The sequence below is a fragment of the Tachyglossus aculeatus genome, chromosome 5, assembly GCF_015852505.1.
Source record: "Tachyglossus aculeatus isolate mTacAcu1 chromosome 5, mTacAcu1.pri, whole genome shotgun sequence".
In the NCBI taxonomy this organism is placed as follows: Eukaryota; Metazoa; Chordata; class Mammalia; order Monotremata; family Tachyglossidae; genus Tachyglossus; species Tachyglossus aculeatus.
Window position 1 is genome coordinate 36,486,921 of NC_052070.1, and position 72,089 is coordinate 36,559,009.

General features: G+C 47.2%; 1 non-coding gene across 1 annotated transcript; it reads right to left on the bottom strand.

Moving 5' to 3' along the window:
* Positions 1-29,488: 29,488 nt before the first annotated feature.
* On the bottom strand, positions 29,489-29,596 carry LOC119929292. The gene has a single exon (XR_005451424.1). It is a non-coding gene; the product is annotated as a U6 spliceosomal RNA (small nuclear RNA).
* Between the last annotated feature and the right edge of the window lie 42,493 nt (positions 29,597-72,089).

Genomic DNA, 72,089 nt, shown 5'->3' on the forward strand with positions numbered 1-72,089 from the left:
CTATAGAGAAGCAGCGTAGCTTAGTGGAAAGAGCACGGGCTTGGGAGTCAGAGGACATGGGTTCTAATCCCAGCTCTGCCACTTATCTGCTGTGTGACCTTGGGCAAGTCACTTAACTTCTCTGTGCCTCAGTTACCTCATCTGTAAAATGAGGATTAAAAGTGTGAGCCCCACATGGGACAACCTGATTGCCCTGTATCTACCCCAGCGCTTAGAACTGTGCTTGGCACATAGTAAGCACTTAACATATACCATAATATTAATAATAATAATTGTGTCTCCTCCCAGCAGAGCACAGTTCAGCAGGTAGGGATCACTAAATTCAGCTTTGCTTCCTTGGCTTAAGAGCTGTTTTTCTCAGCTCCCAGATCCCTCCTCTGGATTTCCTGGAAGGGGCCACAAACCCCCTGAGCACCAGACCTGTGCTTCTACTGCAGAGAAGCCTTCTTCACCTATTCCTCCCAGAACACCCAGAAAAAGCCAGACCCTCATATCCCTCATAGAGAACCAGCATGGCTCAGTGGAAATAGCCCGGGCTTTGGAGTCAGAGGTCATGGGTTCAAACCCTGGCTCTTCCAATTGTCACCTGTGTGACTTTGGGCAAGTCACTTCACTTTTCTGGGCCTCAGTTACCTCATCTGGAAACTGGGGATGAAGACTGTGAGCCCCACGTGGGAAAACTTGATGTCCTTGTACCTCCCTCAGCATTTAGAACAGTGCTTGACACATAGTAAGCGCTTAACAAATACCAACATTATTATTATCCATTTCCACCATCTCCATCACCGCCACCACCACTACCGTGTTCACCACCACCTCATGTCTAAGAATAATAATAATTTTGGTATTTGGTAAGTGCTTACTATGTGCAAAGCACTGTTCTAAGCACTGGGGAGGATACAGGTGATCAGGTTGTCCCATGTGGGGCTCACAGTCTTAATCTCCATTTTCCAGATGAGGGAACTGAGGCCCAGAGAAATGAAGTGACTTGCCCAGGGTCACACAGAAGACAAATGGAGGAGACAGGATTAGAACCCAAGGCCTCTGGCTCTCAAGCCCGGGCTCTTGCCACTAGGCCATGCTGCTTCTCTACCTCCATCACCACTAGCACCACTAATAATAATAATAATGATAGTAATTAAGCGCTTACTATGTGCCAAGCACTGTTCTAAGCACTGAGGTAGCTACAAGTTAATCAGGTGGGGCACAGTCCCTGTCCCACATGGGACTCACAGTCTTAATCCCGATTTTACAGATGAGGTAACTGAGGCACAAATAAATGAAGCACAATCACCACCATCACCACTATCATCTCCATTCATTCAATCATATTTATTGAGCACTTACTGTGTGCAGAGCACTGCACTAAGCACTTGGGAAGTACCACCATCATTTCCAACACCTCCAACAACTCTACTTCCACCACCACCTCCATCAGACGCCCTGAAGTGCCCACCTGCTTACCTCTTAAAATGTTTTTGTCCAGGGCTGGACTTGCCTTGTCTGCCCGTTTACTTCACCCCAGCCTAAACATAATGCCACCCCTCATCATTCAATACTAGTAGTGACCATTTACTCTGGGCAGAGCACTGTACTAAGTGCTTGGAAGAGGAATGTTGAACTAAGTAGACCTGATCCCTAAAGGGGCTTACAGGCTGTTGGATTCTGAGCCACTTTGAAAATTAAAAACAAACCAGAGTGGATTCCCTGCCACCTCCAAGTCCCTGTGGCAATTACTCCCCAATTTTACTAAACTTGTGGTTTAGTCACCATTCAGCTAGGTTCACCTTGTCACTTGGGCTGCAGCGTGGCTCAGTGGAAAGAGCACGGGCTTTGGAGTCAGGGGTCATGGGTTTGAATCCCGGCTCTGCCAATTGTCAGCTGTGTGACTTTGGGCAAGTCACTTAACTTCTCTGGGCCTCAGTTCCCTCATCTGTAAAATGGGGGTTAAGACTGTGAGCCCCCCGTGGGACAACCTGATCTCCTTGTAACCTCCCCAGCACTTAGAACAGTGCTTTGCACATAGTAAGAACTTAATAAATTCCATTATTATTATTATTATTATTATTATTATTGGGCTAGGCTTTCTGGTGCAAAGTGGCAGGGCTGAAGGCTGTTTCTGTCGACCTGCCTCTGGGTGACCAGGGTTACTTTAGGCCCTGATGCACCCATCCCCACCTCCCAGCCAGCCGGCCAGCCTGTCTGGACACTGAGGTCCTGGGGTGGGAGGGATAACAGTTACCCATTCTCCTCTCCAAGCAGAAACCACTGACCATTGGCTCTCTCCCTGGGATTCTCCCCGCTACTTATTTCCCCTCTTCCGATAATAACTATGGGATTTATTAAGCACATATTCTGCACTAAACACTCGAGTAGATACAAGATAATCAGATTATATAATCTCTTAGACCACAAAAGGGAATGTATCTGCTAATTCTGTTGTACTGTATTCTCCCAAGAGCTTAGATCAGTGATCTGCATTCGTTCAGTCAATCATATTTATTGAGTGCTTACTGTGTGCAAGAGCACTGTACTAAGTGCTTGGAAGAATACAGTATAACAATATAAGAGATGCATTCCCTGCCCACAATGAGCTTACAGTCTAGAGGGGAAGAGACAGACATTAATATAAATAAATAAATAAATTACAGATATGTACACAAGTGCTGTGGGGCTGGGAGGGGGATGAATAAAAGGAACAAGCCAAGGAGATGTGGAAAGGAGTTGGAGAAGAGGAAAGGGGGGCTCAGGGAAGACCTCTTGGAGGAGATGTGCCTTCAATAAGGCTATGAAGAAGAAGAGTAATTGTTTGTCAGATTAGAGGAGGGAGGGTGTTCCAGGCCAGAGCCAGGATGTGAAGGAGATAGAGGAGATTGAGGTACAATGAGCATTAGCGGAGCGAAGTGTGCCGGCTGGGATGTGGCAGGAGAATCTGCCCCCCTTGATTTCATCTATTTCAAAAGCTCCCTTCTACTTTCCCTTCCTTGATAACTCCTCGGTGGCCCCGTGGAGTAATGGTTAGCACTCTGGACTCTGAATCCAGCGATCCGAGTTCAAATCTCAGTGGGACCTTTTGTGGCCTAACCAATGCTAGGTGCAATTTGTCATGAAACATGTGTGCGAGTCATTTTTTTTTTTTAGACTGTGAGCCCACTGTTGGGTAGGGACTGTCTCTATATGTTGCCAACTTGTACTTCCCAAGCGCTTAGTATAGTGCTCTGCACACAGTAAGCGCTCAATAAATACGATTGATTGATTGATTGATTGATTGGATTGACCTGACCCAGGGCACTGCAAATCAGTCAATCAGGCATATTGATTGAGTGCTTACTTTGTGCAGAGCACTGTACTAAGTGCTTGGAAGAGTGCAATATGATAGAGTTGGTAGACGCATTCACTGCCCACAATGTGGTGACAGTCTAGAGGGGGAGAGAAGCAATGCGACTGTGGCCATATCAGGCTGGGATAAAATCTGTATCTGTAGTAATAATAATAAGAAGAAGAATAAGAATAATAAGAATAATAATAATGGCATTTATTAAGTGCTTACTATGTGCAAAGCAGTGTTCTAAGTGCTGGGGAGGTTACAAGGTGATCAGGTTGTCCCACATGGGACTCATTCTTAATCCGCAGTTTACATATGAGGTAACTGAGGCACAGAGAAGTGAAGTGACTTGTCCAAAGTCACACAGCTGACAGTTGGTGGAGCGGGGATTTGAACCCATGACCTCTGACTCCAAAGCCCAGGCTCTTTCCACTGAGTCATGCTGCTTCTCTACTTGGGAAAGTACAATATAAAATCAATATGTAATCCCCCTTGGTCGGCCCTGGTGTGGGCAAGCGTGAGGATGAGTGAAAGATGGGGTTTGAGGGTGGCGGTGAGGGGCCATTAGCCCAAGTGCTCCTGAAACTTGTAGTCCCAATACACCCATGTCTTGAGTTCTGACACTCTTGGGGTTTCCGGGACTGATTCCCAGTGAAGGACAATGGGTAGTCCCTGGGGGAAATGGACCCTTAGCTGCAATGAAGTCTCTATTGAGCACTCACTATATGTAGAGGACTGTACTGAGCACTTGAAGTAACATAATATAGAGTGAGTTAATATGATTCCCTACCCTCAAGGTGCTAAAAATGTCCCCCCCTGCCGCAAGTCAGGGAGGGGGCTTAACATGTTGTTGGCTGACTGACTTGCTGGCTTGTCAAACAGCCTTCATCAGACAAGCATGCTCAACTGCACTGAATTCTTTGGCTGGCATTGTTTCCCATCGCAGATGGGCACCACACTGCCCGTACTGACAGAAAGCCCCCATTCACCCCCTGCACCTGCCCTTACAGCGGCAAAGCCTTGGTGGGCAGTTCTTATGGGCAGGGATAATTAATTAATGATGGCATTTATTAAGCACTTGTTATGTGCAAAGCACTGTTCTAAGCGCCGGGGAGGTTACAAGGTGGTCAGGTTGTCCCACAGGAAGCTCACAGTCTTAATCTCCATTTTACACATGAGGTAACAGGCACAGAGAAGTTAAGTGACTTGCCCAAAGTCACACAGGTGACAAGTGGCAGAGGCGGGATTTGAATCCATGACTTCTGACTCCAAAGCCCTTGCTCTTTCCACTGAGCCACGCATGCGTCTCTCAAGTGTCTACTTGAGATAGTGTCTACTAACTGCATTCTACCAATTCATTTTTTTTAATGGCATTTATTCATCGTTTAGTCTGTGCCAGGCACTTTACTAAGCTCTGGGGTTGATACGAGATAATCAGGTTAGACATAACCCCATCACCTGTGGGAATCCCCATTTTACAGATTTACATTTTACTTGCCCAAGGTCACACAGCCGTCAAGTAGCGGAATCGGGGTTAGAACCCAAGTCCTTCTGACTCCCATGCCTATGCTCTATCCACTAGGCCACGCTGCTTCTCGATTGTACTTCCTAGTGTTTAGTACAGTACTCTGCACACAGTAAGAGCTCAATAAATTCCATCCATTGACTGACTGAATGATTGATTGACAGAGAGTGAGCTACCAGAAAGAACTTGGACTTGGCCAAGGAAGACATCCTTCTCTCTTAGGGTGGGTAAATGTAAGGAGACGGGTTTGGAAAATCCAGGGGAGGGAGAAAACAGAGTGGAAGGCAGAAACTGCTCAGCTGAGGCCCTGGCCTAATACCTGGGCCTGTGGAGTTATGGACAGTCCTCCCAGACAACCCTTTTTGGTTTCCTCTAGACCAAAAACTCCCCAAGAGCGGGGATCGTACCTACTAACTCTACTGGACTCTCCCAAGCACTTAATCCAGTGCCTGGGCCCAGGAGGAGCTCAATTAATACTATGGACTGATTTTCCTTTCAACTCTTTTTACCCATTCAAGGAACGCCCAGTTCTGAGTCCGAACAAGGGCCTCAAGTGCCCTGACTGTGGGAATCACAACTTTGAACTTCCTGAATTTTCTGCTCTTGAAATCTCAACCCCAATGGCTCTAGGGAGGCGTCTCCTCAGTGTTTGCTTTTCCACTTCCTCAGGGAACCCGCCCTGTGGGGTAGTCTGGGCTCTTGCTGTTTCCGAATTAATCTAGTTACGGGGGATGGCGAGACCCAGGAGTAGTCACCCAGGGGGTGGGGTGGTAAGAGGTGAAGATGGGCTGTCACCTCCAGACCCAAAGCTTGGAGCCCCAACTTGTACTTCCCAAGCGCTTAGTACAGTGCTCTGCACACAGTAGGCGCTCAATAAATACGATTGAATGAATGAATGAATGAATGAATGAAGGGACCATGGGGACAAGTTGGCATTTGCCTTGTGCTAGCCCTAGCGACACCTCGTGTTCAGCCTGGAAATTGCAGTTAAGGGTCCGTCCCCTCTCTGTTGGGGGAAATAATAATAATAATGGCATTTGTTAAGCGCTTACTACGTGCCAAGCACTGTTCTAAGCGCTGGGGGGATACGAGGTGATCAGGTTGTCCCATGTGAGGCTCACAGTCTTCATCCCCATTTGACAGGCAAGGGAACTGAAGCTCAGAGAAGTTAAGTGACTTGCCCAAGGTCACACAGCAGACATGTGGCGGAGCCGGAAACCCACAATCCCTGACTCCCAATCCGGGCTCTTTCCACTGAGCCAACATTTTTCTTTTAAATGGCATTTGTTAAGCATCTATTGTACTAAGCACTGGAATAGATACTAGCCGATCAGGTTGGATACAGCCCCGGTCCCCCTTCGGGCTCACAGTCTTAATCCCCATTTTACAGATGCGGTAACTGAGACACAGAAGCGACTTGGCACTGAGGCAAGTGAAGTGACTTGCCCAAGGTCACCCAGCAGACAGGTGGAGGAGCCTGGATTAGAACCCAGGTCCTTCTAACTCCCAGGCCCATGGTCTATCCACTAGACCGTGCTGTCTCTCCTGGCCCAGTGGGCCCCAACTCTAGGACTTGGCTGGGTTTGAGCAGGGGCACTTTGGCTTCCAGAAGCTTTTTTCTCCATTCATTCATTCATTCATTCATTCATTCAATCATATTTATTGAGCGCTTACTGTGTGCAGAGCACTGTACTAAGCGCTTGGGAAGTACAATTTGACAACATATAGAGACGGTCCCTACCCAACAGTGGGCTCACAGTCTAGAAGATACAACCCTAAGTTCTCCGAGATCAAGAGTTCTCTACCTGGAAGTCATTGGCTGTAGAGAAACAGCATGGCCTAATGGTTAGAACCCGGTCCTGGGCGTCAGAAGGACCTGGGTTCTAATCCCCGCCCCCACCACCTGTCTGCTCTGTGATTTTGGCAAGTCACTTCACTTCTCTGTGCCTCAGCTACCTCATCCGTAAAGTGGGACTTAGGACTGTGAGCCCCACGCAAGACAGGAATTGTGTCCATCCCATTTTACTTTCATTCATTCAATCGCATTTATTGAGTACTTACTGTGTGCAGACCACTGTACTAAGCGCTTGGGAAGTACAATTTGGCAACATGTAGAGACGGTCCCTATCCAACAGTGGGCTCACAGTCTAGGAGGCAGGCTCTACTTGTGTCCACCCCAATGCTTAGTACAGTTCCTGGCACATACTAAGTGCTTAACAAATGCCACAATTATTATTAACAAATACTATACTCATTATTATTATTTCCACCTGCTTTGACCACATACTAGTCATAAAGAACCGACGGCTTTCCTGAGGAGGTGAAGATGCAATCAAAGCGAGTCAAAATCATTGTCCCCCCGGGGAAGGATCTGGGCTACCCACTGCCAGACTGTAAATTCCCTGAGGACAGGGATTGTGATACCAGTAATAATGATCTGTATTATTATTATCATATTAAGCCCTTACTATATGTCCAGAGGTGTTCTAAGTACTGAGAAGTATACAAGTTGATCAAGTCAGACACATTCCCTGTCCCACATGGAGCTGACAGTCTAAGTAGAAGGGAGAACAGACACTGAATCCCCATTTCACAGATGAGGGAACTGAGGCTCAGAGAAGTTAAGTGACTTTCGTTAATGGTATTTGTTAAAGTGCTTACTACGTGCCAGGCACTGTACTAAGCGCTGGGGTAGATGCAAGTTAATCAGGTTGGAATAGTCCATATCCCACATGGGGCTCACGCTCTTAATCTCCATTTTACAGATGCAGAAACTGGGGCACAGAGAAGTTCAGTGTCTTGCCCAAGGTCACACAGCAGAGAAGTGGCCAAGCCAAGATTAGAATCAAGACCTTCGGATTTCTAGGACACACTGCTCCTCAACTATATAGTACTCATTCATTCAATCATTTGCTTTTGTTCTCCGTCTCCCCCTTTTAGACTGTGAGCCCACTGTTGGGTAGGGACTGTCTCTATATGTTGCCAACTTGTACTTCCCAAGCGTTTAGTACAGTGCTCTGCACACAGTAAGTGCTCAATAAATATGATTGATTGATTGATTGATTGAGCGCTCACTGTGTGCAGAGCACTGTACTAAGCGCTTGGAAAATGGGATTGTACTCTCCCCAAGTGCTTAGTGCAGTGCTCTGCCCAAAGTAAGTGCTCAGTAAATACCACTGACAGATTAATTTATTGCAAGGGTCATCATACCAAAGGTATCTCAAATACTTTGGACATTTTACCAGACAAGGGAGCAATCAATTATCTTTATTTATTGGGTGCAGAGCACTGAAAGGAACCCTTGGGACAGTACAATGTTACCAGTAAACATAACCTCTGTCCAGAAGGAGCTTATAGTCTAACAAAGAGCATACAATCCAGCAGAAGCACTTAGCAATGTTACCCCGGAAAGCACTATAACCCTTCACCTTTCTTTTCCTCCCACCCTCCCGAGCCTGTCTATATCTGCATCATTGACTCTCTTCTTTCCCCTTTCTCCCACCCCTCAGACGCCTGCATTTCCACATCAAAGTGTTCTCTCTCAGCTCCCTCTAGATTGTAAATTCACTGAAAGCGGAGAATGAGTTTACCAACTCTGTTATATTGTACTCTCCCGAGAGTTTAGTACAGTGCTCCTCTCACAGTAATAATAATAATAATAATAATAGCATGTATTAAGCGCTTACTGTGTGCAAAGCACCATTCTAAGCACTGAGGAGGTTACAAGGTGATCAGGTTGTCCCACGGGGGCCTCATAGTCTTCATCCCCATTTTACAGATGAGGGAACTGAGGACCAGAGAAGTGACTTGCCCAAAGTCACACAGCTGACAATTGGCAGAGCCGGGGTTTGAACCCCTGACCTCGGACTCCAAAGCCAGTGCTCTTTCCACTGAGCCACGCTGCTTCTCTAGGCACTCAATAAATATGATTGATTGATCGATTCTAACGAACACCCGTTGGGACAATCCAGTGGCTTTCTCTCTGGTTTTAGAACTTTCTCCTGCCTCAACCTCACCTTGGCTTATTCCCCTCTGTCTCTGAGGTCTCCAGCTACCCTTCCTCCTCCTCCTTTCTCATCTCCTCCTTCCTGAACCCAGTCCACATGCCTCTCTCCCTCCGCTATCATCAATACATGTTGGCGCAGTGTCAGGCTGTCTTCTGGTGTCCTGATGTTCGATGAGAAAGGCAACTCCTGTCATCTGAGAGATGATTATTCATTCATTCATTCGGAAAAGCAGCATGGTTTAATGGAAAGAGCCCAGGCTTTGAAGTTGGAGGATGTGGTTTCTAATCCTGGCTCTGCCACTTGACTGCTGGATGACCTTGGGCAAACCACTTAACTTCTCCATGCCTCAGTTCCCTCATCTGTAAAATAGGTTAAGACTGTGAGCCCCACGTGGGACAACCTGATTACCTTGTATCTACCCCAGTACTTAGAACAGTGCTTGGCACATTCATTCATTGATTTGTATTTATTGAGCACTTACTGTGTGTACAGCACTGTACTAAGCGCTTGGGAAGTACAAGTTGGCACATAGTAAGCACTAAAATGCAATCATTATTATTAAAATGGGGATTAAGACTGAGTCCCACATGGGACAACCTGATCACCTTGTTTCTATTCCAGCACTTAGAACAGTGCTTGGCACATAGTAAGCACTTAACAAAGACAATTATTATTATTATTCTTAAAATGGGGATTAAAACTGGGAGTCCCACGTGGGACAACCTGATCACCGTAGAACAGTGCTTGACACATAGGAAGAACTCAATACCATGATTATTATAAATTATTATTCATTCAGTTAAATTTACTGAGCACTGCTGGGTGCACAGCACTGTACTAAACCTTTGGGAGAATAGAATATAACAATAAACAGACTCATTCCCTGCCCTCAATGAGCTCACAGTCTAGAGGGGGAGACAGACATTAAAATAAATAAATAAATTACAGATATGTACATAAATGCTGTAGGGCTGCAGGGGTGGGGGGAAGAGCGAATAAAGGGAGCAAGTCCGAGTGACGCAAAAGGAAGTGGGAGAAGAGGAAAGGAGGGCTTATTCAGGGAAGGCATCTTGGAGGAGGTGTGCCTTCTTTCTCAGGTAGTCCCCAAGATCCCTATTTGCCAAGGTTTTGGGGTAAAACCTTGAAAAACAGTGTTCATTCATTAATTCAGTCTTACTTATTGAGCGCTTACTATGTGCAGAGCACTGTACTAAGCGCTTGGAAGAGTACAATACAACAACAGACACATTCTCTGCTCACAGAGAGTTACAGTCTATTCTCCCTGTGTACAAACTCTGGCCTTCCCCCTTCCTCCCTGTCACGTCTAAAGCCATCTCGGTAGAGCCAAATCAAAGCCTTCGAAGAACCCCTCCTCTCCATTTCACTTTACGTAGTTGTCGATGGTTTGTCGACACCTCACTAAACCTCACCTAAACCTCACCAAACCTATTTGCCAAGGTTTGGGGTAAAACCTTGAAAAACAGTGTTCATTCATTAATTCAGTCTTATTTATTGAGTGCTTACTATGTGCAGAGCACTGTACTAAGTGCTTGGAAGAATACAATACAACAACAGACACATTCCCTGCCCACAGAGAATTACAGTCTATTCTCTCTGTGTACAAACTCTGGCCTTCCCCCTTCCTCCCTGTCGCGTCTAAAGCCATATCGGCAGATCAAATCAAAGCCTTCGAAGAACCCCTTCTCTCCATTTCACTTTACGTAGCTGTCGATGGTTTGTCCATCTCCCTCCTTCTAAACCTCACTTGGTCACAATCTTGGGTGTTGGGCTAGCCTCCTCATGGTGAATAAAACAGCCTGGTAAATTAGCACTCGGGCCCAGGGTGCCATAGTGCTTAGAACAGTGCTTTGCACATAGTAAGCACTCAACCAATGCCATCATTATTATTATAGACCTATCAGCAGGCAAATCAAAATTTCAGTGAAACTGCAACAAATCATACAAGAAGCAGTGTGGTCTAGTGGAAAGAGTAAGGGCCTGGGAGACAGAGGACCTGGGTTCTAATCCTGGCTTCACCATTTGTCTGCTGGGTGATCTAGGGCAAGTCACTTATTTAACCTCTCTGTGACCAGTTCCTTCATCAGCAAAAAGGGGATTCAATGCCTGTCCTCCGTTCTACATAGATTGTTACCCCCATGTGGGACCTGATGATCTCCAGTGCTTACTTAGTACAGTGCTTGGCACATAGTAACAACTGAACAAATACCACAATAATGATTATTATAATACTCTACACTGGAATAGCTCTTCTTCAGGCAACTTAGCAGTGCTAAATTGGGGGCTGTGAACACTCCTTGTGGACTACAAGCTCCTTTTCATTCATTGATTCATTCAATCATATTGATTGAGTGCTTACTGAGGGCAGAGCACTGTACTAAGCGATTGGGAAAGTACAATATGACAATAAAAAGATCCATTCCCTGCCCACAAAGAGCTTGCAGTCTAGAGGAGGGACTACAAGTAAATTGGGTTGGACATGGTCCCTGTCCCACCCTGGGGCTCTCAGTCTTAATCCCCATTTTAGAAATGAGGGAACTGAGGTCCAGAGAAGTGAAGGGACTTGCCCAAGGCCATGCAGCAGACAAGTGACTGAATAATAATAATAATAATAATAATAATAGCATTTGTTAAGCACTTACTATGTGCAAAGCACTGTTCTAAGTGCTGGGGGAATACAAGGTGATCAGGTTGTCCCACATGGGGCTCACAGTCTTAATCCCCATTTTACAGATGAGGGAACTGAGGCTCAGAGAAGTTAAGTGACTTGCCCAAGGTCACACAGCTAAGTTCATTCATTCAATCATATTTATTGAGTGCTTACTGTGTGCAGAGCACTGTACTAAGCGCTTGGGAAGCACAAGCTGGCAACATATAGAGACGGTCCCTACCCAACAGTGGGCTCACAGTCTAGAAGGGAGAGACGGAGAACAAAACATATTAACCCAATAAAATAAATAGAATAAACATGTACAAATAAAATAGAGTGGTGGAGCTGGGATTAGAACTCATGACCTCTGGCTCCCAAGCCCGTGCTCTTTCCACTGAGCCACGCTGAAGCCCCAGAGGGTCCCCTTGAGGAGGGTGGAGAACCCTGGGTGCCCAGACAGGGAGATAACGGGGTCTCCCAGAGGAGCACATTCAAGATAGGGAAGGGCAGTTCTGGTAGGGAATTGAGTGGGGAGGGGGGGAATTGAGAAGCCCTAGGGAATTCAGTCATTCATTCAATCGTATTTATTCATTCATTCATTCAATCATATTTATTGAGCACTTACTGGGTGCAGAGCACTGTACTAAGCACTTGGGAAGTACAAGTTGGCAACATATGAGAAGCAGCTACTTAGAAGCAGCATGGCCTAGTGAAAAGTGCACAAACCTGGAAGTCAGAGGACCTGGGTTCTAGTCCCGGTGCTGCCAATTGCTTGCTGTGTGACCTTGGGAAAGTCACTTAACTTTTCTGTACCTCAGTTCCCTCATCTGCAAATGGGGTTTCTATGACTGTTCCCCCTCCTACTTAGACTATTAGCCTCATGTGGGAAAGGGACTGTGTCCAACTTATTTTAATAATAATAATGATTGTGGTATTTGTTAAGATTTTACTGTGTGCCAGGTACTGTGCTAAGCTCTGGGGTGGCTACAAGCAAATTGGATTGGATATATAGCCCATTTCCCACATGGGGGTCACAGTCTTAATCCCCATTTTACAGATGAGGTAATTGAGGCCCAAGGAATTGAAGTGACTTGCCCAAGGTCACACAGCAGAAAAAGTGGTGGAGCAGGGATTAGAACTCAATCCTCCCTAGCCCATACTCTATCCACTAGCTATGCTGCTTAACTTGTATGTGCCCCAGTGACAAGAACGATGCTTGACACATAGTAAGCGCCTAACAAATATAATGACAATAAGAATAATCGTAATAATAATACAGGGGAAAAGGAGAGATTGGGAAGATGGTTCGTGGAACAGAGACTACAGCAAGCATCCACAAGCCCAAGGGGAATTGAAGAGACTGAGGAATTCTTGACTTGCTTGAAACCCAGCGGGCAGTGAAGCAAGCAGAGAGATTTGCCAAGAGCTGTGGGCCTCTCTCATCCCCACTCACCAACACTGCAGGCACACCCATTACCCTCCCACACCTGGTTCAGCTAAGACCCTCTGTCAGATCCTCGGAGTCCTTTTTTAACTTTGCCCATCTCCCCTCACTGATTTCCCAACCCTCTCCCAGGCTAATGAAGAGCTGGACATGCCCCGGACTCTTGTCCACCGGAATGGCCTTAACCTCATCCCTCTACTCCTAGCTTTCTGGAGACCCTCCAACTCACCTATTTTCCATTTCCAAAGGCCTTCCCTGACTAAGCCCCCGCCCCCTTTCCTCTTCTCCTGCTCCTTTCTGCATCATCCTAATTTATTCCCTTTGTTCAACCCTGCTCCCAGCCCCACGGCACTAGTGCACGTATCTGTAATTTTATTTATTTGTATCAGTGTCTGCCTCCCCACCTCACCCCAGACTGTAAGCTTGTTCAGAACAGGGAATGGGTCTGTTTATTGTATTGTACTCTCCCAAGTGCTTAGTAATAATAATAATAATGATGGTATTTGTTAAGCAAAGAGTGCAAAGCACTGTTCTAAGTGCTGGGGAGGTTACAAGGTGATCAGGTTGTCCCACGGGGGGGCTCACAATTTTAATCCCCATTTTACAGGTGAGGTAACAGGCACAGAGAAGTTAAGTGACTTGCCCAAAGTCACTCAGCTGACAGTTGCCAGAGCTGGGATTTGAACCCATGATCTCTGACTCCAAAGCCCATGCTCTTTTCACTGTCACGCTGCTTATCTCAATAAATACTATTGAATGAATGAATGTCTCCATCCCTCTACTCCTAACTTTCCCATCACCCTCCGACTCACTTATTTTCCAGTGCCTCCACCCCTCTGCTCCTAGCTTTCTGGGTTATTTTCTAACCAGCCGGGACCTGATTTTCCCATGACACACCTCCGCAGAGGAACCCTGGAGAATTGAAATCTGTTCTTCCTCACTCTGCCACTGTGTAGGATCCACTTCTAAGCCTGGGTCTTCACCGTCCCTCCCCTCTGCATCCTGGCTGGTTGCCACATTCTTTAATTTCCTAAATTTCAGAGCTTCCTAATCTCTTCCCCCTGCTGCTAGCCCCAGTAGTTTCACCCTTCTTCCAGTGAACGCTGGTAGCTTAGTGCCACTGGCCAGCTTCCAAGCACCCGGACAGTTTCAATCAGTCTCCCATAGAAGGTCAATCTGAAATAACAGCTCGGTGGTTCGATGGGGGGCCCGGGAGCGTTTCACATGTTTAAAAGGATTTGACCGTCAAAACCTGGGAAACTGCTTCTTGCAGTGCCCCAGAGCCGCTGGGATACTGCGGGAAGGTGTGGGTGGACTGGTGTGAAATGGAAGCCAGTGGGAGAGGCTGGGTCCTGGAATGTCTGAACCGGTCACATGACAACTCAGGAAAAAACAACACAACATAGGTTAGTCGTCAAGACAGCCGCCGCCTAACGTCCTAATGCCTCCACCCTGCCCTTCCACTCTGGACAGCTTCAGGAAAGTCCCAGAGTCTGGGCCGCCGATGGGTGAGGGGAGCAGAGCAGTCAGTACCAAGCAGGAGCTGTCAATCAGCCAATCTCATGAACCGATCAGGAGCCCCATCTGAGAATGGACACCTTCATCGTCATCATCATCAATCGTATTTATTGAGTGCTTACTGTGTGCAGAGCACTGTACTAAGCGCTTGGGAAGTACGAGTTGGCAACATATAGAGACAGTCCCTACCCAACAGTGGGCTCACAGTCTAAAAGGGGGAGACAGAGAACAAAACTAAACATGCTAACAAAATAAAATAGAATAGATATGTACAAGTAAAATAGAGTAACAAATATGTACAAACATATATATGTATATACAGGTGTATACATATGTACAGCTTCACCCCTTCCACCCCTTGACAAATAATCCTTTCTCCACCACCCGGAAAAGGCAATTATCTGATGATCCAGATAAACTGAACACAAACCACCCCCCAAGTGATGGCCTCCTCCTCCAGTCATTGTAACGCGGAAGCATCCGATGCATGTGGTTTTAGGGCTTGGGAAGAGAAGGGGCTTTTATTCTGCTCATGGTAGACTGAGCCACTGGAGTCTACACTGTCCCTATTTCCTGAATCAATCAATCATATTTATTGAGCGCTTACTGTGTGCAGAGCATTGTACTAAGCGCTTGGGAAGTACAAGTTGGCAACATATAGAGACAGTCCCTACCCAACAGTGGGCTCACAGTCTAAAATCTGAATAATGGTGAATACCCTGCTTCATTTTGGCTAGAAACATCTGGACTTGCATATTTAATCCTGTGTCTCCTCACCACACTGGTGGAATCTACCTAGCCCCATGTTATGGGGGAGATGGAAATTTTCTGGCTAATTTCGACTGTAAAGTCAAAGGGAATTTTCAGGTTAAAACATCTATTTTGAAGGTTTGAATGATTCCCAACATCTGTATTGATCAAATTCACTAGCTAATATCCAACTTCCCTTCTCATTTTGAGCTGGGGAGACATAACCTAGTCAAGGGGACTCTCTCCCAAGCGCTTAGTACAGTGTCCATCACCATGTAAGCATCTAGTAATAATGACTGTGGTATTTGTTAAGCGTCATGCCATGTATTAGACAAGTGGCAGAGCTGGGATTAGAACCCATGACCTTCTGACTCCTAGGCCTGTGCTCTATCCAGTAAAATCAATAAATACTATTGACTGATTCTTCCCTTTGGATAACTTAACTCCACCCAACTGCAATGCAAGGGGTCTCAAATCCCAAAGAACCCCTTTATTTCTAGTTCAGTAGACTCCCCTCCACTTTGGGAGATAACTGAGATTCCCCCAAGCAGGGTGGACTGCTCAGACTCACCCTCTCCCTCTGCTTATTGACTTTGCGGGCACCCAAAGTAGAGTGGACAACACGTCCTTACAAATACGCCCTCGGAAAGAGGTACGGCTTGGGACTTAGCCCGACTTCAGTGCAGATTATTTTCAACATTAGGTTAATTACTTCTTTCCAGAATGTATTTAACTTGGGAGGAATCCAGAGCATATGAATTAAATCACTCCATGTATTTTACACCATTGACAAACGGATATTGCATCTGGTTTAAATAGGGCACGTGGCTTTATGGAGCCTCCGCAAAGTGGTTTTAAACTACTTCCTGCTGCCCGGACCCTAGTTTTCAAAACCCAGCTCCTAACTCAGGTCTACTCCAGGCATCCCGGCTTTCACCAACTGAATCCTTCTGGAAGAGAGTTCCACTTTTGCTCGGGTTCCATCTGCGGCAAGCTGCAAATTGGGCCATGTCACTGCTACAGGAGGCGCTTAGCAGGTACTCTGCACATCAGGGGAGTGCAGTAAATGCTCCCGGCAGGTTGACAGTTTACCCCCACCCCACCCCTGGTCCCAGCCCCATTCCTGCCCAAGAACCTTGAGGTCACCCCACCATTCTGACTTCATTCAATCGTATTTATTGAGTGCTTACTGTGTGCAGAGCGCTGAGCTTCTGGAGACAAGCCCAGACTTTGTTTCAGTGGTATTTTTTAAGGGCTTATTATGCGTCACACGCTGTTCTAAGTGCTGGGGTTGGACATAGTTCCTGTCCCTCTTGGAGCTCCCAGTCTGAGTAGGACTTCTCAGACTGTAAGCCCACTGTTGGGTAGGGACTGTCTCTATGTGTTGCTGACTTGTACTTCTCAAGCGCTTAGTACAGTGCTCTGCACACAGTAAGCGCTCAATAAATATGATTGATTGGTTGAGGGAGACCAGATATTTAATCCCCATTTTACAGTTGAGAAAACTGAGGCACAGAGTAATGCAGTGACCTGCCCAAGATCACACAGCAAGCAATTGGCAGATCTGGAATTAGAACCCAGGTCCTTTGACTCCCAGACCTGTGATCCTTCCATCATCATCATCATCAATCGTATTTATTGAGCGCTTACTGTGTGCAGAGCACTGTACTAAGCGCTTGGGAAGTACAAATTGGCAACATATAGAGACAGTCCCTACCCAACAGTGGGCTCACAGTCTAAAAGACTTCCACTAGGCCAGGCAGTTTTTCTGGTCCAATGCACAAGATCACAGAACAGGCCATTAACAGAGTCCATGTTAATAATAATAATAATGATGGCATTTATTAAGCGCTATGTGCAAAGCACTGTTCTAAGCGCTGGGAAGGTTACAAGGTGATCAGGTTGTCCCATGTGGGGCTCACAATCTTAATCCCCATTTTACAGGTGAGGGAACTGAGGCCCAGAGAAGTTAAGTGACTTGCCCAAAGTCAAACAACTGGCAAGTGGCAGAGGTGGGATTTGAACCTATGACCTCTGACTCCAAAGCTGGTGTTCTTTCCACTAGGCCTCACTCGCTGCTTGCAATGTGCCCTTCAGATGGTTTGCCCTCTTGACCAATGTCAGAGTCCTAGCCTGCTCTCTGGAACACCAGGAAGCCATTGACCCACTCAGGATCGTCTCTCTGCTCAGCCCAGCCGACCCCGTCCCTGCCCAAGTCTTCAAACGTGGCCTCCCAGGGCCCTCTCTGTTAGGATGGTGCTTCCCCAGGAAATCAAATCCCAGCTTGGAGCAGGAGTGGATCCAAAGCAGAAGGCCCTTTCCACTCTCCCAGCTTCTCCACTTATCTGCTGTGTGACCTTGGGCAAGCCACTTCATTTCTCTGGGTGCCAGTTCCCTCATCTGTAAAACGGGGATTAAGACTATGAGCCCCATGTGGGACAGTGACTATGTCCAACCTGGTTTGCTTGTATAATAATGATGGCATTCATTAAGCACTTACTATGTACAAAGCACTGTTCTAAGCACTGGGGGGATACAAGGTGATCAGGTTGTCCCACATGGGGCTCACAGTCTTAATCCCCGTTTTACAGATGAGGGAACTGGGGCACAGAGAAATTAAGTGACTTGCCCAAAGTCACACAGCTGACAATTGGCAGAGCTTGGATTTGAACCCATGACCCCTGACTCCAAAACCCGGGCTCTTTCCACTGAGCCACGCTGCTTCTCTACAAGGTGATGAAGTTATCCCGCGTGGGGTTAACAATCTTAATTCCATTTTTCAGATGAGGTAACTGAGGCTCAGAGAAGTTAATTGATTTGCCCAATAATAATAATAATAATAATAATAATGGCATTTATTAAGTGCTTACTATGTGCAAAGCACTGTTCTAAGGTCTGGGGAGGTTACAAGGTGATCAGGTTGTCCCATGGGGGGCTCACAGTCTTAATCCCCATTGTACAGATAAGGTAACTGAGGCACAGAGAAGTTAAAGGACTTGCCCAAAGTCACACAGCTGATGATTGGTGGAGTTGGGATTTGAACCCATGACCTCTGACTCCAAAGTCCGGTCTCTTTCCACTGAGCTACGCAATGTCACACAGCAGACATGTGGCAGAGCAGGTATTAAAACCCATGACTTCTGACTCCCAAGCCCGGGCTCTTTAGTGCCTGGCACATAGTTAAGCACTTAACAAATGCCATCATCAATGTTATTATTATTATTATTATTATTATTATTATCCCTCTCTCCACAGTGCAGTCACACTTGGAGTCTCCCCTTCCAAGACGAGGGTGGCCGGGATCCCATTCCCAGAGGCTTTGCCAGTTGGTAAATGTGCTGCAGTCTTCCAGGAGAAAATGGAAGATGACCTCTCTAGACTGTAAGCTCATTATAGGCAGAGAATATGTCTGTTATATCGTACTCTCCCAAGCACTTAGTACATTGATTTGCACACAGTAAGTACTCAGTAAATATGACTGAATGAATGAATGAAATGTTTGCTTTTCACATGCTAAGGTGTCTGTGGAATATCAATGACACTCACAAAGTGGCACCACGCCTTTCAGTGTGGAAAATGCTCATCCGTCCCAGGGTTCCTGAGTTCTTCCTGGTAGCCATCCTGTCTGCAGAACAGCTCCTCTTTGGGATAATGATGATGATGATGGTATTTGTTAAGAGCTTACTATGTGCCAAGCACTGTTCTAAGCAGTGGGTTAGAAAGAAGGTAATCAGGTTGTCCTACGTGGCCCTCACAGTCTTAATCCTCATTTTACAGATGAGGTAACTCAGGCACAGAAAAGTTAAATGAGTTGCCCAAAGTCACACAGCAGACAAGTGGCAGAGCCAGGATTAGAACCCATGACCTCTGACTCCCAAGCCTGAGTTCTTTTAGAGGCTTGGAATTTATATCCTACTTGGGCCAGGAACCACTCAGGGATGGACAGGGAATTCCTGATGACCTGGGGCCAGTCACTTGACCTCTTCGTATCTATCCTAGGGCTTAGAACAGTGTTTCACACATAAGTGCTTAATAAGTACCGCAGTTATTATCATTATCATTATTATTATTATTAATTATTATTTGTTCCTTCAAAGCCCCCTGCTTGAAAATGGACAGGTCAGCCTTGATTTATCACAGCTAGGTGCTGAGAAAAATAATCAACTAACAGGAACACGGTGTAGACAATCACCACCCTCTCAGTCCTCGGGAAAGAGTCTACGTAGGTTACTCAATCAACCAAGGATATTTATCTCTGGACTGCAAGCTCATTGTGGACAGAGAATGGACTACCACTTCTGTTGTACTCTCTTAAGTGCTTAGTACAGTGCTCAATAAATACCTTTGCTTGATCCACTGAGTGCTAACTGTGAACAGAGCACTGTACTCTGTGGTTGGGAGAGTACAATACAATAGAGTTGGTAGACATGAGCCTTGCCCACAAGGAGTTTACCGTCTAGTTGGGGGAAATGACACTCACAAAATGGCACCACGCATTTCAGTGTGGAAAATGCTGAACCGCTCCAGGTTGCAAAAGGAGCAGTATCTCCTAAGCCAGGGAATCTGTGGATGACCAGCCCTTCCAAGAATATTCCCAGGGAAGAAGTTGTGTCACAAAATTTGGGGAGGCTCTCTTTAGAGAAGCAGCGTGGCTTAGTGGAAAGAGCACGGGCTTGGGAGTCAGATATTGTGGGTTCTAATCCCAGTTCCGCCACTTGTCAGGTGTGTGACTTTGGGCAAGTCACTTAACTTCTCTGAGCCTCAGTGATCTCATCTGTAAAATGGGGATTAAGACTGTGACTGTGTCCCAATGTGGGACAACCTGATTACCTTGCATCTAACCCAGTGCTTAGAACAGTACTTGGCAATGACAGAGCTGGAATTAGAACCTAGATCTTCTGAAGCCCAGTCCTGTGTTCTTTCCACTAGGTCACACTGCCTTTCCCTCAGCTCCCACCCTCAATAATAATAACAATAGTGATGATGATGATATTTGTTAAGTGCTTACTATATGTCAAGCACTGTTCTAAGTACTGGGGTAGAAACAAGGTTGTCAGGTTGTCCCATGTGGGGCTCACAGTCTTAAACCCCATTTTACAGATGAGGTAACTGAGGCACAGAGAAATGAAGTGACTTGCCCGAAGTCACACAGCTGACAAGTGGTGGAGCCAGAATTTGAACGCATGACCTCTGACTCCCAAGCCTGTGCTCTTCACACTGAGCCACGTCAATACAAAGGTTACTTTCTCCTTTCCTCCCCACTCCATAGCAAATCACCAACACCCCTAACCCAAGTCACCAACATGTATAGTACCCTTGCTGCTCCCAAGTGCTGCTCACTTACACTCTTAGCTCCATGTGGGGACAGGAACTATATCCAATCTGATGGGCTCCTATCTACCCCAGCCTCTATTACAGTGCTTGGCCCATTGTAAGTGCTTAAACACCTTCATCATTGTTGCCATCTGACTGAAATTCCCTTGGTAATAATAAGTAATAATGATGGCATTTGTTAAGCATTTACTATGGGCCAAGCACTGTTCTAAGCGCTGGATCCCACCAGGTTTCCTGTTTCTTCACCTATAATGATCCAGAGATCTGGTCCTCCTTTTCCTAGCACTTGGGCAAGGATGCCAAGTCTTTTCACTGACTAGTAGCAATCTGTAAAGTCTAACTTGTGAGCAGAAGTCTCTATCAATCAATCAATCGATCTATCAATGGTATTTATTAAGCATTTACTATGTGCAGGACACTATACTAAGGGCTTGGGGAGTACGATATAATAGAATTAGCACACAGGTTCTTCTACACAGGGAGCAGGGAGCATGTCTAACAACTCAGCTGCATTGTACTCTTCCAAGTGCTTAGTACAATGTTCTGCACACAGTAAGTACTCAATAAATACTGATGGCTTGATAGGAGTGATAATAATAATAATGATGGTACTTGTTAAGCACTTACTATGTGCCAAGCACTGTTCTAAGTGCTGGGGTAGATACAAGGTAATCAGGTTGTCCCACATGGGGCTCACAATCTTAATTCCCATTTTACAGATGAGGGAACTGAGACCCAGAGAAGTAAAGTGACTTTTTTTTTGATGGCATTTATTAAGTACTTACTGTGTGCAAAGCACTGTTTGCCCAAAGTCACACAACTGACAAGTGGCGGAGCCAGGATTAGAACCCATGACCTAGCCCGGGCTCCTTCCACTAAGCCACGCTGCTAGTGATACTGACTACAACCTCTCCGTAACCCTTTAAAGCCTTGGGACTCTGTAGAGGACCATCAGAAAGCCATGCCAGAAAAAAAAAAAGACACAAAGGAAACCAAGATGGATAGTCTGTCAAAGGGCTCGTTAGTAGAGACAAGAAGAAATCAGCAAGATGACTATGCTTGGGACAAAGTGGAAGGTGCAGAAAGTGACCTCTTCAGACCCTTGGGGTGGGGGCAATTAATTAGAAAGAACCTACCGGTCCACACAGCAAACTAGCATTTCCCATTGAGAGCCAGTCCACCCCAGAGAGGTTATTAGGTGGGGCTCTATCATCATCATCAATCGTATTTATTGAGCGCTTACTGTGTGCAGAGCACTGTACTAAGCACTTGGGAAGTACAAGTTGGCAACGTATAGAGACAGTCCCTACCCAACAGTGGGCTCACAGTCTAAAAGGGGGAGAAAGAGAACAAAACCAAACATACTAACAAAATAAAATAAATAGAATAGATATGTACAAGTAAAATAAATAGAGTAACAAATATGTACAAACATATAGTGTGGTGCAGTGGAAAGAGCCTGAGTTTGGGAGTCAGAAGAGTAGGGATTTAGTTCCAGCTCTGCCTGGTGACTCTGGGCAAGTCACTTGCGCCCACTTCGTGTCTCAGTTTTGCTTTGTTTTTTATGCTATTTGGGTTGTTTATGGTATTTGTTAAGTGTTTACTATGTGTCAAGCACTATTCTAAGTGCTGGGGTAGATACAGGTTTATCTCATTGTGGGCAGGGAATATGTCTGTTGTTGTATGGCACTTTCCCAAGTGCTTAGTACCGTGCTTTGCACCCAGTAAACACTCAAAAAATACAATTGAATGAATGAATGAGGTTGGACACAGTCCCGGTTCCACATGTTCATGGTCTAAATTGGAGGGAGGAGGATTTAACAGTCTTACAGTTGAGGAAACTGAGGATCAGAGAAGTTAAATGATTTGCCCAAGGTCACACAGCAAGCAATCGTTAGAGTCAGGACTAGTATCCAGGTTCTCTGACACCCAGGTCTGTGCTCTTTCCAAGAGGCCACTCTATTTCTCATTTTCTTCACCTGTTTCCCCATCAGCGAAAGGGGAAAATAATATCTGCTTTTCCCTACCTCACAGGGTTGTTGTAAGGACAAAAATAACTCAAGTAGTGTGAAAGTGTTTCGGGAATGAAAGTGCTCTGTAAAACCTAGGTATTACGAGAAAGGAAAGTAGATTCCTTCAAAAACATGAATTCCTGCAGGACCTTTCATGTGGCGGAAAGTTTTGAAAAGCAGCATGGCTCAGTGGAAAGAGCATGGGCTTTGGAGTCAGAGGTCAGGGATTCAAATCCCGGCTCCACCAACAGTCAGCTGTGTGACTTTGGGCAAGTCACTTCACTTCTCTGTGCTTCAGTTACCTCATCTGTAAAATGGGGATTAAGACTGTGAGCCTCCCGTGGGACAACCTGATCACTTTTTAGCTTCCCCAGGGCTTAGAATAGTGCTTTGCACATAGTAAGTGCTTAATAAATGCCATCGCTATTATTATTACTATTTGAAGATCAGATCAGAATTCTGAAGATCAGAATACAACAGTTCTTCTCCCCAACAGCCGTCCAGAAACCCCAGCTATATCGGAGGCAGAGGCTCTGCGTGGCAGGGCCCAAACTCCACAGCAAATCTGCCAGATGGTAAAACCTGGCATCCAAAGAATCCCAAAGCATTAAACCCAAGCAGGAGGAGCAGGAAAACTCAATGCAATAGAGCAGAGAGGAGTCCGGAGTCTCTCCCCACTCCACACTGCTGCTGTGGAGCAAATGTGGAAGGACAGAGTAATAAGCACACAGGGAAGAAGCACATTTCGCAAAGGAAGAAGGGTGGTCCAAGGGAAACTTTGGAATTGTTGACACCCCCTCTCAAGGACTGCCCTCACACCTGCCACATCTGTCATTGGACGGCTTTCCCAAATGGCCTCCCTTCCAGACACTCCCACAGTCCTTGCTGATAGTGGTTTCCTGGATCTCTTTCGTACCGAGACACCAGATTTGGCCTTTTTGTTCTAACGCTCCCCCGTCCCTGTCTTCCTGTTGCCTGGCGCTGCCTGGTTCTGGAGTTTAAGTGACCCTGGGATCTGTCTCACCCTCCTTCTCTCCCCCCAGCAGGCTCCTTTTTGCCCATTCCCTTGAAAACCCAAAAGCTCCAGAGAGGCTGGCCGGTGCCCAAGGTCTCTGTCCAAGGATTCCCTCCTCTGTACCTGCTCGTTCAGCAGAGTTGCTCCCTCCGGCAGGGGTGGGCCAGCTCTTCTACTTCTTTCTTGAGTTTTGTTCTCCTGGGTCCTCTGCAGCAAGAGGAGGTAGCCTGGCCTTGCTCACTCGGGGCCCTTGGGAAGCCCGCGCTGGACTTTGGCTTCAGGCCCCCACTCCCAAGCGGACCTGCCTGGATGACCTTTGTTTTCATCTTATGTTGCCGACTTGTACTTCCCAAGCGCTTAGTACAGTGCTCTGCACACAGTAAGCACTCAATAACTATGACTGAATGAATGAATCCTCCCCATGCAGGTCCCTTCTCTCTCCCTTCACCCTCTTACGGGTCTTCAGGGCAGCTCCCTCTGCATCAAACAAAAACTCCTCACCATTGGCTTTAAAGCACTCAGTCACCTTACCCCCTCCTACCTGTGTTCAAATCCTGGCTCCGCCAACGCCAGCTGTGTGACTTTGGGCAAGTCACGTCCCTTCTCTGTGCCTCAGTTACCTCATCTGGAAAATGGGGATTAAGACTGTGAACCCCCCGTGGGACAACTTAATCAGCTTGTAACCTCCCCAGTGCTTAGAACAGTGCTTTGCACATAGTAAGCACTAATAAATGCTATTATTATTATTATTACCTCACCTCACTACTCAGAGAAGCAGTGTGGCTTAGTGGAAAGAGCCCGGGCTTGGGAGTCAGAGGTAGTGGGTTCTAATCTTGGCTCTGCCACTTGTTAGCTGTGGGACTTTGGGCAAGTCACTTCACTTCTCTGGGCTTCAGTTACCTCACCTGTAAAATGGGGATTAAAAGTGGGAGCCCCACATGGGACAACCTGATTACCTTGTACCCCCTCAGTGCTTAGAACAGTGCTTGGCACAGAGTAAGCTTATAACAAATGCCGTCATTATTATTATTACTCTCTTACTACTACCCTGCCCACACACTTCACTCCTCTTTTGCTAACCTTCTCACTGTACCTTGATCTCACTGCCACCATTTCGCCCACATCCTGCCTCTGGCCTGGAAAACCCTCCCTCCTCATATATGACAGACAATTACTCTCTCCACCTTCAAAATCTTCTCCTAGAGGACTTCCCTGACTAAGCCCTCCTTTTCTCTTCTACTCCCTTCTGCATCACCCTGACTTGCTCCCTTTTTTATCCCCCCTCTCACCCCCACAGCACTTATGTACATATCTGTAATTTATTTATATTAATGTCCATCTCCCCCTCTTGACTGTAAGCTCATTGTAGGCAGGGAATGTGCCCGTTGATTGTTATATTGTATTCTCCCAAGTGCTTAGTACCGGTCTTTGCACACAGTAAGCACTCAATAAATATAATTGAATGAATCCATCATTATTATTATGGTACTTGTTAAGTGCTTATGGGCTAAGCACTGTTCTAAGCACTGGTGTAGATACAACTTAACCAGGTCGGACACAGTCCCTATCCCAAAGAAGACTCACAGTCTTAATCCCCAATTAAAAGAAGAGGTAACTGAGGCTAGAGAAGTGAAATGACTTGTCCAAGGCCACAAAGCAGACATGTGGCAGAGCCAGGATTAGAACCCAGGTCCTTCTAACTCCCAGGCCTGTGCTCTATCCACTGAATGAAGCTCCTCTGATCAGAGTTCAGGAGGCTGGCATCTGGGTCTGCTCTGTCCCTTCTACCCAGACCTCCCTGCCACACTCCCACACAGCCTTGAGGATCCTGGGCAAGCAGGTGGTCCTCCCTCTTACTCCCCAAACTTAGTCTAGGTCAAAGAAACAGCTGGGCTTAGATGAGATGGAGGAGCCCCCAGCCCTGCGGAGGAAGGGGCTGCCCAAGGTCAAATGGCCAAGGGCTGTGGGACAGCTTCAGGGGAGAGCACAGAGCCCAGCTGAAGGAGCCTTCCTCCAAGCACTCCCCCCCAACCCTGAATGCTCTTTGCAAGGCCAGTGGAGGGAGAGCCCTGGCCAGCAGGTAGCATTGTAGGCTGCTGGTCAGATCTGGAGGTTTTGCAGTGGTCATTGTGCCCAGCTATTAGACCCTAGACAACACAGGAGTGCCCCCAAAGTCTGAAGAGCCACCCCTCCCTGCCTGTACATGGGGAGAGGGTGTCCACCCTCACCCAGTCCCCCATGCCACAGTCCCCGCAACCCACAGCCAGTAGCAAGAATTGAGTCTGATCATGAATCATCTCCAGGGCCTCACACTTCTCTGACTGGTTTCTATACTTGACTCTTCTCTGTCATTCAACCTACATTATTCAATCCATCATTAAATCCTGTCAGTCCCATTTTTACAACATCACTAAAATCCGCCCTTTCCTCTCCAAACTGCTACCACTTTAATATAATCGCACATCCTATCCTGCCTGAATTACTGCATCAGCCTCCTTGCTGTCCTCCCAGCCTCCTGTCTCTCCCTACTCCAGTCCATACTTCACTCCGCTTTCAGGACATATCACTCCACTCCTCAAAAGTCTTCAGTGGTTGCCTGTCCAATTCTGTGTCAAACAAAAACTCCTCACTATTGGCTTTAAAGCAGTCCTCCACCTTGCCCCCTCCTACCTCACCTCGCTTCTCTCCTTCTACAACTCAGTACGCACACTTGGGTCCTCTAGGGCTAACCTTCTCACTGGGCTTTGAGCTCACCTGCCTCGCCACTGACCCATAACCCAAGTCCTGCCTCTGGCCTGGAATGTCCTCTCTCCTCAGATCCAACAGACAATTACTCACACCCCCATTCAAAATCTTACTAAAGGCACACCTCCTCCAAGAGACCTACTCAGGCTAAACTCCACTTTTCCTCAACTCCTACTCCCCTCTACATTGCCCTGACTTGCTCCCTTTGCTCTTCCGCCCGCCCCCAGCCCCACAGCCCCTCTGTACATAACTGTAATTTTATTTATTGATATTGCTGTCTGTCTTCCCCCCTGCCCCCCATACTGTAAACTCATTGTGGGCAAGGAATGTGACTGTTTTTTGTTGTATTCTCTCAAGTGCTTAGTACAGTGCTCCGCACACAGTAAGCTCTCAATAAATATGATTGAATGACTGAATGATCATATTTATTGAATGCTTCCTGTGGGCAGAGCACTGCACTAAGCTCTTGGGAGAGTACACCATAACAATAAACAGACACATTCCCTGCCCACAATGAGCTTGCAGCCTGGAGATGGAGACAGACATTAATAGACATAAATTACAGATATGTACTTTAGTTCTGTGGGGCTGAGAGAGGGGATGAATAAAGGACCATGTCAGGGTGAAACAAGGAGAAGAAGAAAGGAGGGCTTAGGGAAGGCCTCTTGGAGGAGGTGCGCCTTCAATAAAGCTTTGAAAAAGGGGAGAGTAATTATCTGTCAGATATGAAGAGGGAGGGCATTCCAGGCCAGTCCCATTGGCCCAAACAGTGCCTCTTCCCAACTGGCACGTACTCACAACCCCAAAACATGCAGTCACTGGCCTTCTGGGGCCAGTGAGCTGATGATTGGCTACCATCCTGTCTCAGTCTTTCACACAAGGCGGTCCCCACTCAAAAGCCAGGCATCCATCCTGATTCTTCTCCAGTGCTGGAGCCAAAAGCTGACTGTCGTTCATCTCAGTGACCTACCCTGAGGAGTCACCATGATAATCTCTGGGGCCACTCGAATCCATTATCAATCACCCTGGTCCAGGTGACTTTCATTGTTGGGGCAGGGAAATGGCATTTCTGAGAGAGAAAGGAAGAAAGGAAGGCATCCAATCCTCAGCACGTAAATGCCCTCGTCCCTCATTCCACCCAGTCTAGTCCTCTCACCTCAAACCAGGCAAACATTCTTGTTGCTTCAAGCCTCCTCCCACTGCCGAGCCAAGGACACTCAGTGGCCAGCGGAAGCAGAAAAGGGAATAAAGGTCCCAGTTTGGGCTCTCTCTCTCTCTCTCTCTCTCCCCCTCTCTCCCTTCTTCCCTCCTCCCCTATCTAACCCCCCAACTCCTTCTCCCTCTCTCTGTCTCTCCCCTTCATCTCTTCCTACAGGAGGTTGAAGGGAGCAGCCTTGGCTCTTGTGACATCCCCATTTGTTTTCCCTCAGCAAAAGGAATAATTGGGAATGCCCCACATCCTTCAAGAAGGAAGCAGTAGAAGATAAGGACTCCCAGCAGGAGCTGATTTAAACAATGATGGAGACCAGCTGAGTATGCCCAGTGGCAGAGGTAACCCAGACCAGTATTTATTACTGGGTGCACAGTACTGTACTAAGCCCTGGGAAGAGTACAGTACAATAGAGTTGTTAGGCACAATCTCTGCTGACAAGGCATTTACAGTCTAGTGGGGGAGACAGAGATGAAAATAAATTACAGATAGGGGAAGTGACATAGTATAAAGATACGTACATAAGTGCTGTAGGGATTGGGTATCAAAGTACATAAGGGTGCATAAGTAACACAGACGGGAGGGTGGATAGAGTGGGGAGGTTAGATTGGTTAGATTGCAAAGTTCCCTGTGCTCTGGAACTCAGACAGAGAGCTTATGGGGGAGGTCTCCCAGATGGGTCAGTAAGTCCAATCCCCCTGAAAGACTGAGACTGCCCTTGTTCCTGCCTGGGTCCAGTGAACCCACCCATTTCCCCCACACACCCCACCCCCTTCTTCCCAGTAGACCGCAAGCTCCTCAAAGGCAAGACTGGGGCCTTCTCTCTCAGGGCGGAATCACCCAGGCCCAGAGCTGGGCTCCCAGCTGTGGGTCTGAACAGTCAGAGGACCTGTCTGTCTGTTCCAGCCAAGAAGAAATGTCCCAGTCGGGAAAAGATGAGCAGGAAAAACCCGACGTCTAAGATCGGGATTTCAGTGTTTACATGTTTGCAGTGGTGGTTCTTATTTACGTTATTATTCAGAATGTTATGAAATTGTGGGCGTCACTCTTCCGAAGAACTGTCTCGGGTCAAGCATGCAGGCCATAGATCGACCCGATGATGGGGAATCACCTGGGCACCCTCAGGAGTGCCACAGGGTTGATGTGGGCTCCTCCAGGGCAGCTTCCCCACAGCCCAGTTCACCTGCTGATGGCTCTGACAATGTCTCCCCTGAAATGCACCACGGGTGGGTCTACAGAGATGTTATTTCTGAACCCTGGCTGTGGCCCAGAGCAGAATCCTTCTGCCGGGACCCAGTCAGATCAGCTTAGTGTCCAGCTGGATGCTTTCTCCATTTAGGGTCAGCTGTCCTGCTCTTCCTTCTGTCTCACTGACCCACCGGCCTCTGTATTCTGTGGCCACATTCCTTGGTGGGGGACTTCACCCTCCCCATCCCCATCCTCAGGCAAGCGATCATTGCTGTGGGAGCAGTCCCGCAAATTTCAGCACCTCTGTCTTCCCCTCCCACCAACAGTCAAGCTCACCCTGTCCTTTGCCCGTGGCCTAGCAGGAAGAACATGGGCCTGGGAATCAGGAGATCCGGGTTCTGGCCCTAGCTCAGCCACTCACCTGCTGCATGACTTTGGGCAAGTCATTTAATCCTCAGTGTCATCCTTGAATCAGTCAAGGGCATTTTTTTGAGCATTTACTGTTTTGAGGGTACAGAGCAGAGCATTTGGGAGTGTACAATACAACAGAGTTGGTAGACACATTCCCTGCCCACAACCAGCTTAGAGTCTAGAGGGGGAAACAGACATTAATATAAAAGTTATGGATAGGTAGTTGAGGGTGGGGTGAATATTAAGTGCCCAAAGAGGACAGATACGAGTGCAGAGATAACACAGAAGGGAGAGGAGATGGGAACAAGAGGGGTTAATTCAGGAAAGGCCTTTCGTAAAAATACAGAGCGCTTCATGAATTTGCATGTCATCTTTGCGCAGGGGCCATACTAATCTTCTCTGTACTATTTCCAGTCTTAGTATATGTCCAGCTCACATTCGGTCTGCTGCCAAATCCTGCCTTCCAATCAATCAATCAATCGTACTTATTGAGCACTTACTGTGTGCAGAGCACCATACTAAGCACTTGGGAAGTCCAAGTTGGCAACATATAGAGACAGTCCCTACCCAACAGTGGGCTCACAGTCTAAAAGGGGGAGACAGAGAAGAAAACCAAACATACTAACAAAATAAAATAAATAGAATAGATATGTACAGGTAAAATAAATAAATGAATAAATAGAGTAAAAAATATGTACAAACATATATACATATATACAGGTATCTCCAACATCTCCAGGTTCCACCCCTCCAGTCTCCACCCAATCAGCCACCTCTCTGCTACAAGCTCTGGTCACATAGCCTCCAGACTAGCCTACCAACCTCTCGCTGGTCTCCACCTCCAGCCATTCCCCTCCCTCTAATAATAATAATAATAACAATAATGGTATTTGTTAAGCACTTACTCTGTGCCAGGCACTGTACTAAGTGCTGGGATGGATACAACCAAATCAAGTTGGACACAGTCCCTGTCTCACGTGGGGCTCACAGTCTCAATCCCCATTTTACGGATGAGGCAACTGAGGCACAGAGAAGTGAAGTGACTTGCCCAAGATCACACAGCAGACAAATGGCAGAGCTGGGATTAGAACTTTATTCTACGTGCTACTGTCCAAATCATCTTCTTGGAATTGTCCTTGGACACATCTCTCCACTCCTCGAAACCCCTCGCTGGGTCCCCGTGTCCCTTCACAATAAACAAAATCTCACACTTAGTTTCAAGGTTCTCCACTAACTTACATCTTTCCTACTGAGAGCTCACCTCCTCCAGGAGGCCTTCCCAGACTGAGCCCCTTCCCTTCCCCACAGCTCCTGTATATATGTATATATGTTTGTACATATTTATTACTCTATTTATTTATTTTACTTGTACATATCTATTCTATCTATTTTATTTTGTTAATAGGTTTGGTTTTGTTCTCTGTCTCCCCCTTCTAGACTGTAAGCCCACTGTTGGGTAGGGACTATCTCTATATGTTGCCAACTTGTACTTCCCAAGCGCTTCGTACAGTGCTCTGCACACAGTAAGTGCTCAATAAATACGATTGATTGATTGATTGATCCCTGCTCTCTTCACCCTCTATTCCCCAGCTTGTTCTCTTCATTCCTCCCAGCCAACCTTCGACCTGTCCCTCACTCTTGACTCGCTGTTCCCCAAAATGGGGCTCCTTCCTTAAATCTGTCAGACCAGAATGCTCCCCATATTCAGAGCCTTCTGGAAAGTCCACCTCCTTCACCATACAGTGCTTTGCACATAGTAAGCGCTTAACAAATGCCATCATTATACCTTCCCTGATTAATGCCTGTATCCCAAGTCATACCAACCCACTAGCCATCTGATGCTCTTTCGTTGCCACCTGGCATTTACTTCCATCCATTCTCAGCACTTACATCTGTATCCTCCATTAGGGTGTAAACTCACTGTTGTTAGGGACCGTGTCACTTCCCTTTTTTGGACTTTCCCGATAATTTAGTGTACTATTGCACCCACTGAGTGTTCAGTAAATACTATTCATTCATTCATTCATTCAATCGTATTTATTGAGCGCTTACTGTGTGCAGAGCACTGTACTAAGTGCTTGGGAAGTACAAGTTGGCAGCATATAGAGATGGTCATTCATTCATTCATTCATTCAATTGTATTTACTGAGCACTTACTGTGTGCCGAGCACTGTACTAAGAGCTTGGGAAGTACAAGTTGGCAACATATAGAGATGGTCCCTACCCAACAATGGGCTCACAGTCTAGAAGGGGGAGACAGACAACAAAACAAAACATGTGGACAGGTGTCAAGTCATCAGAATAAATAGAAGTAAAGCTGGATGCACAACATTAACAAAATAAATAAAATAGTAAATATTTACAAGATAGAGTGATAAATCTGTACAAACGTATATACAGGGGCTGTGGGGAGGGGAAGGAAGTAGGGCAGGGGGAGGGGGAGGAGGAGAGTTATGTTGCCAACTTGTACTTCCCAAGAGCTTAGTACAGTGCTCTGCACACAGTAAGCGCTCAATAAATACGATTGAATGAATGAATGAAAAAGGGGGCTCAGTCTGGGAAGACCTCCAGGAGAAGGTGAGCTCTCAGTAATAATAATACCAAAATTATTATTATTATTATTATGGCATTTATTAAGCACTTACTATGTGCAAAGCACTGTTCTAAGTGCTGTGGAGGTTACAAGATGATCAGGTTGTCCCCTACCCAACAATGGGCTCACGCTACTACTACTACTACTACTACTACTACTACTACTACTACTACTACTACAACTACTATTTCTACTATTACTACTATTTGTGCCCCAGTTTCCTCACCTGTAAGGTGGGAATGAAATACCGCTTCTCCCTCCCTCTTATATTGTGAGACCCATGTGAGCGAACCCTATGTCAAATCTGATTATCTTCTATTTACCCTGGTGCTTTTTTTAGTGGTATTTTAAGCATTTACTATAGGCCAGGCATAGTACTAAACACTAAGGTAAACACAAGATAATCAGTTTGGACGCAGTCCATGTCTTTAACCCCATTCTACAGATGAGGTAACTGAGGCCCAGAGAAGTGAAGTGATTTGCCCAAGGTCACACAGCAGAAAAGTGGCAGAGCTGGGATTAGAACCCAGGTTCTTTTGACTCCCAGGGCCATGCTCTGTCTAGTAAGTCATGATCCAGCACCGCACAACAACAACAGTAATAACAATAATAATAATAATAACAATAATTATTAGACTGTGAGTCCACCGTTGGGTAGGAACCGTCTCTATATGTTGCCAACTTGTACTTCCCAAGCGCTTAGTACAGTAAGTGCTCAATAAATATGATTGATTGATTGATTGAATAATGGTATTTGTTAGGGGCTTGCTAGGTGCCAAGCACTGTTCTAAGCACTGGGGTAAATACAAGGTTATCAAGTTGTCCCACATGAAGCTCACAGTCTTAATCCACATTTTACAGATAAGGTAAACTGTGGCATGGAGAAGCAAAGTGGCTTGCCCAAGGTCACACAGCAGACAAGTGGCAAAGCCAGAATTAGAGCCCACGTCTTCTGACTCCCAAACCTGGGTTTTTTCCACTAAGCCACTCAACTTCTCAATACGCACTCAATGTGCTTCTCAATGTGCACAGTACTTGGACCATAGGAAGTATTTAATAAATAAGCAAATATTTATTATTCACATTTTTATCATTATCGTCCTGTCGTTCAGCAGAGGCCTCAGGAAAGAGGCCTCCCTGTGTTTCCTTTTCAAAGTTCTGGTTTCCCTGAAAATGGGCAAACTGGGCCAGGTTTAAGTTTCCTAGTAAGGAAGGACTCTCACGCACTCATGCTCTGCCTCGGGGCAGCAGGGAGGGGAGCCAGGGGTGGGGGATGAGCTAGAAAGGAATGTGCGGGAAGGGCCTTTGGAGAAAGGTGGAACAGGGATGGCCACATCACCGGGCTCCTGCAGCCACAGCCCCTTCCAGGGAGCCAGGCAATGAAGGAAGATCCAGGATAGACGGACTCCAGTGCAGCAGTGGCAGGGAGGCTGGGAGGAAACCACCCCAGCTTCCCAGGAGCCTCCCGGGGAGACATTGGGCTCACACTCTGCAGCCGCCGCTCCAATCCACAAAGGAATGGGAATCAGACCCACGTCCAGGAGTGGGCAGAAGACTGGGCTGGTAGGATCTGGGTAGAGCCAACACAGCACCACCATCCAAATTATTGTACTCTCCCAAGATCTTAGTACACTGCTCTGTACACAGCAGGTGCTCTATTATATTATTATATTATACTATATATATATATATATTATATATTATTATATATATTATACTATATATACACAAATACTATAATAATAATAGTAATAGTATTATTATTATAGTATAATAATAGTATAATAATAATAGTATTTGTTAAGTGCTTAGTATGTGTAAAGCACTGTTCTAAGCACTGGGGGGATACAGGATCATCAGTTAGTCCCACATCATCATCATCATCATCATCAATTGTATTTATTGAGCATTTACTGTGTGCAGAGCACTGTACTAAGCGCTTGGGAAGTACAAGCTGGCAACATACAGAGACAGTCCCTACCCAGCAGTGGGCTCACAGTCTAAAAGTGGGAGACAGAGAACAAAACCAAACATACTAACACATGGGGCTCACAGTCTTAATCCCCATTTTCCAGATGAGGTAACCGAGGCACAGAGAAGTTGAGTGACTTGCCCAAAGTCACACAGCTGACAATTGGTGGAGCCGGGATTTGGACCCATGACCTCTGACTCCCAAGCCCGGGCTCTTTCCACTGAGCCACGCTGCTTCTCTAGTGAATACGACTGATTGAATGAATGAACGATCTGATTCCCAAACCCCCATCCCTAGAGCAGAGAGCAGTCAGGGAAATCACCTGCTGGTGGAGAAACTCCTGTCCTGCTGGGAGGTAGGGAGAAGGGGAGAGAGGGAGAGGAATTGGCAGGCACAAGGCGTTCTGGATACCCAGATGGGCTGACACCTCCCCTCCAGGCCAAACTGCGAGTGCTCTCGTGCCATCTCCAGCTAAACAAAGGCAGGACTGAGATCTGATTCTTGGGCTGTGGGGGCTCAGGCTCTCAGCTGTACCCGGGAGAGAAGAAGCCAGAGGAAAGAGCAAGTGAAAGAATCATTTCTGCCCAGTCGCTCCCAGCTATCTGAGCCCATCCCAACCAGACCTGCCGATACACCCCAGCCTTGCTGTTTCTCCTGGCTCCTGAGTCTCCCAGAAGGATCTCCTTTGGGAGAGCTGCTATGGTAGCATGGTATTTATTGAATGTCCACTAGGTTTAACACACTGTACTTAGGGACGTACACCAGAAGTATGAGACGTTCTCTCCCCACAAGGGGAATGAATGAACGAATGAATGCATGCATGAATGAACGGACAAATGAATGAATGAACAAATGAATAAACGAACAAACGAAATGAACAAATGGCATGAACTGCACATTTCCAGTTAGGAATCAAGAACAGGCACCTTCAGTCTGTCACTCTACAAGGGCAGGAGACTCAATCTGGCTGCTAGGACTCAGCTCAGAACCAGAAAGAATCTGATCCTGTGACGCCAACTCTCGGTGTGGCCTTGGGTTTGTCTCTGCCCCTCTCTGGGCCCCATTCACCCAGCCTATAATTCAAGAAGGACCCCAGTGGCCACCTAACTACCTCCTGGGAAGACATGCCGGCCACCAGTTGGTGGTACTGACAGTATAGAGAGTAGAGCAACCTCAGGTCAGCCCAGCTTGCCTCAGCAGGAGAGACTTGTGCGGTTTGGAGAACAAGTATTTCTCTAAGGCATCCCGTGGGGGCGATTCCAACAGGCCAGGATCGTAGGGCCAGCCCCTCTCTATGGAAACTAGTCCCCGATCATTCAAGTCCTAGTTATTCACTTCCTAAATAGAAGCGTGAGCCGACCCACTTCTCCCAGCCCCTTTCTTCAGACCAGGCGTAGCCACGGCTACTGTTTACGGTTTGCCCTTGGAAACCGCCCTCATTCTTTGACTGCAGACACCCCACATCGCTCTTCTTTTCCCACACTCCCAGTCTCGCCTCCAGAAAGTTTTTCCCTCTCCTGGCCCTTCCCTGACGGTCGTTGGTCTTCCCTTCCAGCACTCTGATCTTCCCCCATAGTTCTTCCCAGTTTGGCCCTTCTCCCTCCTGTCTTAGCCGCTCTCTCCTCCACGGGGCAAGTGCCCTTTCTTGGAGCCAAATGGGAGCAGGACTCTGGGCTTTGGACTTTCATGGGGTACAAAGAAAAATGATGTGCATCCCCTAATCCAGGCCAGCAAGGACCTCCCCACCCCCAATCCCAGCTCTCCCTTTCTTCACCCCCAAATCACCAAATTCCACTGACTGTGACCCTTCCCTCAAAGTCTTTTAGGAGGGAAATTTTCCAGATGGACCAAGGGGCATCTGTCCCAAAAGCATGCTTAGTAGATACAGCACTGGCCTGGGTTCTAATCCAGGCTCCACCACATGTCTGTTGTGTGGCCTTGGGCCGTCACTTAACTTCTCTGGGCCTCAGTTATCTCATCTGTAAAAATGGGGAATAAGAGTGTGAGCCCCAGGTGGGACAGGGACTGTGTCCAACCTGATTGACTTGAATCTACTCCAGCACTTAGAACAGTGCCTGGCACATAATAAGTGTGTAATAAGTACCATAATTATTATTATCACTACAACTTCTTTGACCTAGGTATCTCTGCAGACTTCACCAGGTGGGGAAATAGACCATCCTCTAGACTGTAAGCTCACTGTGCGTAGAGAAGATGTCTGGCAGCTCCACTATACTGTACTCTTCCAAGTGCTTAGTATAGTGCTCATCACTCAGTAAGCGCTCAATATATATGATTGATTGATTGATCGAGGCCCAAGATTGACTGAGGGCCTACGTCTGATACTCCTGGTAGAAAGTTCCTTTGGAGGCTACTAGATCCTGCCACTTCCTCAGGAGCTTCTGACTCAGCAAGCTCCAGAAAGGAACAGAGGCAATGGATGATCACTGGGATGAAAGGATGGGGGAACGACCTGGAACCTCTAGGCTGCGTCTCATCCCTTGGATGCAGTGAAGGTGTCAGATGGGGAGGAAGCGCACCGAGAAAGTCTCGGGCTTTCTCTCCCAACAGGCTCAGTTTCTGGGGGAGAGGAAATAAAGTGTCAAGTCTCCATGGCAACCACCAAGAAGAGCCAAAAACCTACAGAGGAGACACAGCCTGACGAGGAAGAATGGAGTGGTGAAAAGCTTCAGGTTAGGAGATAAGGAACAAAAACTGGAGAGGAAATGGGGGAGTGAAATCAACTCCAGGCTGGGCACAAAGAGACTTTCTGAAGCCAACGAGGGCACTGAACATAGTGATATTTGTTAAGCTCTGTTCTAAGTGCTGGGGTACATGCAACACAATCAGGCTGGACACAGACCCTAATCCATATGGAGCTTGCAGTCTAAGGAGAAAGGATAAGAAGAATCAAATCCACATTTTAGAGGTGTGGAAACTGAGGCACAGAAGTAGCATAGTCTAGTGGACAGAGCGTAGGCCTGGGAGACAGAAGAACCTGGGTTCAAATCCCTGCTCCTCCACTTTGCTGCGTGACCTTGGGCAAAACACTTCACTTCTCTATACCTCAGTTACCTTTCATTCATTCAATCGTATTTATTCATTCATTCATTCATTCAATCGTATTTATTGAGTGCTTACTGTTTGCACAGCACTGTACTAAGCACTTGGGAAGTACAAGTCGGCAACATACAGAGACGGTCCCTACCCGACAACGGGCTCACAGTCTAGAAGGTGGGCTCACAGTCTAGATGGGTTCTATTCTTGGCTCTGCCATTTGTATTCTGCATGACCTTGGGCAAGCCACTTCACTTTTCTGTGCCTCAGCTACCTTATCTGTAAAATGGGGATGAAGAATGTGAGCCCTGTGTGGGACATGGGCTGTGTCCAACTGGATTTGCTTGTACCCACCCCAGGGCTTAGTACAGTGCCTGTGACATAGTAAACACTCAATGTATATATATTTTCTGCTGTGTGACCTTGTTTCCCGATTATCTCATCCGTACTAATTCTCTACAGTCTCTTGATGGCTGAGGGGATACTACAGCCTTCTTCTGCTCTAACACTAGTAGCAGTGATCAGCTCCCTGCACTAAGGCATTTCGGAGGTGTGCAAAGCACCGTACTAAGCGCTTGGGAAGTACAAGTCGGCAACATATAGAGACGGTCCCTACCCAACAACGGGCTCACAGTCTAGAAGGGGGAGACAGACAACAAAACAAAACATGTGGATAGGTGTCAAAATTGTCAGAACAGATAGAATTAAAGTTATCTGCACATCATTAACAAAATAAATAGTAAATATGTACAAGTAAAGTAGAGTAACAAATCAGTACAAACATATATACCTCATCTGTAAAATGAGGATTAAGACTGTGAGCCCCAAGTGGGGCAACCTGATTACCTTGTATCTACTCCAGCGCTTAGAACAGTGCCTGGAACATAGTAAGCATTTAACAAATACCATAATAATTATTATAGTAAGTGCTCAACAAATACCAAAAAAAACCCAAAAAGCACCAGAAGTTAAATGTTGCCCAATGTCAGACAACAGGCAAGAGCCAGGGCTGGCATTAAAATCCAGGTCTCCTGACTCCCAAATCCCAGGACTGGGGCAGAGGGGCGTGGAACGTAAAGCAGAGGGGAGAGCCAAGAGGAGGGTGGATGGGAAGTCTTTAGTTTGTCCCTGAGAATGTTGGACATCGACCGTGGCCCATGGGGGTGAAAAGTGCCAGCCGCGTGAGACTCTGCCACTCCTCTCCTCATCGGTGCCTGGCATGGGCGTGTTCTCTGCTTCCCCTCGTCTGGGCTCCTCCCTCCAGAGCACCGCCTCCCTGCCGCCCACCGTGCTTGCTGCATCCTCCCACCAGCCCACGTAGGGGGGTCGGCGGGGGTCTCGTTCGTGGCGGTCCCCGGGGATGGAAACAATCCCCCTTCTAGACTGTGAGCCCACTGTTGGGTAGGGACTGTCTCTATATGTTGCCAACTTGTACTTCCCAAGCTTTCAGTACAGTGCTCTGTACACAGTAAGCGCTCAATAAATACGATTGAATGAATGAATGAATGAACCAACTACTGCAGCTGCTTTGAGATCTCCCATCCTCCAGCCTCACTGACAGATCCCTGGGCCATCAGTCAATCAATCAATGGCATTTATTGAGTGGTTACTATATGCAGAGCTTTTGGGAGAGAACAGTTCAATAGAATCGGTAGATAGGATCTCTGCCCACAAGGAGCATAGCTCATTGTCATCCTCAGTGGCAACTATTGAACTCCGCTGAGCTCAGTGTATTGTACTAAACAAATGAGTAAGACAGCAGCCGCACGTATGGTTACTGCCCACCAGGAGCTTACAATCTACTAGATAGTCTTGGCAGGTTGCCCACCATTCCCTACCGTGATGTGGGAGGAAATCCAGCAACTTGAAAAGAGAAGGAAATATAGAGCCACGGGGTGCAAGGTCTTGGGGGGAGAGGGAGAGGACACATGAATGCTACCCATTGTAGTTTCCCCAACAGATCGGAGCTAAACTCCTTGAGGGCAGAGACCATCCCCACTGGCAAAACTCACCCTTTACTTCAATTCTCCACCAGTCTGGGTGGCCGCTACCAGATTTGCCGAATAATAGGGCAGCTCCATTGGGCTTTGGCTCTGCAGACAGAGCTCCAGACAGGAAAAGGTGAGGGGTGAGCTTGGAACAAATGAGGAACTGAGGAATGAAGCAGAGTAGAGAAAATCATCAGCCATGCTGACACATCTCATGGCCCTGCCCCCCTGACTGGGACCAGAGCCAGGCTTGCAGTTAGGATGCCAAGGCAAGTGTGGTAGGGGTAGCATGTAGTGCCTGGAACATAGTAAGCACTTAACAAGTAGTAGTAGTAATAATAATAATAATAATAATAATAATAATAATAATAATAATAATAGCATTTGTTAAGTGCTTACTATGTGCAAAGCACTGTTCTAAGTGCTGGGGAGGATACAAGGTGATCAGGTTGTCCCACGTGGGGCTCCCAGTCTTCATCCCCATTTTACATATGAGGTAACTGAGACATAGAGAAGTTCAGTGACTTGCCCAAAGTCACACAGCTGACAATTGGCAGAGCTGGGATTTGAACCCATGACCCCTGAGTCCCAAGCCCGTGCTCTTTCCACGGAGCCACGCTGCTTCTCTATACTTTCCTAAGTACCATAATTATTATTAGTATTATGTAGTCCCAACTATAGGCAAGGCTGCAAATGTTGGCCATGGAAGGGATTGTTCAAATGGCCAACCAACTCTATCCTGAGAATCCCTATTTTCTCTCTCCTCACCCCGCCCAAAACACACACACACACACACACACACACACACACACACACACACACACACACACACACACCCTACACACAATCCCCCCAACATGAGAAGGATGCTGGCCAAATCTTCTGGTCCACAAAGGATTAAACAAGAGGGAATGGGCTTAAATTGAATTGTGGAGGAGGTCAGCTGACCATGAGGAACCATTTCCAACAGCTAGGAGTGGATAACTAAAAGAGGTTGTGGAGTCTACAGCTCTGACAACGTGCTTCCAAACATCTGTCCCGGATGGGCTAGGAGATCATTTGCTTGGAAGCTGGGGGCTGGACTAAATGATCCCTTCCAGCTCAGTGGGTCACTGTGCACATCTACATAGGGCAAACATGATGGCGATGGAAAAGCAGCTTGATTCATTAGCATGTTAACAAGAGGAAGCTTAGGAACCAGAATTTTTGACCCAGAATTTTGTCAGTTTGTAATAACAATAATAACTGTGGTATTTGTTAAGCACGTACTATGTGCCAGGCGCCGTTCTAAGCGGGGGAGAAGATACAAGGTAATTGGGTTGGACGCAGTCCCTGTCCCAGATTGGTGAGGCGTGAAGTGATTTGCCCAAGGTCACACAGCAGACAGCTGGCTGAACCGGGATTTGAACCCACGTCCTTCTGACTCACAGGCTCAGTGCTCTATCCACTAGCCCACACTGATTCCCTCCTTTCTTGTAGAAATACAAAATATTAGATTGGGGAAGTAAACATATTCTCAGCCCCATTTCCATACATCTCTGATCAGAGCTTTTGGTCCAGCCTGGTGACATGGTTTGGTTTGATTTGTCCAGGGGGGAAGACTTCTAAGAGGCAGTTTCATTCTGGATTTCAACTACCTGAGGCCCTTTTTATTGGAGAGAGTGGGCAGCGGGGGTGGGACTGCCTTCCCAAGCAGAACCAGCTGATTATCAGGGTCTCAGTTCTTCCGGAAAGGAGCTTCTGGGAATGGGTGATCAGGGGAAGAACTATGAGCAGGCCTGAGAGACTGTAAATCTGCCTTCTGCAGCAGTTCAGAGGCCATTCACTAAAAACAGCCCAGTATACTCTGGAGTTGCCCAGCCCTGGCCCGGGTATTCTGTACATCCAACAATTGCAGAAAAATGGGTAACTGTTATAAGTTTTAGGGTAAGGATTCAAGTTAACTTTCCCCTTAGGAATAAAGGAATTCGGGCCTGTGTCAATGGGGAGTGAGATGGGCATCTGAGATGGTCATACAATCGAGCAACTCACATCTGGATCATCATTCATTCATTCATTCATTCAATTGTATTTATTGAGCACTTGCAGTGTGCAATGCACTATACTAAGCTCTTGGAAAGTACAATACAGCAATAAGGAGTGGCAATCCCTGCTCACATTGTGGCTCAGTGGAAAGAGCACGGGCTTTGGAGTCAGAGGTCATGGGTTCAAATCCTGGCTCTGCCAACTGTCAGCTGTATGACTTTGGGCAAGTCACTTCACTTCTCTGGGCCTCAGTTACCTCATCTGTAAAATGGGGATTAAAACCGTGAGCACCCCATGGGACAACCTGATCACCTTGTAACCTCTCCAGCGCTTAGAACAGTGCTTTGCATATAGTAAGCGCTTAACAAAAACCATCATCATTATTATTATTATTATTAGATGGGGGAAGGCAGACATCAATACAAATAAACAGACTTCAATGTAAATAAATAAACATATATGTATACATAAGTGCTGTAGGGCAGGGAGGGTGGGGAAGAGCAAAGGGATCAAATCAGGGTGACGCCACAGTGGGAGATGAGAAAAAGTGGGGCTTTAGTTTGGGAAGGCCTCTTGGAGGAGATGTGCCTTCAGTAAGGCTTTGAAGTGGGAGAGGGTAATTGTCTGGTGGATTTGAGGAAGGAGGGCTTTCCAGGCCAGAGTTAGGATGTGGGCCAGGGGTCGGAGGTGAGGCAGAGGAGATCAAGGCAAAATGAGGAGATTATCCCCAGAGGAGGGAAGTGTGTGGCCTGGGTTGTAGGAAAGAAGCGAGGTGAGATATGAGGGGGGAGGTGATAGAGTACTTTAAAGCCAATGGTGAGTAGTTTCTGTTTGATACAGAGGTGGATAGGCAACCACTGGAGAATTTTGAGGAGGGGGGTGACACGTCCTGAACGTTTCAGTAGAATGATGATTTGGGCAGCAGAGTGAAGTATGGCCTGGAGTAGGGAGAGGCAGGAGTTTGGGAGGTCAGAAAGGAGGCTGATGTAGTAATCTAGACGGGATAGGATGAGTGTATCACCGTGGTAGCAGTTTGGATGGAGAGGAAAGGGCAGATTTTAGCGATGTCGTGAAGGTGAGACCGACAGAATTTGGTGATGGAATGAATGTGTGGGTTGAATGAGAGATCAGAGTCAAGGATAATGCCAAGGTTACAGGATTGTGAGATGGGAAGGATGGTAATAATAATAATAATAATAATGGCATTTATTAAGCACTTACTATGTGCAAAGCACTGTTCTAAATGTTGGGGGGATACAAGGCGATCAGGTTGTCCCACGTGAGTCTCACAATCTTAATTCCCATTTTTTACAGATGAGGTAAGTGAGGCACAGAGTAGTTAAGTGACATGCCCAAAGTTACACAGTTGACAATTGGTGGAGGCGGGATTTGAACCCATGACCTCTGACTCCAAAGCCCGGGCTCTTTCCACTGAGCCACGCTGGTAGTGCCATCTAGAGTGATGGGAAAGTGCTGATGAGAACAGGGCTTGGGTGGGAGATAAGGAGCTCTGTTTTGGACATGTTAAGTTTGATGTGAAGGGAGGACATCTAAGAAGAGATGTCTTGAAGGCAGGAGGAGATGCAAGCCTGGAGACAGGGAGAGAGATCAGAGAAGGAGATGTAGATTTAGGTGTCATCTGCATGGAGATGTAGTTCATTCATTCATTCCTTCAGTCATATTTATTGAGTGCTTACTGTGTGCAGAGCACTGTACTAAGCTCTTGGGAAGTACAGGAGTGAATGAGTTCTCAACTAGAGAACATTTTTACTGCAAACTGCCTGGTGTGGCTACGCAGCCCGGGCCTAATTTATTTGTAAGCTCTTCAACCTTCTCTTGGCTTTGGCCTTGCATATGCTAGGGACCCTCAAGATTTCTCAGGCCTTCAAATCCAGAAGGGCGTCTGGTCAGTCTGGAAGCAAGGCCTCCTGGCTTTACTTCCATGTTTTTCAGGGGCTCCTTTCCTCTCCATGCCCAAATCTACAGCTTGAGTCTATCCCCACCCTAATCATCACCAATCGTATTTATTGAGTGCTTACTATGTGCAGAGCACTGTACTAAGCGCTTAGCACTGTACTACTCATCTTGAGCCATAGCCTGCCTTTTTGCTGGCCTCCCTGCCTCCAGCCTCTTCTGACCCCCATGATCAAAAACCCCCCTCTTCCAGTGTTGATTGAATCTCAACCCCTCTCAGAGCCTGCTCTGGCCTCCAAGAGCCCTCATCAATTTTTGTTCCCTTCCTGTCCTGCCCCGCGATGCTCCCTGGCTTCTGATCTTTGGTCCAATAATAATAATACTATTTATGGTACTTGTTAAGCTTTTACAATGTGCCAAGCACTGTTCTAAGTAGTGAGATAGATACAAATTAATCAGGTTGGACACAGTCCCTGTCCCACATTGGGCTCACATTGTTAATCCCCATTTTCTACAGATGAGGTAACTGAGGCACAAAGAAATTAAATGACTTGCCCACAGTCACACAGCAAAGTGATAGAGCCAGGATTAGAACTCATGACCTTCCGACGCCCAAACCCATGCTCTATCCACTATCCCACGCTGCTTCTCATGTTGGTCCAGCCAAGCTATGCTGCTCCCCAGTCCCAGCATACAACGCCCTTCCTTCTCCTCCTTCTAAACTCTACTCCAGGCCCACCTCCTCCACGAAGCCTCCGCCACCCAGCCCACCTGGAGCCAGTCACTCCATATGTGCCTTCAAAGCCCTACTGGAGGTGCACCTCCTCCAGGAGGCCTTCCCAGACTAAGCCCCACTTTTCCTCAACTCCCACTCCCTTTCACATCACTCTGACTCATTCCCTTTGCTCTTCCCTCCCTACCTACCCCACAGCACTTATGTATATATCTATAATTCTATATTTTATTAGTTCATATACTTGTAATATATTAATTTAATGTATAATATATATTTAAATAGAATATATTTATTTATATTGATGCCTGTTACTTGTATTGATGTCTGTCTCCCCAACTCTAGACTGTGAGCACATCGTGAGCAGGGATTGTCTCTCTTTATTGCTGTATTGTACTTTCCAAGCGCTTGGTGCAGTGCTCTGCACACATTAAGCCCTTAATAACTACGACTGAATGAATGAATGAGTGTCCCTCCCAATCACCTCCCCCGCCTTCCCCTTGACTGCCTCTCTCACCTTCCCACAGATTTAGCCCACACATGGGCTCAGGGCTGCACAGCTGTAGCTGGTTGTTAATGTGTTTCTGTCATTTGTGTTTATAGATATTTAGATTGGTGTCTGTCCTGCCTCCTCCCTGGGCTGTTAACTCCCCAGGGCAAGGACCTTGTCTACATCCTCTGCCCTTCTCACTGTGCTCTGTCCCGGGCAAAACAGGCAGAGAGCCCTCGGCATTCATTGGCCGACAACCTGAATACTGAGGAATTCCGAGACTCATTATCTTCCAAAGGAGGTAGAGGGTGGTCAGAGATCCAAATCCTGAAAAGCAGCCTCCCACCTTCCTGGGACTCCAGGTCTCCCCATCAACCCAATTAACTGCCTCAATCCCCATTTTGCTGGGACAGAGATTACCTTAGCTGTCTGTCCTTGCAGACAGAAGGGAAGCAGTGTGGCCTAGAAGGCTGGGAGTCAGGAAACATGTGTTACACGCCTGGCTCTGCCACTTACCTTCTGGGTGACCTTGGGTAATAATAATGATGGCATTTATTAAGCGCTTACTATGTGCAAAGCACTGTTCTAAGCGCTGGGGAGTTTACAAGGTGATCAGGTTGTCCCACGTGGGGCTCACAGTCTTCATCCCCATTTTACAGATGAGGGAACTGAAGCCCAGAGAAGTGAAGTGACTTGCCCAAAGTCACACAGCTGACAATTGATGGAGCTGGGATATGAACCCGTGACCTCTGACTCTTACTTCTGGGTAAGTCACTTAACTTCTCTTTGACTCCTTTTGCTCATCTGTAAAATGAAAATCAAATACCCATTCTCCCTCCCACTTAGACTGAGACCCCAATGTGGGGCAGGAGCTGTGTCCGTTCTGGTAGTGTCATACAATAATCATAATGGCATTTATTAAGCACTTACTATGTGCAAAGCACTGTTCTAAATGCTGATCTGTCGTATCTGCCTCAAAGCTCAGTACAGTGCTCAGCAGACTGTAAGCTCTTTTCATTCATTCATTCATTCAATCGTATTTATTGAGAGTTTACTGTGTGCAGAGCACTGTAATAATAATGATAGCATTTATTAAGTGCTTACTATGGGCAAAGCACTGTTCTAAGCACTGGGGAGGTTACATTGTGATCAGGTGGTACCACGGGGGGCTCACAGTCTTAATCCCCATTTTACAGATGAGGGAACTGAGGCACAGAGAAGTTAAGGGACTTGCCCAAAGTCACACAGCTGGTAATTGGCAGAGCTGGGATTTGAACCCATGTACTAAGCACTTGGGCTGTACAATTCAGCAACAAATAGAGACAACCTCTGCTCACAGTGGTCTCTCCTTTGCAGCAAAGATCGCTCCTATCAAATCTTTTTTTATTGTACTCTCCCAAGCTCTTAGTATAATGTTCTGCATTCAGTAAGCATTCAATAAATGTCATTGATTGAATGACTGTCACAAAGACATCAGGTATTATTATTTGGGAAAATCCCCAAAAGATTTTTTCAGGAAGGATTTACGGAGCATGTGCAGCTTAGATCAGCCCTAGAGAGAGGTGGGGTGGTTGAGGACAGTCTTCAGAGTTGGTCTGAGACATGTTTTCATTTTCCAAGTCACTGGTCAGGGAGTGTTCTTGGAAATATTACCAGTTAGGGAGCTTAAGATAAGGACCCATTTCTGTCCCTAACAGTGTAATAACAGTCACTGTCAGTGTAGGCTGGGTATAAAAAAATCCCATTTATTGTGGAATTCCCATTAGCGATGGCTTCTTCTGGGCGTTTCTCCTTCTATTATGAGCTGCGAGTGCCCCATTTTGATAGCTCCAAAGCTCTAAGCTGATTTTTTTTTTCCTTTTCTTCTTCAGCCTGATCTTTCTCACCCAGATTTGGTCCCAGAGAAGTGTTTGGTCACCTCCTGCCCTGCCCTCAGATATGCGCTGCCGGGAAACGAGAGGATATTGGTGTAAACTAGGGAAGTGTCCAGCCCAAAAAATGTTTTCTAAAATAAACGAGGGAAGTGGTGATAGAATTTTTACCAAATATAAACCCACAGATAAATACGAGCGTCCTCTCCCAAGTCCCGTTCTGGAGACTCACAGACAGCTCAGGCTTGGCTGAGAGGGAGCTGAAGTGGTCTGACAGGCCCCAAGAAGGGGGTTCATCTTCCCGAGGGGCTCTGCCAGGGAGTAGTCCAAATTCCAATGGCATTGGAGGTAGGTCCCAAGACCGCGGAGAGGCCTCGAGGCAGACGGGAGAGCCACCAGAGTCGGAAGGCCAGGGAAACGACCCCCCCAAAGCCCACCCAGCTGCCTCTGGGTCTGAGTCCCCCTCTAGACTGTAAGCTTACTGTGGGCAGGCCATGTGTCTCTTATATTGTTCTACTGTACTCCTCCAAGCACTTCGTACAGTGCTCTTCAGTAAGTGCTTGATAAATATGATTGGCTGACTGACTGCTGATTGAGTCTGCCCAGGGCACCAGGAAAGCAGGAGTCTCAGTTGGCACTATTCCACTGGGACTCACTTTTCCAAGAAACGCCAAAGGCTCAGTTGAGTCACGGCTCTCCAGCCGGTCCCTGGACCTGCGAAGGAGACTCCTCCCGGGAGAGGCAGCCCCGAAGGGGAATTGCTCACGTATAGCATTTCAGCGGCTCCCTTCCCACCATCCACACGGCCTGCTGGCCCCCATGCTCCTCACCTCTAGACCGTAGGCTCATTATGGGCAGGGAATATGTTTGTTTATTACTGTTCTGTACTCTCCCAAGCACTTAGTACAGTGCTTGGCACACAATAAGTGCTCAGTAAATACGATTGAAAGAATGAATGAATGAATGAGGGGCAGGACCAGGTCATTACAGCCAACAAAAAGTGGAGATGTGTGGCTTGAAGCTGCATCGGAAGTTTGAAAGCCGGGGTTTGGCCTGGATGGTCCAGATGGCGGCCAGAACTCTCCACTCGGGTTTGGACATAGGCTTTGCAGCGTTAGGTCCAGGAACATCCAGAGCATAGTCTTCCCCAAGGCTGCCAAACAGGTAGATCCACCAGAGAAGCGCATGTGTGGGGTGAGTGCTGGGGCGGGGAACTGGAGGTCCTGGTTTAAGTTCCCTTCCCAATTTCCTGCTTTTGAAAACTTTCTCTATCCAATTTTTCCCCAACCTCCTGAGCTGAGGGAGAGCCCAGCCCACACATTCTGTTTCTCTAGTGCCAGTTTACTCACTGTGCCCAGATCTCCCCCTTCTAGACTGTGAGCCCGCTGTTGGGTAGGGACTGTCTCTATATGTTGCCAACTTGTACTTCCCAAGCACTTAATACAGTGCTCTGCACACAGTAAGCGCTCAGTAAATACGATTGAATGAAAGGAATGAAATCTTGTCTGTCTCACCACCGACCCCTTTCCCACACCCTCCCTACCTAGCCTGGAACTACCTCCGGCTCCATATACACCAGACCACCACTCTCCCCATTCATTCGATTGTATTTATTGAGCGCTTACTGTGTGAAGAGCACCGTACTAAGCGCTTGGGAAGTACAAGTTGGCAACATATGGAGACGGTCCCTACCCAACAACGGGCTCACCGTAGAGAAGGGGGAGACAGACAACAAAACAAAACATGTGGACAGGTGTCAAGTCATCAGAACAAATAGAATTAAAGCTCTATGCACATCATTAACAAAATAAATAGAATAGTAAATATGTATAAGTAAAATAAATAGAGTAATAGATCTGTACAAACATATATACAGGTGCTGTGGGGAGGGGAAGGAGGTAGGGCGGGGGGGATGGGGAGGAGGAGAGGAAAGTCTCCACTTTCAAGGACTTACTAAGGTCACATCCCCATCGCCCCACTCGCTCCCTCTGCTCTATCCTCCTCCCCTTCCCACAGCACTTGTGTGTATACATGTATCCATTTATAATTCTATTTATTTTATTAATGGCGTGCATATATCTATAATTCTATTTATTTAAATTGATACTGTTGATGCCTGTCTACTTGTTTTGATGTCTGTCTCCCCTCTTCTAGATTGTGATCCCATTGTGGGCAGGGATCGTCTGTATTTGTTGCTGAATTGTACTTTCCAAGCACTTAGTACAGTGCTCTACACACAGTAAGTGCTCAGTAAATACGATTGAATGAATGAATCTCCTCCAAGGGGCCTTCCCCAATTAAGCCCTCTTTTCCCCAGCTCACTCTCCCTTCTGCATCATCTATGCACTTGTACCTGTGACCTTTGAACATTTGATATTTGTCCCAACCCCAGAGCACTTATGTACATACCTTTAAATGATATATTACAAATGATTTATTTAACAGTAATAATAATAATAATGATGGCATTTGTTAAGCGCTTACTATATGCCAAGCACTGTTCTAAGCGCTGGAGGGATACAAGGTGATCAGGTTGTCCCACGTGGGGCTCACAGTCTTCATCCTCATCTTACAGATGAGGGAACGTAGGCTCAGAGAAGTTAAGTGACTTACCCAGTGTCACACAGTGGATGTGGCGGAGCCGGGATTCGAACCCATGACTTCTGACTCCAAAGCCCAGGCTCTTTCCACTGAGCCACGTGGGGTGCGCGGATATAAATGTCTGTCTCCCCCTCTAGACTGTAAACCTGTTATAGGCAGGAAATGTGTCTGCTTATTCTGTACGTACTCTCCCAAGGGCTTAGTATAGTGCTCTGCACACAGTAAGCATTCAATAAGTTCAATTGAATGAATGAATACTATTGATCGATTGATTGAATGATTGATTGATACCAGCTTCTCTCTGTTCCTCTCCCTTCTCCTGCTTCTCTCTACCCCCATCCGTCCTTTCCTCCTTCCCCCGGCAGGGCCTGCAAAATGACCCCATGGCCATTCCAGTTGAAGGACCCCGTGGGCCAAAAGGAGCAGTCAGTCATATTTATTCAGCGCTTACTACATGCAGAGCACTGAACTAAATGCTTGGGAGAGTACTCTCTAACAATATAACAGCCGCGTTCCCTGCCTACAGCGAGCTTACAATCTAGAGGAGCAGCACTCTCAGCCCATCTGCCAACTGGGGGCAGCGGGGAGGCCCCCGTGGTCAGTCAACTGGAGCGGCCGCAGAGATTTACCACGAATCCGGAGGCCACGGGTAACCCCGTCTGGCCAAAACCTCAGCCCTGCCCTCAGCAAAGCCTTTTCCCCGTAGTCCACGCACCCCAGAGACTGACTCCACCTCCCAAACATTTTCGGCGATTCCTGGGGCTCTGACTCAGCAAATCCTGGGATAATGGGCACACAGTTTGTCCACAAAAGTACTTTCTCTCCCCTCTTTCTCTCTTCCTTCCCTTCCTCCTTAATCCCCTCTCATTCCCTCTTGTGCAATAAAGCTCCCACCACCACCCCATTGCGGGGAGAGGCGTCTGCTGACAAAAGCTTCTCCCTCGCTCTTTCTGTTCCATCCGGTTCACAAAATGAAACCCGTGACGAGGACCGTTCAAGCCTCATCACCCCCAACCTGCCTGAATTTCCTTTCCCCGAAGCTAATCCTCTCGGCAAGATGTCCTCTTTTACCCCTCATTGCCAGGAAAGAGCGCAAAACCTGCCTGGTGGCGGGAGGTATTTATAGCAAACATAAAGAAAAATTGAAATCAAAATCTGTTTGCTTAACAGCACTATTATAGTGGGAACACTTCCAAAATTGTCTCTGACATACCCTCTTTCTTGCTTCATCTATTTTTTTTCCTCCTCCTTAATTTTGCATCGTTCTTACTTTCAGATTAAACCTCCAGAAACTGAGCTGGCTCATTCTAAACCAGAATATCCTGTGAGTCTGAAAACTGTCCATCAAAGCCTCCATCCCAACTGGCCACGGCGTTTTTCTGAAACTCCAACGCTGCCTTGCATGGTCCGGCCCGCAGAACCACAGGCAAGGAATTGCCTACGGACTCTGTTGTATTATTCTCTTCCAAGCACCCAGTACAATGCTCCTCACACAGTGAGCGCTCAGTAAACAGCATCGATTGATTGATCGAGAAGGCCTCTGACTGAGGGCAACCTTCGCCAACCAGGGTGGAAGGTGGTCCCCTGCCTCTGAGCGTCGATCCCGCCGCCCCTTGGACCCGGGACACAGGCTTGTCGTCTGAGGAGAGGCGTCGTCCCCCTCCGGGTTTGGGGAGAGTCATTTCTCCACAGCACTTGCTCCGACTTGCTTCTGTTCTGCTCGCCGGCCGTCCACACGGCAGGCACACCCAGATTCCTCTGGCAGATTACAGTACTGGATCCGTGGCTCTCCAGTCACACCCTCCACGGCTCCAGCTGCCTCTGTTCCTTCCTGGGGGAAGCCCTTAGAGTGGAGACATTCCTCCAGGTTTCCCGGGACTCCTTGCTCCCCGGATGCACTGGGCAGTTTGGGGGCATCGCTGGGGCGTCCCAAATGACAGGAAAATCAAGTGAGGGTTGGGTGGGGAGGGAATGGACCCCAAAACGGATCCTCAGATCAGCCTGTCCTAGCCATTCAAACCTAGTGGGAAGAGCACAGGCCTGGGAGTAATGAGACACATCTTCTAATCCGAGCTCCCCCTGCAGTGTGTCCTTGGGTGAGTCTTTTAACTTTTCTGGTCCTCAGTTTTCTCATCTGTAAAATAGGAATTGGATTCCTGTTCTCCCTTTCCTGCTTAGACTGGCAGACCCAGGTGGGATAGGGACTGTAATCAGTCTGCTTATATTGTATCTACCCCAGAACACTTAGCGCAGTGCTTGGCACAGTATAAGCACTTAACAAACGCCGTGGTCTAGAGGGGGGAGACTGCAAGCTTGCTGTGGACAGGGAACAGGTCTACGAACTCTGCTGCTTTTAGTCTGTGAGCCCACTTTTAGACTGTGAGCCCACTGTTGGGTAGGGACTGTCTCTATATGTTGCCAATTTGTACTTCCCAGGCGCTTAGTACAGTGTTCTGCACATAGTAAGCGCTCAATAAATACGATTGATTGATTGATTGATTGCTGTACTTTCCCAAGCGCTTAGGACAGTGCGCTGCACAAAGTGAATGCTCAATAAACACCATGGAATTGATTGGTTGATATCACACAATTTAACCACCGCAGAGCTCTCCGGTGGGAATTCACAAACCAGATTGTAAACTCCGCAGGCACAGGGACCGGGCCTGTGCTAATAAAAACGATAATAACTGTGGTCTTTCTTAAGTGCTTACTACCTGCCCGGCCCTGTAGTAAGCACTGGGATAGATACAAGGTAACTGGGTTGGACACAGTCCTTGTTCCACAGGGCACTCACGATCTTAATCCCCATTTTACAACTGAGGCAACTGAGGCACAGAGAAGTGAGGTGCCTTGTCCAAAATCACACAGCAGGCATAATGGAGCCAGAATTAGAACCCAGGTTCTTCTGATTTCCAGGCCCGTGCTCAATCCACTGCTTCCTCTCCATCCTGCACTCCATGGTTCCCAGGAGAGGGACACTGACATAGTGACTGGCTGAAGTTGCTGCTTCCCCTAGAGCCTTCCCTGTTTATCAGGTTGGAAGGGCTGGAGAGAGCACCTGGGAGCACCTCCAACTCTTTATCTCCCCTAGATCCCTCTGGTCCAGACTGGGACTGTCAACCCTCTGTTAGTATTGTTATTATGGTATTTGTGAAGTGCTTGTTAAGTGCCAGGCACTATACTAAGCTCTGTTCTCAAAGGGAATCCAGCAAGGCCTAGTGGGTAGAGCACGGGCCTGGGAATCCACCACTTGTCTGCTGTGTGACCTTGGGCAAGGTAGTTGACTTCTCTGTGGCTTAGTATATATGTATATATGTTTGTACATAATTATTACTCTGTTTATTTTACTTGTACATATCTATTCTATTTATTTTATTTTGTTAATATGTTTGGTTTTGTTCTCTGTCTCCCCCTTCTAGACTGTGAGCCCACTGTTGGGTAGGGACCGTCTCTATATGTTGCCAACTTGTAGTTCCCAAGCGCTTAGTGAAGTGCTCTGCACACAGTAAGCGCTCAATAAATACGATTGATTGATGGATTGATTAGTTACCTCATCTGGAAAATGAGGATTAAGACCGTGAGCCCCATGTGGGAGAGGGACTATGTCCAACCTGATTAGCTGGTATCTGCCCCACCACTTGGGACAGTGCTTGGCACAGAGTAAACACTTAACGACAACAACAACGAAAAAATACCTCTCACAAGCAATTAGTACTGTGCTCTGCATTCAGTAAGCACTCAATAAATACCATTGATCAATCAATTGATTGAGGAGAGAAAGGCAGGCCGTCTGGGAAGCTCCCTGCTGCTCTTCGAAGAGCAGAGGCTGGACCAGACCAGCCTGGGCCTCAACCTCTTCCTCTCCTGTGTCAGTCACTGCCCCATCCAGAGAACCCTCCAAGCTATCCGGTCCTTCTGGAACTTCCCCAAAAACAGACCGGATCCGTCAGCTCTCTCCTCCCTGTCAGGGCCTTGAGGTCCTGAGCAGCGTTGTTCTGGGGGTCGCTTCAACAGACATTGCTAATAACAATAATAATAATAATTTTGGTATTTGTTAAGCGCTTACTATGTGCAAAGCACTATTCTAAGCACTGGGAGGATACAAGGTAATCAGATTGGCCCACGTGGGGCTCACAGTCTTAATCCCCATTTCACAGATGAGAGAATTGAGGCCCAGAGAAGTTAAGTGACTTGCCCAAAGTCACACAGCTGACAATTGGCAGAGCTGGGATTTGAACCCATGACCTCTGATTCCAAAGCCCGGGCTCTTTCCGCTGAGACACGCTGCTTCTCTAGCACTTAGTACAGTGCTAAGTGCTTAGTAAGCACTTGGTACAGTGCTCTGCACACAGTAAGCGCTCAACCCAAGCGCTTAGTCCAGTGCTCTGCACACAGTAAGTGCTCAATAAATACGATTGAATGAATGAATGAATATTTATTTTGTTAATGATGTTCATCTAGCTTTACTTCTATTTGTTCTGACAACTTGACACCTGTCCACATGTTTTGTTTTGTTGTCTGTCTCCCCCTTCTAGACTGTGAGCCCGTTGCTGGGTAGGGACCGTCTCTATATGTTGCCAACTTGGACTTCCCAAGCGCTTAGTACAGTGCTCAGCACACAGTAAGCGCTCAATAAACACGATTGAATGAATGAATGAATGAATAAATATGATTTACTGACATCGGCAGACAGGAGCATCTTGGGGAGACATTGGCCTTGGGGGTCTCATTTCATAGGTTGTTGCACACTGCAAAATAATATGGGGCAGCATTGCCTAGTTCATTCATTCATTCATTCAATCGTATTTATTGAGCGCTTACTGTGTTCAGAGCACTGTACTAAGCGCTTGGGAAGTACAAGTTGGCAACATATAGAGACGGTCCCTACCCAACAGCGGGCTCACAGTCTAGAAGGGGGAGACAGACAACAAAACAAAACATATTAACAAAATAAAATAAATAGAATAAATATGTACAAGCAAAATAAATAAATAGTGGGTAGGGCATGGGCCTGGGCGTCAAAAGGACTTAATCTCAGCTCCACCACTTATCTTCTGTGCCTCAGTTCCCTCATCTGAAATGGGGATTAAGGCTGTGAGCCCCATTTGGGACAGAGATTGGGTCCAAAATCATTACCTTGTATGCACCCCAGCACTTAGAACAGTGCTTAACACATAATAAGAGCTTAACAAATACTCTTATCATCATTATTATGTCTTTCTCCTAGCTACACCTCATTTTACCCTCACACCATCACTTTAGGGGGACTGTGTAAATAATAATAATTATTATTATTATTTTGGTATTTGTTAAACGCTTACTATGTGCCAAACACTGTTCTAAGCACTGGGGGAGATTCAAGGTCATCAGGTTGTCCCACATGGGACTCATAGTCTTTATCCCCATTTTACAGATGAGGTCACTGAGGACCAGAGAAGTGAAGTGACTTGCCCAAAGTCACACAGCTGATAAGTGGCAGAGTCAGAATTAGAACCCATGACCTCTGACTCCCAAGCCCGGGCTCTTTCCCCTGAGCCATGCTGCTTCTCTCTAAAGGTACATAAATTCATAAATTCAACTGCCAATCAATAATCTACTCTGATTTACTGTGATATTTCATCCTGGCATATTCTTCCTCCTGTCCATTGCTGGTTCTTCATATCATTCTTACTCTGTGTAAATCAATCAATCAATCAATCAGTGAATGGCATTTATTAAACACCATGTACAGATACTGTATTAAGCACTTGGGGTGGTGGGGGGAGGTACAGTACAATAGAGTAGGTAGACACAATCCCTGTCTGCAAGGAGTTTATAATCTACTGAGGAGCTTACAGTTGAATGTTTTGCAAATCTGTCTCCCCATTAGATGGTAAGCGCCTTCTAGGAAGGAAAGGTGTTTTCTGCTAATGTTCTTTCCCAGGTGCTTAGTACAAAATACTGCACTCAGAAGGGGCTCAGTAGATACCATTATTAATATTAATGATGGTATTTGTTAAGCGCTTATTATGTGCCAAGCACTGTTCTAAGCACTGGGGTAAATACAGAGTATTCAGGTTGTCCCACGTGGGGCTCACAGTTTTAATCCCCATTTTACAGATGAGGTAACTGAGGCACAGAGAAGTTAAATGGCTTGCCCGAGAGAAGTGGCAGAGTTGGGATTAGGACCTACGTCCTCTGACTCCCAAGCCCGGGCTCTTTCCACTAAGCCACACTGCCTCTCTGGTGAGGCCACGTAACCTAGGCCACGTAACACGTAACAACAAAAGGCTGGGAGTCAGGAGACCTGAGTTTTAAATAAAACCTAAGACCTGAGTTTTTTAATTAAAAAAATTATTTTTATGGTACTTGTTAAGCACTTACTATGTGTCAAACACTGTTCTAAGCTCTGGGGTAGGTACAAGGTAATTAGGTTGGACACAGTTTCTGTTCCGCATGGGGCTCGAAGTCCAAGTAATAATAATAATAATAATGATGGCATTTGTTAAGCGCTTACTATGTGCAAAGCACTGTTCTAAGTGCTGGGGAGGATACAAGGTGATCAGGTTGTCCCACGGGGGGCTCACAGTCTTAATCCCCATTTTCCAGATGAGGGGACTGAGGCACAGAGAAGTGAAGCCCAATGTGAGCCCAATTTTAGACTGTGAGCCCAATGTTGGGTAGGGACTGTCACTATATGTTGCCAATTTGTACTTCCCAAGCGCTTAGTACAGTGCTCTGCACATAGTAAGCGCTCAATAAATATGATTGATTGATTGAAGTGACTTCCCCAAGGTCACACAGCTGTGAAGTGATGGAGCTGGGATTGGAACCCATGACCTCCAACTCCCAAGCGCGCTTGCTATGTGCCAAGCACAGTTCTAAGCTCTGGGGTAGATACAAGGTAATCAGGTTGTCCCACGTGGGGCTCACAGACTTAATCCCCATTTTACAGATGAGGCACAGAGAAGTGAAGTGATTTGCCCAAAGTCACGCAGCTGATAAGTGGCAGAGCCGGGATTAGAACCCATGACCTCCGACTCCCAAGCCCGGGCTCTTTCCATTAAGCCACGCAACCACAACACCAATGGATTTCCATTGCTCCTGTCTCCCACAGGAAAAGTGATACCATTTGGAGGGAGAACGGGAGAACTGAGGCAAAGAGAAGTGAAGTGACCTGCCCAAGGTCACACAGCAAGCAATTGGCAGAGCTGACATTAGAACCCAGGTCCTCTGATTCCCAAGCCCATGCTCTTTCCACTAGGCCATGCTGCTTCTCTACCATTCATCTGTTGTGTGACCTTGAGCAAGTCACTTAACCTCTCTGTGCCTCAGTCCCCTCTTCTGTAAAGAGGTGACAAAACAGACGGTGGAAATCCCGGGTGGAAAATCTGATAGTCTTCTATCCTTTTTTTAAAATGGTATTTATTAAGGGCTTACTATATTCCAGAGAATTTGTAGAGAAGCAGCGTGGCTCAATGGAAAAAGCCCGGGCTTTGGAGTCAGAGGTCGTGGGTTCGAGTTCCGGATCCACCACAAGTCTGCTGTGTGACCTTGGGCAAGTCACTTAACTTCTCTGAGCCTCAGTTCCCTCATCTGTAAAAATGGGGATTAAGACTGCGAGCCCTACGTGGGACAACTTGATCACATTGTATCCCCCCCAGCGCTTAGAACAGTGCTTTGCATGTAGTAAGCGCTTAACAAATGCCATGATTATTATTATTATTCCAGGCACCTTACTAATCACTGGGGTAGACACAAGACCATCAGGTTGCACATGGTCCCTGTTCCACAAGGGGCTTACACTCTTAATCCCCATTTTACAGATGAGGTAACAGAGGCACAGAGAAGTTCATTCATTCATCCATTCAATTGTATTTATTAAGCGTTTGCTGTGTGCAGATCACTGTACTAAGCGCTTGGGAAGTACAAGTTGGCAACATATAGAGATGGTTCCTACCCAACAGTGGGCTCACGGTCTAGAAGGGGGAGACAGAGTCAAGGCCCTACTGAGAGCTCACCTCCTCCAGGAGGCCTTCCCAGACTGAGCCCCTTCCTTCCTCTCCCCCTCGTCCCCCTCTCCATCCCCCTCATCTTACCTCCTTCCCTTCCCCACAGCACCTGTATACATGTATATATGTTTGTACATATTTATTACTCCATTTATTTTACTTGTACATATCTATTCTATTTATTTTATTTTGTTAGTATGTTTGGTTTTGTTCTCTGTCTCCCCCTTTTAGACTGTGAGCCCACTGTTGGGTAGGGACCGTCTCTAGATGTTGCCAACTTGGACTTCCCAAGCACTTAGTACAGTGCTCTGCACATAGTAAGCGCTCAATAAATACGATTGATTGATTGATTGAACAAAACAAAACATATTAACAAAATAAAATAAATAGAATAAACATGTACAAATAAAATAAATAAATAAATAGAGTAATAAATACTCTAAGTGAGTTGCCCATGGTTGCACTACAGAAACGCTCTGGGCATGTCGCCCCCCCCCCCACCTCCTCAAAAATCTCCAGTGGCTGCCTGTCAACCTACCCATCAGGCAGAAACTCCTCCCCCTGGGCTTCCAGGCTGTCCATCCCCTTGCCCCCTCCTACCTCACCTCCCTTCTCTCCTTCTCCATCCCAGCCCACACACTCCACTCCTCTGGCGCTAAACTTCTCACTCTGCCTCATTCTCGCCTGTCCCGCCGTCGACCCCAGACCTACGTCCTACCTCTGGCTTGGAATGCCCGTCCTTCTCAAATCCTCCAAACAACCACATTTCCCCCCTTTGAAGCCCAACTGAGAGGTCTCCTCCTCCAGGAGGCCTTCCCAGACTTAGCCCCCCTTTTCCTCTGCTCCTCCTCCCCTTCCCATTGCCCTGTCTCCCACCCTCTTCTCCACCCTCCTCCCTGCCCCACAGCACTTGTGTTTGGAGTCAGAGGTCATGGGTTCAAATCCCAGCTCTCCCACTTAGCTGTGTGACTTTGGGCAGGTCACTTCACTACTCTGGGCCTCAGTTCCCTTATCTGTAAAATGGGGATCAATCAATCAATCGTATTTATTGAGCACTTACTGTGTGCAGAGCACTGTACTAAGCGCTTGGGAAGTACAAGTTGGCAACATATAGAGACAGTCCCTACCCAACAGTGGGCTCACAGTCTAAAAGATGAAGACTGTGAGCCCCACGTGGGACAAGCTGATCACCTTGTAAGCTCCCCAGCGCTTAGAACAGTGCTTTGCACATAGTAAGCGCTTAGTAAATGTCATTATTATTATTGTTATATTTATTATTCTTTTTATTTTATTAATGATATGTATATATCTATAATTCTATTTATTTATATTAATGCTATTGATACCTATTTACTTATTTTGCTGTCTGTCTCCCCTCTTCTAGACTATAAGCCCGTTGTTGGGCAGCGATTGTCTCCATTTGATGCTGAATTGTACTTTCCAATTGCTTAGTACAGTGCTCTACATACAGTAAATGCTCAATAAATATGATTGAATGAATGAATGAATGAAAACAAGTGGCAGAGGCAGAATTAGAACCCAGGTCTTCTGACTCCCAGTCACAGGCTCTTCCCACTAGGCAACACTGCTTCTTCAAGCAGCTTCTTCTTCTTCTTCCATAAACCTAGCACGTAATAAATGCCATGATCATCATCATCCTCATTAGTATTCCTCCTGAACTGGGCCATGCGGAAACCAGCGGGCTGAACATCTTTTCTACTTATTCCATGTTTCCCGCCCTACACTCAAATGCCGTCTGGTAGACCCCTCCTCTGGGAAAGTGAACCTGGGTGAGAGCCCCAAGTCAGGGAACCAACTGAAGGGAAAACAGTTGGGGGAAAGGAGGAAATAAAACTGAAACACAGCCAGAATGGACTTTTTGGGTAGCTTAATTTGGCTAAATGAATAGGGAGAGTATTGACATTCACCGAGGCCTGTGGGAATGGTGACGGGAAGTCAAAAGGGGCAACCAACCTATCAATCAGCGAGCAGAGCACTGTATTAAGTGTTTGGGAAAGTATACTATAGTAGAGTTCATTCATTCATTCAATCGGATTTATTATGATAGCATTTATTAAGCGCTTACTATATGCAAAGCACTGTTCTAAGCGCTGATAATGATGGCATTTATTAAGTGCTTACTATGTGCAAAGCACTGTTCTAAGCACCGGGGAGCTTACAAGGTGATCAGGTTGTCCCACGAGGGGCTCACAGTCTTAATCCCCCTTGTACAGATGAGATAACTGAGGCACAGAGAAGTTAAGTGACTTGCCCAGAGTCACACAGCTGACAAGCGGCGGAGCAGGGATTTGAACCCATGATCTCTGACTCCAAAGCCCATGCTCTTTCCACTGAGCCAAGCTGCTTTGTGCAGAGCACTGTACTAAGCGCTTGGGAAGTACAAGTTGGCAACATATAGAGACGGTCTCTACCCAACAGTGGGCTCACAGTCTAGAAGTTGATAGAAACAATCCCTGCCCACAAGGAGCTTACATTCTACAGGATGGTGGTACTTCTATTATTATTATTATATAATGGTATTTGTTAAATGATTACTATGTGCCAGGCACTGTACTAAGCTCTGGGGTAGATACAAGCAAACTGGGTTAGACACAGTCTCTGTCCCTCATTTGGGTTCGCAGTCTCAATCCCCATTTTACAAATGAGGGGATTGAGGCACAGAGAAGTAAAGTGATTTGCCCATAGGTCACCCAGTAAACAAGTGGCAGAGCCAGAACTGGAATCCAGGTCCTTGATGATGATGATGATGGCATTTGTTAAGCGCTTACTATGTGCAAAGCACTGTTCTAAGCACTGGGGAGGTTACAAGGTGATCAGCTTGTCCCCCGGGGGGCTCACAGTCTTCATCCCCATTTTACAGATGAGGTAACTGAGGCCCAGAGAAGTGAAGTGACTTGCCCAAAGTCACACAGCTGACAATTGGCAGATCCAGGGTTCGAACCCATGACCTCTGACTCCAAAGCCCGGGCTCTTTCTACTGAGCCACGCTGCTTCTCTGACTCCCAGGCTGGTGCTCCCAGGCAGGTTCTCCCAGAGGACTCCCAGGCTGGTGCTCTATCCAATAGGCCACCATTATATTCATTACTACTATTACTTTGGAGAAGCAGCATGGCTCAGTGGAAAGAGCCCGGGCTTTGGGGTCAGGGGTCATGGGTTCAAATCCCAGCTCTACCAATTGTCAGCTGTGTGACTTTGGGCAAGTCACTTCACTTCTCTGGGCCTCAGTGACCTCATTTGTAAAATGGGGGATGAAGACTGTGAGCCACCCGTGGGACAACTTGATCACCTTGTAACCTCACCAGCGCTTAGAACAGTGCTTTGTACATAATAAGCACTTAATAAATGCCATTATTATTATTATTACATCTATTTCACTGCTGACCTCTCCCCCACATCATACTATTGTCCTGAAACACCCTCCCTCTTCTTAACCGACAATTACTCTCCCCCACTTCAAAGCCTTATTGAAGGCACATCTCCTCCAAGAGGCCTTCCCTGACTAAGCCTTCATTTCCTCTTTTCCCACTCCTTTCTGCATCACCCTGATCTGCTCCATTTAACCTCCACCATCCTCCCTCAGCCCCACAACGCTCATGTACATATCCATAATATATTAATTTATATTAATGTCTGTCTCCCCCATCTCTTTCCCCGACTATAAGCTCACTGTGGGCAGGGAATAATAATAATGATAATAATAATAATAATAATAATGGCATTTACTAAGCACAAAGCACTGTTCTAAGTGCTGGGAAGGTTACAAGGTGATCAGGTTGCCCCACGGGGGGCTCACAGTCTTAATCCCCATTTTACAGATGAGGTAACTGAGGCCCAGAGAAGTTAAGTGACTTGCCCAAAGTCACACAGCTGACAATTGGTGGAGCCAGAATTTGAACCCATGACCTCTGACTCCAAAGCCCGTGCTTTTTCCACTGAGCCATGCTGCTTACATGTAAGCTCACGCTCACACTGCTTATACTGCTTACACTGCTTACACTGCTCACACTGCTTATATGGCTGCTTATATAACAGAATCAATCAATCAATCATATTTATTGAGTGCTTATTGTGTGCAGAGCAGTGTACTAAGCGCTTAAGAACAGAATGTGTCTGTTATACTCTCCCAAGCACTTAGTACAGTGCTCTGCACACAGTAAAGTACTCAATAAATACGACTGAGTGAATGAATGAGTACACCGCTCTTTCCAGGCTTAGCACTAAAAGACAAAGCTTATCTCAAAATAATAATAATAATGTTGGTATTTGTTAAGAGCTTACTATGTGCCAAGCACTGTTCTAAGCGCTGGGGGAGATACAAGGTAATCAGGTTGTCCCACAGGGGGCTCACAGTCTTCATCCTCATTTTACAGATGAGGTAACTGAGGCACAGAGAAGTTAAGTGACTTGCCCAAAGTCACACAGCTGATAAGAGCAGCCTGAGCAATTTTCTTAAGGTCCTTGCAGGTGCCAAAGCCCCTTCCCATCCCCCCCCCCCCACCCTTCCTTCCTCCTTTTCTCCGTCCTCTTCCCTCGTACAGCACTCGAGAAAAAGAAAGAACAAGGTCTGAAATCTTCCATGGTCTTTCTTTTCCACCTGGGCCTCTGCTGCCCCTCTGTAACTCTGAGGGTCTCACTAGACTGTAAGCTCCTACTGGGCAGGGAACATCAATCAGTCAGTCAATCATATTTACTGAGCGTTTACTGTGTGCCGAGCACTATACTGAGCACTTGGGAGAGTACAGTATAATAGACACGCTCCCTGCTCACAATGAATTTACAGGCTAGAGGGGGAGATAAAAATTAATATACATAAATTAAATTACAGATATGTGCATAAGTGCTGTGGGGCTGGGAAGGGGGATGAATAAGGGGGAAAAGGTCAAGGCGAGGCAGAAGGGAGTGGGAGAAGAGGGAAGAAGGGCTTAGTCTAGAGAAGCAGCATGGCTCAGTGGAAAGATCCCGGGCTTTGGAGTCAGAGGTCATGGGTTCTAATCCCGGCTCCACCACTTGTCAGCTGTGTGACTATGGGCAAGTCACTTAACTTCTCTGTGCCTCAGTTCCCTCATCTGTAAAATGGGGATTAAGACCATGAGCCCCACATGGGACAATCTGATCACCTTGTAACCTCCCCAGTGCTTAGAACAGTGCTTTGCACATGGTAAGCGCTTAACAAATACCATCATTATTATTAAATCTATTATATTGTACTCCTCCAACTGCTTAGCTCAGTGCTCAGCACCAAGAAGGCACTCAATAAACATGATTTAGGATGAATGATAAAGAAGCAGTACAGCCTAATGGATAAAGCACAGCCCTGGGACTCAGAGGGCCAAGGTTCTAATCCCAGCTGCTCCACTTGTCTGCTGTTTGACCTCGGGCAATCCACTTAACTTCTCTGTGCCTCAGTTACCTATTCTATAAATGGGGATTAAGATCGTGAGCCCCATGTAGGACATGGACTGTATCCAACCTGATTAGGTTGTATCTACTCTGGTGTTTGTTACAGTGCCTGGCACACAGTAAGCGCTTAACAAATACTATTAAATAAATACATTGATTGACCACTTAAAGCCTCCTGCTCTGACTGTTGTCACTAAGGAAAGCAAAAAAGGATTCATATAGCAAGTGAAAACATCAATCAATGGTATTTATTGTGTGCCTTCTGTGTACAGAGCCCTGCGCTCTGCATTTGGTAGAGAGCAATACTCACGACAAAGAGTACCCTCAAGGAGTTCATAATCTGGCTGGCGCGGGGGTGGAGGGGTTGACAATAAAATAAATTACAACTCTGGGTAAGCAGTAGTGCATACAGATAGGCACATCTTTGTGAAAAGTTAATAATGATCGGGGTAGTTGTTAAGTGCTTACTGTGTGCCAAGCACTGTACGAAATGATGGGACAGGTACAAGACGATCAGTCTAAATAGGAGGGAGAACAGGTTTGAATCCCCATTTTGCAGATGAGGGAATCGAGGCCCAGAGAAGATAAGCGACTTGCCCAAGGTCATAAGGCAGACAAATAACAGAGCAAATCTCAGGCCTGTGCTCTTTCCAATAGGCCACACTACTTCTCTAAGCTACTTAGGTGGCAACAAAGGGCAGAACTGGCATTGACAGGGGATATGAGTTGGGAGATTCAAAATTAATCAGGGAAGGCCTCCTGGTGATGGAGTAATGTCAAAAGGGCTTTGAGAATGGAGAGAGCAGAGGTCTAAAGAGTGGGAAGCGGGAGGGAGTGCCAGGTACAGCGGGGAGCAGAGGAGAGACCAAGAAGATGCAGTATGGAGGGGTAGAGAAAATGGCTATTGCCCTAAACTATTTTTCCATTTTGAAGAGGGCGGTGGTGGGGTGGTTTATCTCCCATCTGGGGTCAATTTAGTGTAGGGGTGCTGCGTGGTGGATTAGCCCCTGGAATCGGGCTGAGAATGCCGGCCGGCTCCATGTCTCTCAGATCCTATCCGCGGGAAGGCCCCGCCAGGTCCGGGAGCACAAAAGTGCCACCTTTGGGATTGCAGGTCTCAGTAGAGCCCTCCCAGTCCAGCCTGGTCCTATGGGGTGGGAAGGGGATGCTCACCGCCTGGAACTATCTGGGCCCAGCCTGCCCCTCTGAACCTTACTCTCCCCCCAACTGCTGTTGTGACTTCCAAGCAGTCTGCATTCTTTCCTCTCCACCCCTTCCCTTGGACGGGGCCTGCACTCCTTAGCTCGTTAGCCCCTCAGGCCAGGGGCCTCCGCTAGGACTTTCCAGAGGGCGTGGAGTGATGGCTGCGTGGATACCAGGCCAGTCTGGCTGGGAATGTCCGGCCAATTTGGGGATTAAAATTGTCTTATTGTCGCTGCTTCTGATTTTGCTGCTCCTGATCAGATGCCTACTCTAATGGACCCCGATCCTTTCCCAGGGTGAATTCGGGAGAGGTGGGAAAAACTCCCCACTCACCCTCCCGCCCACCCCTCACCCCGCCCCTGGGATAGGGGTGAGAGGATCTAGGTGGAGGCCACCAGAAGAGAAACCCTCTCTTCCTCCAGGCGGCCCTGGGCCAGGTTTTGGCAACCTCCCTCCTGCCACAACGTGCCCCGGGCTTCACCGGGTCCTGCCAGGGAGGAACCTGGCAATGACCTTGGGGCTGGTGTCTTAGCTCGCGTGAGGAGCTAATGCTTCTCACCGTCAGCTTTAAAGCACTCAGTCGACTCACCCCCTCCTACCACACTCACCCATCTTTTACAACAGCCTAGATTTCACACTTCGATCCTCTAGCGCCAGTTTACTCGCTGTACCTCGATCTCACCTAACTCACCATCCGCCTTCTGGCTTGGAAATCCCTCCCCCTCCATCTATGCCACACTACCCACTCCCCACCTGCAAAGCTTTATTGATGTCACATCTCCAAGTAGCCTTTCCCAATTAAACCCTCTTTTCCCCTACTCCTTCTCTCTTCTCTGTCTTCTCCACTTGCAAAGCGTTACTGACATTACATCTCCAAGTGGCCTTTCCCAATTAAACCCTCTTTTCCCCTACTCCTTCTCCCTTCTCCATCTTCTATGCATTTGGATCGGTACCCTTTGGGGGAAACAGCATGGCTCATTGGAAAGAGCCCAGGCTTTGGAGTCAGAGGTCATGGATTCAAATCCCGGCTTCGCCGCCTGTCAGCTGTGTGACTTTGGGCAAGTCTATTTATTTTATTTTGTTAGTATGTTCGGTTTTGTTCTCTGTCTCCCCCTTTTAGACTGTGAGCCCACTGCAGGGTAGGGACTGTCTCTATATGTTGCCAACTTGTACTTCCCAAGCGTTTAGTACAGTGCTCTGCACACAGTAAGCGCTCAATAAATACGATTGATGATGATGAAGTCACTTCACTTCTCTGGGCCTCAGTTACCTCACCTGTAAAATGGGGATTAAGATTGTGAGCTCCACATGGGACAACCTGATCACCTTGCATCCTCCCCAGCGCTTAGAACAGTGCTTCGCACATAGTAAACACTTAATAAATGCCATCATTATTATTATTATTATTCTCTGGTCCTCAGTTACCTCACCTGTAAAATGGGGATTAAGATTGTGAGCCCCACATAGGACAACCTGATCACCTTGCATCCTCCCCAGCGCTTAGAACAGTGCTCTGCACATAGTAAGTGCTTAACAAATACCAAAATTATTATTATTACTATTTGGGCACTTGATATTCACCCTACCCACATCCCCTCAGCACTTATGTACTCTCCCCCTTCTAGACTGTGAGCCCACTGTTGGGTAGGGACTGTCTCTATATGTTGCCAACTTGTACTTCCCAAGCACGTAGTACAGTGCTCTTCACACAGTAAGCGCTCAATAAATATGATTGAATGAATGAATGTGCCTATCTATAAATTATCTATTTATAGCACTGTCTACCTCTCCCTCTAGGCTGTAAACTCATTGTGTGCAGGAAACCTGTCTACCAACTCTGTTGTATTATATTCTCCCAAGTGCTTAGTACAGTGGAAAAAGCTCGGGCCTGGGAGTAAGAAGGACCTGGGGTCTAATCCTGACTCTGCCACTTGTCTTCTGTGTGATTTTGGGCAAGTCACCCAACTCCTCTGTTCCTCAGTTACCTCATGTGAAAAAAAAAAAATGAGGATTAAGACTGTGAGCCCCATGTGGGACAGGGACAGTGTCCAATCTGCTTGGCATATATCTACCCCAGAGCTTAATACAGTGCTTGGCACATAGTGAGCGTTTGACAAATACAATTAAAAAAAGAAAAAGAAATGCCATTGTTGGATTAACTGAATTAAATGACAGGGGACTGCTGCACAGCCTCAGCCTCCTCACATAGTAAGTGATTAACAAATACCATCAATATTATTAGTTCCTCAGTTACCTCATGTGAAAAAAAATGGGGATTAAGACTGTGAGCCCCGTGTGGGACAGGGACAGTGTCCAATCTGCTTGGCATATATCTACCCCAGAGCTTAATACAGTGCTTGGCACATAGTGAGTGCTTGACAAATACAATTAAAAAAAGAAAAAGAAATGCCATTGTTGGATTAACTGAATTAAATGACAGGGGATTGCTGCTCAGCCTCAGCCTGCTCACATAGTAGGTGATTAACAAATACCATCAATATTATTAGTTCCTCAGTTACCTCATGTGAAAAAAAATGGGGATTAAGACTGTGAGCCCCATGTGGGTCAGGGACAGTGTCCAATCTGCTTGGCATATATCTAACCCAGAGCTTAATACAATGCTTGGCACATAGTGAGCGCTTGACAAATACAATTAAAAAAAGAAAAAGAAATGCCATTGTTGGATTAACTGAATTAAACTACAGGGGATTGCTGCCCATCCTCAGCCTGCTCACACAGTAAGTGATTAACAAATATCATTAATATTATTATGGGGCGCCATTCTTTGAATCTGACACTTTGGCTTCAACAGGTCCCTCCTCCTGCCTTTGAGGGAGGCCTCCCCTGTATGACTCGTCCCTCCTCTCTGTCCTCTCCCTAACCTGAGGGAAGACGAGGCCACCCAGGGCCATGTCTGTGGCCCCTGTACGTTGGTCACCCCTTGGAAGAATGGTCTAAGTAGCGCCGGACTGTCCCCTCCAATTTCCGAGGGTTAGGCAGCATCAAATACGACTGATTGAGTGAATGAATGAATGAATGAATGAATAAATGAATATGAGCTCATCAGGTTGGAAACGGTCCATATCCCACATGGGGATCACGGGCTTATCCCCATTTTACAGATGAGATGACTGGGACTCAGTGAAGTGACAGGCCCATAGTGACAATAGACGAGTGGCGGAATTGGGATTAGAACCCAGGTCCTTCTGACTCTCTGGCCCTGGGATCTATCTATTATTATTATTATCATTCTTTCTATCCCTAAGCTACACTGGTTTTCTATTTTGTATCTACCCCAATCCTTAGAACAGTGCTTAACACACAGTAAGGGCTTGCCCCAGACTGAGCCCCCTCCTTCCTCTCCCCCTCCTCCCCCTCCCCATCCCCGCTGCCTTACCTCCTTCCCCTCCCCACAGCACTTGTATATATGTATATATGTTTGTACATATTTATTACTCTATTCATTTTACTTTTACATATTTATTCTATTTATTTTATTTTGTTAATATGCTTTGTTTTGTTGTCTGTCTCCCCCTTCTAGACTGTGAGCCCACTGTTGGGTAGGGACCGTCTCTATATGTTGCCAGCCTGTACTTCCCAAGCTCTTAGTACAGTGCTCCGCACACAGTAAGCGCTCAATAAATACGATTGAATGAATGAATGAATCAAGCTATTCTTGTTCTGCAAAAAACATTATACTTTGGGGAGGTGGGGAAAAATGAAATCTCCTGCCAGTCGCCTGAGTTAAAGTCCTATGTGGACTCCGAGGACAATCAAGCAATGGGCAGTCATTATTTGAATGAAATCCCAGATTAGTTTTGTGGTCTAAGGAGAGCCGGAAAGGGCTCCAACGAGCAGGTGTTTCTGAGTCTGGAAGAGGGGAAAAACTTTGCCCACATCTCCCTCCTGCCAGCCAGCCACCCTGGGCACTCCGCTCCCTGCACTGCTATTGCAGGGAAGCAGAGTGGCTCAGTGGAAAGAGCCCGGGCTTGGGAGTCGGAGGTCATGGGTTCTAACCCCGGCTCCTCCACTTGTCAGCTGTGTGACTTTGGGCAAATCACTTAACTTCTCTGTGCCTCAGTTTCCTCATCTGTAAAATGGGGATGAAGACTGTGAGCCCCAAGTGGGACAAGCTTGATTACCTTGTATCCCCCCAGCACTTAGAACAGTGCTTGGCACATAGTAAGCGCTTAAGAAATACAAACATTATTATTACTATTATTATTATGATTATTATTATTATTATTATTATTATTATTATTACAGGGAGAGGGAGGGTCTGCTGCTGGCTACCCTCTGCCCTGCCTTCAGCCCCACCACCGGTGGGCTCTTGGCCCTTAGATCCGCATCTGAGCAGGCCGAGTTGGAGGGTCCCATCCCTAAGCCACAGGGACCACCCGGACGGACAAGGCTCTTTACTCTGCAGCCACTCCACTGGAGGATGCCCTAGGACCAGATGGGGAGGGTGCTTGTGGAAGGAAATAATAATAATAATAATAATAATAATGGCATTTGGTAAGCACTTACTATGTGCAGAGCACTGTTCTAAGCACTGGGGGGGGATACAAAGTGATCAAGTTGTTCCACGTGGGGCTCACAGTCTTAATCCCCATTTTACCGATGAGGTAACTGAGGCTCAGAGAAGTTAAGTGACTTGCCCAAAGTCACACAGCAGACATGTGGTGGAGCAGGGATTCGAACCCAAGACCTCTGACTCCAAAGCCCGTGCTCTTTCCACTGAGCCATGCTGCTTCTCTATAACACGTGCTCCGAGAGGCAGAGCTGACAGCGGCCCCTTCCCCGGCTTCTCTCCTCCGAGGACACGGAGATCACAGCCACACTCCTCAAACAGGACTCATAATCCCACGGTGCCGTAACGCCAGGGCAAGATCTCTGTCCTCCCCATTAGGGCTAGTTCCCTGGAAATCACACACAAATTGACTTCCTGGATTAAACCCTTTTCTTGGGCTCCCATTCCCTTCTGCGTCACCTATGCGCTTGGATCTGTGACCTTTGGGCATTTGATATTTGTCCCACCCTCAACTACACAACACTTATGTACCTATCTGTAAATGATATGTTATTTATTTATATTAATGTCTGTCTCCGCTTATAGATGGTAAGCTCACTATGGGCAGGGAATGCGCCTACTGAATCTGTTGTGTTTTACTCCCCCAAGTGCTCAGTACAGTGTTCTGCACACATTAAGCGCTCAATAAATACCACCGATGATGAGGAGGAGGATACGGAGTGTGCACTGGTTGTGATGTGATGTAGCAAGCACTTGGGATGGTAGAGGAGAAGGATGAGATGCATTCCCTGCCCACAGAGAGCTGCTGCTCTAATGGGAGAGGTGACCTAAAAATATTTATAAAATGGGGGAATTGGAATAAATAACTGAATGTACAGTTGAATAATAATAATGATGGTATTTGTTAAGCACTTACTACGTGCGAAGCACTGTTCTACGTGCTGACTGTACATAAACCATAGAGAAGAGTCCTGAGGATGGGAATTGATACATACTAAATGTTAGGAATGCTGTCGGGTCGATCCGAGGGCAGCGTGGCTGTGTGGCCTAGTGGAAAGACCTCAAGCCTGAGAGCCCGAGGCCCTGGATTCTAATCCTGATTCTGCCACTTGCCTGTTGTGTGACCTTGAACAAGTCATTTCACTTCCTCTGGGCCTCAGTTCCCTCAACTGCAAAATGGGGGTTCGATAGCTGGTCTCCTTAGATTGTGAGCTCCAAGAGGAAGAGGGACTGCATGTAATGATAATAATGATAATAATGATGATGGTGTTTGTTAAGCACTTACTATATGACAGGTACTGTACAAAGCACTGGGGTGGATACGACAAATTGGATTGGACACGGTCCCTGTCCCATGTGGGGCTCACAGTCTCACTCCCCATTTTACAGAGGAGGTAACTGAGGCATGGAGACACAAAGTGACATGCACAGGGGTCACCCAGCAGGCAGGATTAGAACCCTTGACCTTCTGATTCCCAGCCCGGAGCTCTATTCACTATGCCAAGCTATTTGTTAAGTGCTTACTATGTGCCAAGCACCTTCCTACGGGCTGGGGTATCTACAATTTGGTTAGAGGCCCTGTCCCACCTGGGCTCACACTCTTATTCCTTCATTCAATCGTATTTATTGAGCGCTTACTGTGTGCACAACACTGTACTGAGTGCTTGGAAAGTACAATTTGGCAACAGATAGAGACAACACTCTTAATCCCCATCTTCTAGACTGTGAGCCAGTTGTTGGGTAGGGACCGTCTCTACATGTTGCCGATTTGTATTCATTCATTCAACCGTATTTATTGAGTGCTTATTGTGTGCAGAGCACTGTACTAAGAGCTTGGGAAGTACAAGTTGGCAACATATAGAAACGGTCCCTACCCAACAACAGGCTCGCAGTCTAGAAGGGGGAGACAGACAACAAAACAAAACATATTAACAAAATAAAGTACATAGAATAGTAAATATGTACAAGTAAAAGAAATAGAGTAATAAATATGTACAAACATATTTACAGGTGCTGTGGGGAGGGGAAGGAGGTAGGGTGGGGAGGAGGGGGAGGAGGGAGAGAGGAAGGAGGGGGCTCAGTCTGGGAAGGCCTCCTGGAGGAGGTGAGCTCTCAGTAGGGCTTTGAAGGGAATTTGTACTTCCCAAGCGCTTAGTACAGTGCTCTGCATACAGTAACCGCTCACTAAATACGATTGAATGAATGAATTTTGACTGCTGAGGAAAGGTTGGAAAAACTCCAGGAGGATCTTCTAGACTGTGAGCTCGCTGTTGGGTAGGGACCGTCTCTATATGTTGCCAACTTGGGCTCCCCAAGCGCTTAGTACAGTGCTCTTGCACACAGTAAGCGCTCAATAAATACGATCGAATGAAATGAGTGAATCTCGGTGGGGTTGTCGACTCCCTCTTCTCGAGCCCTGCCCAGGGGCTGTGAAAGTGTTCCCTGTCCTCCTCCAGACCCCCCTGGGGACCCTCCCCCGTGCCCAGCCGCGGCCGGGCAGAAGCCTTACCTTCTTCCCCTCCCCACATCACCTGTATATATGTTTGTACGGATCTATTACTCCCTTTATTTTATTTGTACATATTTATTCTATTTATTTTATTTGATTAATATGCTGTTTGGTTGTCCGTCTCCCCTTAATAGTCTGTGAGCCCGCTGTTGGGTAGGGACCGTCTCTCTATGTTGCCAACTCGGGCTTCCCAAGCGCTTAGTGCAGTGCTCTTGCACACAGTAAGCGCTCAATAAATACGATGGAATGAAATGGATCTCGGTGGGGTTTTCGACTCCCTCTGCTCGGGCCCTGCCCAGGGGCTGTGAAAGTGTTCCCTGTCCTCCTCCAGACCACCCTGGGGACCCTCCCCCGTGCCCAGCCGCGGCCGGGCAGAAGCCTTACCTTCTTCCCCTCCCCACATCACCTGTATATATGTATATATGTTTGTACGGATTTATTACTCTATTTGTACATATTTATTCTATTTATTTTATTTGGTTAATATGTTTTGTTTTGTTATCCGTCTCCCCCTAATAGTCTGTGAGCCCGCTGTTGGGTAGGGACCGTCTCTCTATGTTGCCAACTCGGGCTTCCCAAGCGCTTAGTGCAGTGCTCTTGCACACAGTAAGCGCTCAATAAATACGATGGAGTGAAATGGATCTCGGTGGGGTTTTCGACTCCCTCTGCTCGAGCCCTGCCCAGGGGCTGTGAAAGTGTTCCCTGTCCTCCTCCACACCCCCCTGGGGACCCTCCCAGTGCCCAGCCGCGGCCGGGCAGAAGCCTTACCTTCTTCCCCTCCCCACATCACCTGTATATATGTATATATGTTTGTACGGATTTATTACTCTATTTGTACATATTTATTCTATTTATTTTATTTGGTTAATATGTTTTGTTTTGTTATCCGTCTCCCCCTAATAGTCTGTGAGCCCGCTGTTGGGTAGAGACCGTCTCTCTATGTTGCCAACTCGGGCTTCCCAAGCGCTTAGTGCAGTGCTCTTGCACACAGTAAGCGCTCAATAAATACGATGGAATGAAATGGATCTCGGTGGGGTTTTCGACTCCCTCTGCTCGGGCCCTGCCCAGGGGCTGTGAAAGGGTTCCCTGTCCTCCTCCAGACCCCCCTGGGGACCCTCCCCCGAGGCCCGGAGTTGGCCCGTTAGCCAGAGCGGATTTTCCTGGGGGAGATGAGTCTGGGGGCGGGAGGGGAGGGCTGGGGAGAAGGGGTCGGGAAGAGGCCGAGTCCCTGGACGCTGGGGGAGACTCCCACCCGGCTGGCCCCGGGCAGAGCCCGCTGGGGTCAGCGCTGGCCAAGGGAAGGAGGCCAGGGCCTGTGCCCAAGAGGGGCAGTCCCCGCCCCCTCCTCCTTGCCCCCCTCCTCTCCCGGGGGTCCGGGGAGGGGGTCGGGCCCGGGGGGACGGACTGGAGTGGGGGGGGGGGGGGACGGGGAGTGGCGGCTCCCTGGACCCGCCCAGGTAACCCCATCCTCGGCCCGCCCCCAGGCCCGCCCCCCGCCCCGCATCCCGGGCCGCTCCGGCCGCGCTGACAGTCTGGGCCGGGCGGGCCGAGGGGCGGACGCGGGGACGGACCCCGTGGGGCGAAAAGGAGGACGGACAGAGGGACGGACCCTGCTACGGGACGGTGGGACGGGCAGAGGGACAGGGGGGAGGACGGACACCGGTAACCGTTGGGTAGGGACCGCCTCGCTCTAGGTTGCCAACTTGTCCTTCCCGAGCGCTTAGTCCAGTGCTCTGCACACAGCAAGCGCTCAATCCAAACGATTGACTGATTGATTGATTGATTGGCACAGGAGAGTGGGACGGACAGGAGGACGGCCCCTCGTGCAGGACAGTGGGGCGGACGGAGGGACGGGCCTAGGTAGGGACAGAAGGGCGGACCCTGGTACAGGACAGAGGGACGGACCCTGGTGCAGGACAGTGGGGCGGACAGGGGGACGGACAGAAGGACGGGCCTAGGTAGGGACAGAGGGACGGACAGAGGGACGGACCCTGGTGCAGGACAGAGGGACGGACAGAAGGACGGGCCTAGGTAGGGA